The 72,089-nt window shown below is 39.3% G+C and overlaps 1 protein-coding gene across 1 annotated transcript; it reads right to left on the reverse strand.

The window, feature by feature from the left end:
* Window positions 1-45,321: 45,321 nt before the first annotated feature.
* LOC126100157 (gastrula zinc finger protein XlCGF49.1-like) lies at window positions 45,322-53,561 on the reverse strand. Its single transcript, XM_049910699.1, has 2 exons — window positions 53,396-53,561; window positions 45,322-45,999 (listed from the first exon to the last, which is right to left on the reverse strand). The coding sequence occupies exons 1-2, from the start codon at window positions 53,556-53,558 to the stop codon at window positions 45,635-45,637; spliced, it is 528 nt and encodes a 175-aa protein (XP_049766656.1). The 5' UTR covers window positions 53,559-53,561; the 3' UTR covers window positions 45,322-45,634.
* Between the last annotated feature and the right edge of the window lie 18,528 nt (window positions 53,562-72,089).

The raw sequence follows: 72,089 nt of genomic DNA on the forward strand, positions 1-72,089 counted from the left end.
ATCTCTTGGTCTCCCCCTACGATTTTTACCCTCCACGCTGCCCTCCAATACTAAATTGGTGATCCCTTGATGCCTCAAAACATGTCCTACCAACCGATCCCTTCTTCTGGTCAAGTTGTGCCACAAACTTCTCTTCTCCCCAATCCTTTTCAATACTTCCTCATTAGTTATGTGGTCGACCCATCTAATCTTCAGCATTCTTCTGTAGCACCACATTTCGAAAGCTTCTATTCTCTTCTTGTCCAAACTATTTACCGTCCATGTTTCACTTCCGTACATGGCTACACTCCATACAAATACTTTCAGAAATGACTTCCTGACACTTAAATCTATACTCGATGTTAACAAATTTCTCTTCTTCAGAAGTATGTCATATGAAGCCCATTTTGCCGGCCGGAGTAGCCGAGCAGTTCTAGGCGCTACAGTCTGGAACCGCGCGAACGCTACAGTCGCAGGTTCGAATCCTGCCTCGGTCATGGATGTATGTGATGTCCTTGGGTTAGTTAGGTTTAACTAGTTCTAAGTTCTAGGGGACTGATGACCTCAGATGTTAAGTCCCATAGTGCTCAGAGCCATTTGATTTTGAACTGATGACCTCAGAAGTTAAGTCCCATAATGCTCAGAGCCATCTGAACCATTTTTAAGCCAATTTTTATCTTAATGGCTTCGCAATAAACAGAAATGTCAGTTTTGGGGTAAGGTAAATCAAAGGATAATTCATCAGCGCCAACTGCACCATATTAAGCGCACGGTTTGTGAAGTTATTGGGGCTTACTTCTTCGAAACTAATAACAGTAACAGCTTGTCAGTTATTGGTGAGATATATTGGGATATGATTGATAATTTTTCTACGTTGTATAATCGAAAATCGTAGCGAAATGTGATTTCAGAAGGATGGGGCAACCAACCCCCCTATGCAGCCAGAGCCCCAATAAACCTTCTGAGGCATCTGTTCTGCGACAACGGATGATTTCAAGAAATGCCCATGTTAATTGCCCGCCACATTCCCTCGATCTTATGGCCCCCAATCACTTCTGTGAGGATATCTTAAGGAACGTGTGTACATGAACAAACCACGTACATTTCAGCAGTTGGAGAAGAATACCATGCATAAATTTGAGCTTTGCCCCCTCAGACCTTAACCATTGTTATAAACAATGCAACGAAAAGAGCATGACTGTGAGGCTGCAAATGGAGGTCATTTGAAGGATATTGTCTTCCCTAGATAATCTCCATATGTTAAAAACTGACTATCAATAAAACTTGTTCACAGCTAACAAAGTTATTTACATGTTAAATCCTACTCTGCCTTCTGTCCAATTCTGTACAAAGCGTAGCTATATCCGAAAGTGTGACAACTCTGAGGCGTTGCCATAGAGATGTTTCCAAAATCGCGTTACAGTATCGGTTGTGATAGGCCAACGAAGCTGCCGTGTCCAGCCCACTGCAAATTTCAGGGATCAACTTACGCTGACAACTGTATCCAAAGTGCCTTTTAGGACTTCAGGCCCTCTCACATGACGGGCTGGTACCCTTGAAATTGCTCCCATCCATTGGGAGAGTAACTTTATCAATATCTGTAGAGGGCTGGATGGCCGAGGACTTTTCTTCTCTCTATCTATTTTTATTTCTTTTAGAAGCTTATCTACCAGTGTAGTAAAACTTTTCTTCTGTGAATCTGAGGTAGTCCTGCAATGGTGGACACCATACAGTTTGACACCAATGCAGCCGGTATATTTTTTGGAAAGTTGGGCTCTCACGAAAAGTGATTCCCCACACATGTTAACAATAAGCATCATGATTGAGAATCAGATGGAACGCCAGAGATGCTGCACGGTAGCAGTAACTTTTGGCAGCAACTCATTCTGTTGGGGAAGTGACTTTTGTCCGTCTCCTGGAGGGAAACTGTGCAGATTTTGATTGCATAATGGGTGCGGAGGAATTTTTTTTTTTTTTTTAATTCAGGAATGGCATGGTGTACACAGCAGAGAGTTGATTCTGGGACAACAAGGTGAAAAGGTCATTTGGGACTCTGAGCAACAGAATTTTGTTGATGGGCAGCTATTGAGACGAAGTTCAACATTTGAGCCTGGGCACGTGTCTCCTGGTTGCAGACTTGGAGATTTTTCACAGCAGTGAGGATGAGTTTTACCCACACCTGGAAACAGTCTATATTGAGCATCTTCGCAACTCTGAAACACAGATAATTTTCCATTTTATTTTACAACCTCAGTGGCGTCTTCTTTTGACTTGGGTCAACAGTTATTCAAATAGTGCATGTTGCACAGCCATTCAGTTTAGTAGTTCAGAGTCACTGTCATGTAAGACAGAGGCCTCAGATAGCATTACCATTGATACACTGAGAGGGAGGCCTCGCGTAAACCCATCCCTTCATGTAACTGTGACAGCTGACCATTACCACTAATATAATAGTGATTTTTAAGAGTTCTGTTGGATCTGGTTTTCTGTATCATTTGCTTTGAACATCATATTCCATTCATGTTTCTATTGTAATAAGTGAAATGTTTCAATGAATGGCCTTTCTTATTTCAAAAGAGAATATACCTTATCATTTAATAATTTTTTGTTATGTTCCATGTTAGTTGTTGCTTTATCACAAGTTGCTAACTTAGGGTTCCATACTAGGGCCAGATAATATAAATAAGCATTCAGATAGTCCATTACACACAGATTTCTTACGGATAGTTCTGCGTCAAGGAATATTCTACAGCCGAAATTAACCACAAGCAATTCCCATTACCATAACACCAAGCATCTTGTATAAAATGCACAATAACTGTTGTTGCTAGCTGCAAATTTGTGAAAGATACTATATCAGACAGCAGTGCAGAAAAGGTGTAGGCAGGATTTCAACATGCCCATTTTTTGTAAAGATAGCTTTGACAAATTGACAGTTTAAACAAGGAGTGTAAATAGCAAGACCATACATAACAAGTCGCTTCATACAATGCTGTAGATACAACATAATGCGCTATATATTGTGTAAGTGTATGCCAGAATGGAAATAATGTTACAGAGAATACACAGTTATATAAAAGCTCTTCTATATATATTTTTTCTTTTTCTTTTTCTTTTCAAGTAGTAGTCTATGACTTCTGATTCATCTAGTCCAGTGGTCATCAAAATTGTGGGCCACAGTTCACATGCAGCCCAAATCAAGTAGTCATACTGCGTACCGATCAGCTGCTATGGACGAACAGGGAAGTAACATCCATTCATGAATCCGTGTTACAGATATGATCATCTTCAAATGCAGTACTTATTTTTAGTAAGTAACATTAAATTAAATTAAGTCTATTGTAATGCACTGTAATGAGTAGCAGAAAAATTGTATTCAGAGCATTTGTCATTGTGGCTCATACAGCATAATGTTAACTACTGTTATTAATGAAGTAGTCATCGCTCCAACAGACAACATGCAGACACTCCTTCAGGCAATTATTGTGTCACAACTTTGGGGGTCACTGAGGTGGCATCAACCTAAAACAGAGCAGTCATCACAAAGCATCCCAAATGGTGTTGACTTTTAATGCTCAGTACTTGGGGACTAGTGGCCAAATTATCACATCATTGCCCTAGCTGGTCTGTTGAGATGTCATAACATACTAAATTTGTGTGTGTTACCAATGTTCTCAGTGCTGTGTTGCACATCCCTAGACTTGTTCGAAGTGTCAAACCATGGAGAAAAAAAAATTTTTTTTTTTCTGTGGGACCAAATTAAGGAGAAGTCTCCATGGTCATGGAATGAGTCAATACATGAAATTATACCACGATATTAGAAACAGATACAATGAAATATAAAAAAACATATTCAGGTGACAAGTCGTAAATTTAAATAAAGAAAATCAACAATGTAACACTGGAATTTGCTTAATTGTTTAGCTCTTCCAGGAGCTCCTCGACAGAATAGAAGGAGTGAGACATGAGGAAACTCTTCAGTTTAGACTTAAAAGTGTTTGAGGTACTGCTAAGATTTTTGAGTTCTTGTGGTAGCTTATTGAAAATGGATGCAGCAGAATACTGCATTCCTTTCTGCACAAGAGTCAAGGAAGTGCATTCCACATGCAGATTGGATTTCTGCCTAGTATTAACTGAGTGAAAGCTGCTAACTCTTGGGAATAGGCTAATATTGCTAACAACAAACGACATTAAAGAAAATATATACTGTGAGGGCAATGTCAGAATTCCCAGACTATTGAATAGGGGTCGACAAGAGGTTCTCGAACTTACACCACATATAGCTCGAAAAGCCCGTTTTTGAGCCAAAAATACCCTTTTTGAATTAGAAGAATTACCCAAAAAATAATACCATATGACATAAGCGTATGAAAATATGCAAAGTGGACTACTTTTTGTGTTGAACTGTCACTTATTTCAGATACTGTTCTAATGGTAAATAAAGCAGCATTTGGTTTCTGAACAAGATCCTGAACATGGGCTTTCCACAACAGCTTACTATCTATCTGAACGCCTAGGAACTTGAACTGTTACATCTCGCTTATAATATGCCCATTCTGTCTCATCAAAATATCGGTTCTTGTTCAATTGTGAGTTAGAAACTGTAAAAACTGATTCTTACTGTGATTTAGCATCAAATTATTTTCCACAAGCCCCGAACTTATTTCATGAACTACATTATTTGATAGTGTTTCAGTATTACACAAAAGATCCTTCACTACGAAGGTGGTGTCATCAGCAAACAGAAATATTTTTGAATCACCTGTAATACTAGAAGGCATATCATTTATGTAAATAAGAAACAGCAGTGGCCCCAGCACCGAACCTTGGGGAATGCCCCCCTTAACAGTGCCCCATTGGGACTGAACATCACTACCACTCTCAATATTGCGGAGAATTACCTTCTGCTTTCTGTTCTTAAAGTAAGAGGCGAACCAATTGTAAGCTACTCCCCCTACTTCATAATGGTCCAACTTCTGCAGTAATATTTTGTGGTCAACACAGTCAAAAGCCTTTGTTAAATCAAAGAAAACACCTAGCAATCACAACCTTTTATTTAATCCATCCAAAACCTCATAGAGAAAAGAGAATATATCATTTTCACTTGTTGAACCATTTCTAAAACCAAACTGTACATTTGAGAGCAAATTATTTGAATTTAAATGCTCCAGTAACCTTGTATATACAACCTTCTTGATAACTTTAGCAAACACCGATGGCAGAGAAATAGGTCTAAAATTTTCAACATTATCCCTGTCTCCTTTTTATTAAGTGGCTTCACTACCGAGTACTTTAATCGGTCAGGAAACTGACCACTCCTAAAGGAAAAGTTACAGATATGGCTAAGTACTGGGCTAACATACATAGAACAATACTTCAGTATTCTGCTAGATACCCCGTCATATCCATGAGAGTTCTTGGTCTTTAGTGATTTCATTATTAACTCAATCTCCCTCTTGTCAGTATCATGGAGGAGCATTTCAGGTAACAGTCTCGGAACACTTTTTTCTAAGAGTGCTATACGATTCCCTGTTGGGACTAGGTTTCTATTTAGTTCACCTGCTATATTCAGAGAGTGATTATTAAATACTGTACATATATGCGACTTATCAGTAACATGGACATTCCCACTGCGCACTGATTCTATATCCTCGACCTGTCTCTGTAGACCAGCCACTTTCTTTACGACTGACCATATGGTTTTAATTTTATCCTGAGACTTAGCTATTCTATCTGCATACCACATACTTTTTGCCTTCCTAGTAACACTTTTAAGCACCTTACAATACTGTTTGTAATGGGCTGCTGCATTTAGATTTTGACTGTTTCTAACGTTTTGATATAATTGCCACTTTGTACTACAAGATATTCTTATCCCTCTAGTCAGCCACGCAGGCTGCCTGTTTGTGCTAGTACCCTGTTTTGAACGTTCTAACGGAAGGCAACTTTCAAAGAGCACAAGAAAGGTCTTGAGAAAAGCATTATATTTATCGTCTACTGTATCAGCGCTATAAACATCTTGCCACTCTTGTTCCTTGATAGGGTTTACAAAGGTCTCTACAGCAACTGGATCAGCTTTCCTAAACAGCTGATGACTATATTTAACACGTGTTGCAGCACAAAAATCTTTTAGAGTTAAAATTTGTGCATCATGATCTGAAAGGCCATTCACCTTTTCGCTAACAGAATGCCCTTCTAGTAATGAGGAATGAACAAAAATGTTGTCTATGGTTGTTCTACTGTTCTCTTGCACTCTCGTTGGAAAGAATACGGTTTGCATAAGATTATATGAATTAAGGAGGTCTACCAGCATCCTCTTCCTTGCACAATCACTTATACAATAAACATTGAAGTCACCACATATAACTAACTTTTTGTATTTCCTATAAAGTGAACCAAGAACCTCCTCTAGCTTTAGCAAAAATGTTGTGAAATTGGAGTCTGGGGATCTATAAATAACAACAGTTAGAAGTTTAGCTCTGTTAAATTTAACCACACCTGCACAACATTCAAACACCTTTTCAGTGCAGTTCTTTGAAACATCAATTGACTCAAATGGGATGCCATTTTTCACATACATGGCTACTCCCCCACAGCACAAAGAGCTCCTCGAAAAGCTGCCAGCCAACCTGTATCCTGGTAAAGGAAGCCTCTGAATCATCTCCTTATTTAAGAAGTGTTCAGATATACTAATAATTTCAGAGTCAACATCTATAAGTAGTTCACTAACTTTATATCTAATACCTTGTATATTTTGATGAAATATACTAATTCCCTCATTACTCAGATACCTAAGCTTTGTCAAAAGTGGTTCCTTTGTTAGAGAGACTTCCCTTAAGCAGGAATACATATCAGCTGACTTCAATCTAAAAAAGGTGCAGCTCTAACACCCACTACTGTAGGAATTTTCCCATGAGTGATCCCACCAACCCCACCTGTGCTGTCACCTATAAGCTTTGCCAACCTCCCCTTCCCATAACTGTTGAGGTGCAGGCCATTCATTACTAGAAAGTACATGGTCTTTGTGTGTATAATTGGAGTTCCAAGTGCTATGCATCAATGTCACCTCCATTTTGCTCAGGGTGATCTGAAGAGGTGTAACAAAGTTTTGGTGAGTGGGTATTGTTTTTTGAACTGCGACAGAGATTTTGCGATTATAGTGAAATGAAGAAAGTTTAGCAAGGCCTTTTTCTGCAAGATTTACACAAGACTGTTGAGTCATCTTAATCTATGAATCCAGTCCACATAAATCCAATGCGTATGTCTAATTTATTTTATTTTAAAGAAGCTCTGAAACATTGTCAACAGTTCAGGTATATAAAATCTCAAACTGTAATACCAGCGTAATCCAACTGTCCCATACCCATCTATCTTGAACAGCTACATAAAAATTGTTACTCTGAAACAGATGAATGGAAAAATGTCATTGTATTTAATAGAGGAATGAGTAATGCAGATGTATGCCACGCAGTACTTTGCCTGAAAGACTAGCCATGATAATCAGTTGCAAAACGAAGAGAAAGACCAGTTGACAATGTTGCTATTTCTTTCTCAACAGCAAAGGGAATTTTACAGTAAACTCTGTTACATCTGATCTCAAGAATGAAATTATGTAAGAAATATAAATTGATGCTACAAGACTTTTTCCTTGAGTTTGGTTATTTTATTCTTTTGCTAATAACTTAAAAGTTAATGCTTTTGTTGGCTACAGTTCTACAAGTTAAAATATTCCTGCTGTATTTCTCCAATTGTATTATCCAAACAAAACATTGTGCTTTGTATTTAATGGCACTTTAAGTACAAACATTCTAACAGCCACTTAGTCATTTTCCTGGTATAGCATAAGAATGTTCTTAATATTTCTCTTTTCTTTATTTTCTCATTTTTTTCATTATTTTTGTCACTGATGATATGGGGAACATAATTTCATGACACCAGAGAACGGTTGACATTGCCACTGACATTGTGCCACACTACAATGTCAGTATTGATTACTGTTGATCCAGTTATATGCTGCAATTAATAGTCATTAGTGCCACACCATTGGGCGTATTTTCGGAAACTGTGTTCCTAAGATAATTTTTTGTATCTGTTTAAGTTGGAAAATGTTCTTTATGGAGCAACTGTTGAAACTGGTATTGTATCAGAAGCAGTATGTACCAGTCAATAAATGTTCGGGTAAAGGTTTGACTCACACTGATCAAAGTACTGCAAAGCACATTTTGACGAAGACCTTCATAAGTCGTCATATTAATTAGCAATGCTTTGCAAAATTTTTAGTTACATAATGGTTGAACTGCATGCCCAACAAAAGGAATAAATAAATTGGTCCATCATGTTTCGGGCTTGCAGCCGGATCACGTTGACATCTTGGCACGATATTTTTGCTAACAAACATGCAGCCATCTTTAGGTGAGTACGAGAATGAAGATTACTGGTGCGCGTCATTCTATATATACCAAAAATTGGCGTTGCGGCGCCTGCGCAGTGGAGAAGGCTAATACCGCGCCCTCTATCTAATTTGGCGCGGTCTGCAGCAGAAGCGGGCCGCGCATGCGTAGTGGTGTACCTACCTGAAGATGGCTGCATGTTTGTTAGCCGAAATATCGTGCCAAGATGTCAACGTGATCTGGCTGCAAGCCCGAAATATGATGGACCAATCAATACGCCGGGAAAGCTTCAAGATACACAATAAATAAATTGATTGTAATATGTAATTATATCTGCTTGTGTATGACACCTGACGCGAATCACCATTTTCCTCCAACATGATTTTTGTTCCTACTAAATGCATTGCAAATTTACTATCAGCATCAGAGGCCCCTAACTTTTAAAAATATTACAGGGGGCAGGAATCATTTTAATCATTGTATAAGGTATTACGTAGGACAGATAACTTATTGTTTACTTGCAGGCAGTGTTTCATCAGTGTTCGGAATTCCACAACCAATGCAACAACATGCATGGTGATAATTATTAAACTATATGAAATAAAATTGTCATAATGGTCTGTGTTAAGACACTCAAACTCCACAATTGGCCATGAAGCTTGGTGGGAATTAGTTTGTGTATATGCCTTGGTTTGGCAATGAAGCCCACTTTCATTTGGATGTGATCATCAATAAGAAAAACTGGGACATTTGGGGGACTGAGAATCTGCATTTCATGATCGAGAAGTCTCTTCACCCTCAACAGGTGACTGACTGGTGTGCAATGTCCAGTCACGGAATAATCAAGCAATATTCCTTGATGGCACGATGACTACCGAATGGTACATGAAGGTTTTGAAAGATGATTGCATCCCCATTATCCAAAGCAATGCTGATTTTGACAAAATGTGTTTTATGCAAGACTGAGCTTCACCCATTGAAGCAGGAAAGTGTTTGACGTCCTAGAGGAGCACTTTGGGGACCGCAGTCTGAATCTGGAGTACCCTAGTGCCACTGGCATGGTCCTCTATTGGCTGGCATATTCTCCGGATCTAAACACATGCAACTACTTTTTGTGGGGCTATATTAAAGACAAGGTTTACAGCGAAAACCCCAAAACCATTGCTGAGCTGAAAACAGCCATTCAGGAGGTCATCGATAGCATCAATGTTCCAGCACTTCAGCGGACCATGCAGAATTTCACTATTTGCTTCATCATCATCAGGATTTCCTTCCAGCGAGCCAGGTAGGAACTTGGTGAACGATATGGCTCCATTAGTTTCTGTCCTGGTGTAGCTTTTCCCTCTCCACTACATACCGCATTACTCGTCTCCTCTAGAGATCTTCCTTAACCTGGTCTGTCCATCTGTTTCTAGGCCGCCTAATTGGTCTTCTTCCTGGTACCTCCATCTCCGACTACTGGCGTAGAGTTTGAGGTGGGTGCATTCACTTCATATGACCGAACCACTTCAATCTCAAAGCACACTCATCCTCCCCTCTGTAGTCAATGTCACCCGCAGCTCTCTCCTTACATAATCATTCCTGACTGTCTCCCCTTGTTTTTTGTAGAGCTGACCTAAGGAACTTCATTTCACATGCTTTTATTTGACTCTCGTTTAGGACACAGGCCTCTAGACTATACATCGTGACTGGCACGAGATAAGTTTTATGCATGGTCTGTTTGGCTCTTTGAGTGACTTCCTTGTCCCAGATTAGATTTCATACTTGGTGGAAGAAGCTAGATCCTTTTGTTATTCTTTTTAAGACTTCTAGTTTGGAACTTCCATCACATGATATGATCCTACTCAGATAATTGAAGCTTTTGACACATTCTACCTTCTTTGTAATCATTGAATGGTACCCAAATGCCTTTCAATAGTTGCTCATTCCTTTAGTCAACCATCCAGCTGTGAAAATTGGCTTGAATATGAAGCTATGTCTAATGTAGCAAAACCATTCAATGCAGATGGGACAACATGTAAACTTTCAACTGCCCATTTGATGCAGCAGGTTGACTGATACTGGGAGACATTATGCAAGACTGATCTGTGGCCAGGTGTACATCTGCATTTCCATTGCAGCCCTTGCTGCTAATGAGGTTGCAGTAATTATCATGGCATCACTGGCTTCACTCGCTATATTAAGCCTACCGAACTGATAATTGAAGATGTGTCTTTTTTTTTCAGTATCCAAGCCCTTAGATTTATTAGTATTCTCAGAATTTATTTTGTCTCCGCAACACAGATGACCCTATAAAAAGTAAATATGCACTCAAATAAAAAATTAACAATTATTCAGCTGAGTATTGAGTTTTAGTCTGCTGACTTATGTTAGACTGCAAGTGTGGTTAACTTTAAATTTAACTGACAACACTCACAAAATGGTGGACAACAGCTACTAGGCCAAGAAAATTAAGAGTTCTGAAAACTGTTTTAATCATTCAAGTAAGGCTCTGATATGAAAAAGCTGAGTTTTTTCCTATTTTTGAATGGAACTTTAGCCACAGCTAGCGATGTTTTGCCGGATTTACATGTAGATATATCTGTGGGATCTGAGAAATGACTGATCAAGTCTACCATTATACTTCATGAACATTTTGACAACCAAATTCAGATCAATATATATTTTTTTATATATCTAAAAAGAAAGATGATGAGACTTACCAAACAAAAGTGCTGGCAGGTCGATAGACACACAAACAAACACAAACATACACACACAATTCTAGCTTTCGCAACCAACGGCTGCTTCGTCAGGAAACAGGAAAGGAGAGGGAAAGACGAAAGGATGTGGGTTTTAAGGGAAAAAAGGACGGACACACACACACACACACACACACACACACACACACACACACACACACACACACACACACACACACACACACACACACACACACACACATATATACAGACACAAGCAGACATATTAAAAAAAGAATAAATACATATAAAAATATGTCTGCCTGCGTCTGTACATGCGCGGACGGACGTGCGTGTGTGCGAGCGTACACCCGTCCCTCCTTCCCCCCAAGGCAAGTCCCTACGCTCCCGGGACAGGAACGACTCCCCACCCTCCCCCTCAAAACCCACATCCCCTCGTCCCTCCCTCTCCCCCCCTCCCTCCCGACGAAGCAGCTGCCGGTCGCGAAAGCTAGAACCCTGTGTGTATGTTTGTGTGTCTATCGACCTGCCAGCGCTTTTGTTTGGTAAGTCTCATCATCTTTCTTTTTGGATATATTTTTCCCACGTGGAATGTTTCCCTCTATTATATTCATATCATTAATTTGAATCCAACAATTACGTTTGTTATTGTCACTGTTACATTTCGTAATCTTTTCTGTCGTCTTATTTCCTCCTCCTGTTTTTGCCAGTAGTTTCACTTTGTATTCACCTTCTCCTTTTTTACCGTAATCCAGTATACAATTTTATCCCGCCGATATATACTTAATAATACGTAACCCACTTCCAAACCATAACCAAAAAAAAAAATAATAATTTTTTTCTTTGCTTTCAACACTACCCCTGCTATAAAATCCACCGTTTCTAGTTCACAAACAGTTCCTTTCAGCTATTAAACAACCTTTTCGGCTAGTTTTAATAAGTTTTGCTTTATTTCCATTTCCGTTTTTCTCACATACCGATCATTTTTAGCCGCTTCCCACAGGTTTTAACGTCATTATTTCTTCATCAGACAATTGTTAGCCTCATTTCCATAATCTGCCACCACCAAACCACTCCTTTTAATACATCCTCACGTAGTTTTTTCGAAATTTTCCCGAATTTCTCCACCCTTTAACGTGTTTTGTCGGCAACACAACCATCTAACCATTATGCACATCATTATCTACCTACACAAGTTCACCACAGGATCAACATAGCCCAGCTCTAACCAACCCTTTTTCGCTTCTTTTCACACCAGATCTCCATTTGCTTTCTAGTTCACCTTTATCTCTCCCCATATATTTTTATATTTATTTTCATTTCAGCCTCATGTTACACTTTCCACCTTCTAGTACCATGTCACCCTCACAACACCTCCACAACGACCCCATTAAGTTTTATTTACATTCCCTCCGCAAACATGCCTTCGCCCTAGCCAGATTACACTCCCATATTTTATTTTCTCAGGCTTGTCTGACATTTGGCATCACCCCCAAAGGCCTCACACTTAAAGTTCCCATCTCTGGCTGCAACCCTTCTTTCCATCAGTCCCTATACCAGTTCCAAACTGAACAATCGATTGCCCTCACCCACCTAATCCTTCACCTACACATCCACTCAGCCAATCAACACACCCATCAACTCCTATCCTTAATAAAAGTCCTCAATCTTTCCTCTCCCACATCCACACCGGCTGTTCAGAGCATCCTCCTACAGGCCAACCGCAAATTAGAACAGCATGCCACCCTCCACCTTAAAAAACTATCCAATCTCCTGGTTTCCCACCTCCGGAATGGCAACTCACTCACCCTTCACAACCTTTCCAGCAAACCCCAACCTCCTCTGATTGAACACAAACCTAGTCTCTCCCATCTACTCAATCGCCCACTTCCAGCTCCACTCCCTCCAAAACCTCAAACTTCCAATCAACACAATCTGGAACCACAACACCCCAATTCAGTAGTTAACCTTTCCTCCAAACCTCTCTCCCAATCCGAAACCTCTGTCCTATCCAAAGGCCTCACCTTCAGCCCCACTCCCAGATTTAACCAAACAGCCCTCATCAAAGATTTACTGTCCTACACCCGTACTCTCTGCTGGAAATATCACTTTGCCATGAAGAAAAATGATCCTAATCCTACTCCTAATGATCCAACTCCCCAAGACACTATCCAAATTGAACCATGCCTAGAACAGTTCCGTCCTTCGTCACAGCGGGACCCATCTCCTCTTCCTCAAAATCACCCTCTCCTAACCTTCCAGGAATTTCTGACTTCCAGCCTTGCCTCTCAATCCTTCTTAAAAAACCTTAATCATACTCCCAACATCACCACTGCTGAAGCCCAGGCTATCCGTGATCTGAAGGCTGACCAATCCATCGTCATTCTTCCGCCGGACAAGGGTTCCACGACTGTGGTACTTGATCGTCGGGAGTATGTGGCTGAAAGACTGCGTCAGCTTTCAGACAACACTACTTACAAAGTTTGCCATAGTAATCCCATTCCTGATGTCCAGGCGGAGCTTCAAGGAATCCTCAGAACCTTAGGCCCCCTACAAAACCTTTCACCTGACCCCACCAACACCCCGCACCCCTACCTTCTACCTTCTTCCTAAAATTCACAAACCCAATCATCCCGGCCGTCCCATTGTAGCTGGTTACCAAGCCCCCACAGAATGCATCTCTGCCTACGTAGATCAACACCTTCAACCCATTACATGCAGTCTCCCATCCTTCATCAAAGACACCAACCACTTTCTCGAACGCCTGGAATCCCTACCCAGTCTGTTACCCCCGGAAACCATCCTTGTAACCATTGATGCCACTTCCTTATACACAAATATTCCACATGTCCAGGGCCTCGCTGCGATTGAGCACTTCCTTTCACGCCAATCACCTGCCACCCTACCTAAAACCTCTTTCCTCATTACCTTAGCCAGCTTCATCCTGACCCACAACTTCTTCACTTTCGAAGGCTAGACATACCAACAATTAAAGGGAACAGCCATGGGTACCAGGATGGCCCCCTCGTACGCCAACCTATTCATGGGTCGCTTAGAGGAAGCCTTCTTGGTTACCCAGGCCTGCCAATCCAAAGTTTGGTACAGATTTATTGATGACATTTTCATGATCTGGACTCACAGTGAAGAAGAACTCCAGAATTTTCTCTCCAACCTCAACTCCTTTGGCTCCATCAGATTCACCTGGCCCTACTCTAAATCCCATGCCACTTTCCTTGACGTTGACCTCCACCTGTCCAATGGCCAGCTTCACACATCCGTCCACATCAAACCCAACAACAAGCAACAGTACCTCCATTATGACAGCTGCCACCCATTCCACATCAAACGGTCCCTTCCCTACAGCCTAGGTCTTCGTGGCAAACGAATCTGCTCCAGTCCGGAATCCTTGAACCAATACACCAACAACCTGAAAACAGCTTTTGCATCCCATAACTACCCTCCCGACCTGGTACAGAAGCAAATAACCAGAGCCACTTCCTCATCTCCCCAAACCCGGAACCTTCCACAGAAGAACCCCAAAAGTGCCCCACTTGTGACAGGATACTTTCCGGGACTGGTCAGATTCTGAATGTGGCTCTCCAGCAGGGATACGATTTCCTCAAATCCTGCCCTGAAATGAGATCCATCCTTCATGAAATCCTCCCCACTCCACCAAGAGTGTCTTTCCGCCGTCCACCTAACCTTCGTAACCTCTTAGTTCATCCCTATGAAATCCCCAAACCACCTTCCCTACCCTCTGGCTCCTACCCCTGTAACCGCCCCCGGTGTAAAACCTGTCCCATGCACCCTCCCACCACCACCTATTCCAGTCCTGTAACCCGGAAGGTGTACACGATCAAAGGCAGAGCCACGTGTGAAAGCACCCACGTGATTTACCAACTGACCTGCCTACACTGTGAAGCATTCTATGTGGGAATGACCAGCAACAAACTGTCCATTCGCATGAATGGACACAGGCAGACAGTGTTTGTTGGTAATGAGGATCACCCTGTGGCTAAACATGCCTTGGTGCATGGCCAGCACATCTTGGCACAGTGTTACACCGTCCGGGCTATCTGGATACTTCCCACTAACACCAACCTGTCAGAACTCCGGAGATGGGAACTTGCCCTTCAGCATATCCTCTCTTCTCGCTATCCGCCAGGCCTCAATCTCCGCTAATTTCTAATTTCAATTTGCCGCCGCTCATACCTCACCTGTCTTTCAACAACATCTTTGCCTCTGTACTTCCGCCTCGACTGACATCTCTGCCCAAACTCTTTGCCTTTACAAATGTCTACTTGTGTCTGTATATGTGTGGATGGATATGTGTGTGTGTGCGCGAGTGTATGCCCGTCCTTTTTTCCCCCTAAGGTGGGTCTTTCCGCTCCCGGGATTGGAGTGACTCCTTGCCCTCTCCCTTTAAGCCCGAATCCTTTCGTCTTTCCCTCTCCTTCCCTCTTTCCTGATAGGATGGCCGTTGGTTGCGAGAGCTTGAATTTTGTGTGTATGTTTGTGTGTGTCTATCGACCTGCCAGCACTTTTGTTTGGTAAGTCTCATCATCTTTCTTTTTGGATGTATTTTTCCCACGTGGAATGTTTCCCTCTATATATATATATATATATATATATATATATATATATATATATATATATATAGGGAAGCATTCCACGTGGAATGTTTCCCTCTATTTATATATATATGTATCTGGAAACAAGGATGATGTGACTTACTGGAGGAAGGCGCTGGCAGGTCGATGGACACACAAACATACACACGGGGTTCTATCTTTCGCGACCGGCGGCTGCTTCATCGGGTGGGAGGGGGGGAGAGGGAGGGACGAGGGGATGTGGGTTTTGAGGGGGAGGGTGGGGAGTCGTTCCGGTCCCGGGAGCGGAGGGACTTGCCTTGGGGGGAAGGAGGGATGGGTGTACGCTCGCACACACGCACATGTCCGTCCGCGCATGTACAGACGCAGGCAGACATATTTTTATATGTATATATTCTTTTTTTAATATGTCTGCTTGTGTCTGTATATGTGTCGATGGGTGTGTGTGTGTGTGTGTGTGTGCGCGCGCGCGCGAGTGTATACCCGTCCTTTTTTCCCTTAAAACCCACATCCTTTCGTCTTTCCCTCTCCTTCCGTCTTTCCTGACGAAGCAGCCATTGGTTGCGAAAGCTAGAATTTTGTGTGTGTGTTTGTGTGACTATCGACCTGCCAGTGCTTTTGTTTGGTAAGTCTCATCATCTTTCTTTTTAGATATATTTTTCCCACATGGAATGTTTCCCTCTATTATATTTATATTTTTTTATATATTTATTTACCATACCATACCATACCGATTATCACAATACAAAGGGGGGGGGGGGACAACAAAAGGGGAAGAAGACACAAGAAAAGCAGAAACAAAACAGCACAACAGAGACGAAATGTTTGGAAAAGGCAGGGATAACCTGGCCGGTGTTGCAACGTCAAGGCCTCCATAACCAATGCCTACACTAACAGGACTCACATTCTGGAGGAAAATTCAAGGACTTACACCTGAGTGCACAAACCACTTCCACAAAGAAAACTGAGGACAGACTTAAGCATGCAACAGTTGACCACTAACAGCTTAGACAAAAAAGGTGGGAGGGCATATTTAGTGCAAAGGGCCAAAAGGTGGGGCCAGTCCAGAAAAATATGAATCACCTTGAGTGGAGCCCTGCAATTACAAAAGGGGACAGCTTGTTGCAGAGTAAAAGCCTATGGGTCAACCTAACCTGGTCAGTGTGAAGGTGGCAGAGGATGGTAGATTCCCACCGGGAGAGGTAGAGGGACAAATGCCGTTTGGTGGGAATCTCCTTGACAGCGCAAGGTTTATTAGACCATGAAGTGGGGAGGTAGTCTCCCAAGAGTCAGCCCACGACTGAGCAAAAAGGAATTTGATATAAAGCTGCAAATCTGCCCAAGCAGGGGGTGCAGAGAATGTAAATTAGGTAGCCACCTATCAGCTAGACAATAAGTAAGTTCATTACCCAGAATACCCATGTGACCAGGAACCCAAATGCAGTCTACATCTACATCTACATTTATACTCCGCAAGCCACCCAACGGTGTGTGGCGGAGGGCACTTTACGTGCCACTGTCATTATCTCCCTTTCCTGTTCCAGTCGCGTATGGTTCGCGGGAAGAACGACTGTCTGAAAGCCTCTGTGCGCGCTCTAATCTCTCTTAATTTTACATTCGTGATCTCCTCGGGAGGTATAAGTAGGGGGAAGCAATATATTCGATACCTCATCCAGAAACGCACCCTCTCGAAACCTGGCGAGCAAGCTACACCGCGATGCAGAGCGCCTCTCTTGCAGAGTCTGCCACTTGAGTTTGTTAAACATCTCCGTAACGCTATCACGGTTACCAAATAACCCTGTGACGAAACGCGCCGCTCTTCTTTGGATCTTCTCTATCTCCTCCGTCAATCCGATCTGGTGCGGATCCCACACTGATGAGCAATACTCAAGTATAGGTCGAACGAGTGTTTTGTAAGCCACCTCCTTTGTTGATGGACTACATTTTCTAAGGACTCTCCCAATGAACCTCAACCTGGTACCCGCCTTACCAACAATTAATTTTATATGATCATTCCACTTCAAATCGTTCCGCATGCATACTCCCAGATATTTTACAGAAGTAACTGCTACCAGTGTTTGTTCCGCTATCATATAATCATACAATAAAGGATCCTTCTTTCTATGTATTCTCAATACATTACATTTGTCTATGTTAAGGGTCAGTTGCCACTCCCTGCACCAAGTCCCTATCCGCTGCAGATCTTCCTGCATTTCGCTACAATTTTCTAATGCTGCAACTTCTCTGTATACTACAGCATCATCCGCGAAAAGCCGCATGGAACTTCCGACACTATCTACTAGGTCATTTATATATATTGTGAAAAGCATTGGTCCCATAACACTCCCCTGTGGCACGCCAGAGGTTACTTTAATGTCTGTAGACGTCTCTCCGTTGATAACAACATGCTGTGTTCTGTTTGCTAAAAACTCTTCAATCCAGCCACACAGCTGGTCTGATATTCCGTAGGCTCTTACTTTGTTTATCAGGCGACAGTGCGGAACTGTATCGAACGCCTTCCGGAAGTCAAGAAAAATAGCATCTACCTGGGAGCCTGTATCTAATATTTTCTGGGTCTCATGAACAAATAAAGCGAGTTGGGTTTCACACGATCGCTGTTTCCGGAATCCATGTTGATTCCTACATAGTAGATTCTGAGTTTCCAAAAATGACATGATACTCGAGCAAAACACATGTTCTAAAATTCTACAACAGATCGACGTCAGAGATATAGGTCTATAGTTTTGCGCATCTGCTCAACGACCCTTCTTGAAGGCTGGGACTACCTGTGCTCTTTTCCAATCATTTGGAACCTTCTGTTCCTCTAGAGACTTGCGGTACACGGCTGTTAGAAGGGGGGCAAGTTCTTTCGCGTACTCTGTGTAGAATCGAATTGGTATCCCGTCAGGTCCAGTGGACTTTCCTCTGTTGAGTGATTCCAGTTGCTTTTCTATTCCTTGGACACTTATTTCGATGTCAGCCATTTTTTCGTTGGTCCGAGGATTTAGAGAAGGAACTGCAGTGCGGTCTTCCTCTGTGAAACAGCTTTGGAAAAAGGTGTTTAGTATTTCAGCTTTACGCTTGTCATCCTCTGTTTCAATGCCATCATCATCCCGGAGTGTCTGTACATGATGTTTCGAGCCACTTACTGATTTAACGTAAGACCAGAACTTCCTAGGATTTTCTGTCAAGTCGGTACCTAGTATTTTACTTTCGAATTCACTGAACGCTTCACGCATAGCCCTCCTTACGCTAACTTTGACATCGTTTAGCTTCTGTTTGTCTGAGAGGTTTTGGCTGCGTTTAAACTTGGAGTGAAGCTCTCTTTGCTTTCGCAGTAGTTTCCTAACTTTGTTGTTGTACCACAGTGGGTTTTTCCCGTCCCTCACAGTTTTACTCGGCACGTACCTGTCTAAAACACATTTTACGATTGCCTTGAACTTTTTCCATAAACACTCAACATTGTCAGTGTCAGAACAGAAATTTTCGTTTTGATCTGTTAGGTAGTCTGAAATCTGCCTTCTATTACTCTTGCTAAACAGATAAACCTTCCTCCCTTTTTTTATATTCCTATTAACTTCCATATTCAGGGATGCTGCAACGGCCTTATGATCACTGATTCCCTGTTCTGCACTTACAGAGTCGAAAAGTTCGGGTCTGTTTGTTATCAGTAGGTCCAAGATGTTATCTCCACGAGTCGGTTCTCTGTTTAATTGCTCGAGGTAATTTTCGGATAGTGCACTCAGTAAAATGTCACTCGATGCTCTGTCCCTACCACCCGTCCTAAACATCTGAGTGTCCCAGTCTGTATCTGGTAAATTGAAATCTCCACCTAAGACCATAACATGCTGAGAAAATTTATGTGAAATGTATTCCAAATTTTCTCTCAGTTGTTCTGCCACTAATGCTGCTGAGTTGGGGGGTCGGTAAAAGGAGCCAATTATTAACCTAGCTCGGTTGTTGAGTGTAACCTCCACCCATAATAATTCACAGGAACTATCCACTTCTACTTCACTACAGGATAAACTACTACTAACAGCGACAAACACTCCACCACCGGTTGCATGCAATCTATCCTTTCTAAACACCGTCTGTGCCTTTGTAAAAATTTCGGCAGAATTTATCTCTGGCTTCAGCCAGCTTTCTGTACCTATAACGATTTCAGCTTCGGTGCTTTCTATCAGCGCTTGAAGTTCCGGTACTTTACCAACGCAGCTTCGACAGTTTACAATTACAATACCGATTGCTGCTTGGTCCCCGCATGTCCTGACTTTGCCCCGCACCCGTTGAGGCTGTTGCCATTTCTGCACTTGCCCGAGGCCATCTAACCTAAAAAACCGCCCAGCCCACGCCACACAACCCCTGCTACCCGTGTAGCCGCTTGTTGCGTGTAGTGGACTCCTGACCTATCCAGCGGAACCCGAAACCCCACCACCCTATGGCGCAAGTCGAGGAATCTGCAGCCCACACTGTCGCAGAACCGTCTCAGCCTCTGATTCAGACCCTCCACTCGGCTCTGTACCAAAGGTCCGCAGTCAGTCCTGTCAACTGAACAAGCAGCACTACGAAGATCAGCAAGGAGGTCATGGATGGCAGAGACCAGGGAATGGCAACTAAAACATTGAGTGATAGCCTGAAAGCCACTCATTGAGTTTGTACATAACACAACTTGAGTGAGGAAGCACAGTTTAATAAAGCAGAGAGCCCAATAGATGTCTGTTAGTACCTCAGTAAACATCCTACATAAGGCTGGCAAGAGACTGTGATCCATGCCAACAGAAGATTTGAAGGCATATCCCACATGATCAGTCGATTTAGAGACACCAGAGGAAAAAACAATGGCATCCCGTAATTCCGTAAGAGCTTTTGGAACAAATAACAAAACACCATGGGAGCTATGGAGAGACTTACACCCCAGAAAAAGATATCCACTCGAATCTGGGGCCAAGGAACTAACCAAGGGAGGGTGGTTGGGAGAGTACATGGGAAAGAGGAGAAGGAAGGGAGATGGAAGTCAGAGCGCAGAGAAGCAAGACAGAACCCAACCGGTAAACCCACCCGAGGACAAAAAATGGACAGGCAACAGCCCAAAGCTGCGAAAAGAGTGGAACGGAATGGGTGAACAGGGGAAGAGAGGACAGTGATGGCACAGGGAACCAGGAGATGGGAACGCCAAATCAAAAGTGGAGAGATCCCAGTGTCAACTAGAAGACTATCAACAGGGCTAATGCAAAAGGCATCGAAGGCTAAACAGATACAATGGTGGTGATCTGGGTCCACAAGGAACAGCGTGGAAGGGGCAGCTGATCCATAAACTTGATAAGTATAGTCCAGCTGAGACAAACTAATGTCCAGTAAAGGTGGAGAAGGATCAAATGATCTGCACCCCAACAGGTGTAGGTAAGGATGCAAACCTTTAGAAGACAGATATCAGGCAATCAAGTAAGCTTGTTGTCAAAAAGAAGACCCAAGAAAGGGAACCTGGGGAGCACAGTCAGGCGTTGAGCATCAAGGTAGAGCTCCGGATCAGGATGGGCCATAGTAGGGTGACAAATGCAACACCAACAACTTAAGGGGAGAGAACTGAAAACCATGCGAGAGTGTCCATGAGGAAGTGTGCCGGATAGCACCCTGGAGCTGTCATTCTGCAGAGGCCATCAAGTGGTAGCTAGCTCAAATACAGAAATAGTCCACATACAGAGCAGAGGCCACAAGTCCATTAATAGCAATTAGAGAAAGAAGACCACTTAAAACAGAGCCCTGTGGAACACCATGTAGGGAAGCAGCATACTCACGCCTTATAAAATTCACATCAGTCTTTCCATTGTGTGCCAGCCTAGTCCGCTGTAACTAGCTCTGACATCATAAATATTGTGCAATACTTTAAAATGAAGTAAATAACCTGAAACGTTTCTAGCATGTCAGGAGTAATACAAAATCAATATATGTTGGCTCAAATGGCTCTAAGCACTATGGACTTAACATCTTAGGTCATCAGTCCCCTAGAACTTAGAACTACTTAAACCTAACTAACCTAAGGACATCACACACATACATGCCCGAAGCAGGATTCGAACCTGCGACCATAGCAGTCCCGCGTTTCCGGACTGAAGCGCCTAGAAATGCATGGCCACCGCGACCGGCTCAATATGTGTTGGATATCAGCTCAATAACTTTAACCATTTTTGAAATTTGGATGTTTTTCTGTAAAAATCATTGGCGCAACAGAAAAGGAGCTAGAAACTTAAAAATTTATATTTAGATTCCTTTTGCATAATAATTTAGTAGAAACAGTATTCTGGATCTCACAAATTAAAATTTTAGTTGAAATTTATGATTTTCTGGTTTTTATCTTAAAAATTAAGGAAGCAAGATAGATTAAGTACGCGAATAAATAAAGCTAGGATGTTTAAATTTAAGTAGAAAGGAGATCCGCTATAATCATAAAGATGTGAGAAGTTTCAACTGAATAACTACAAAACTATAGCGATAGCGTACCTCCAAAGGGCAAGTCCAGAGCTCGTCTACTGCGTGTAGTGTAATTAAATTAATTATCTCGCCCAAAATATTTGACTTATGCTTACTTACCTGTGTGCTGATTGCACATTTAAATTGAGAGCTTCATTGGCCATCAGCAAAGGAAGCAATGATTTATTTGATAACTTAAAGTGGTGCATTACTAACCCAGTGGCTAGTCGGGAGAGCAGATTTGATCAGGCGTTCCCTTAGCCATCCGCACCGCGGCTTTATATGTAAGAAAGCTGCGTGAAAGAGGGTAGGTCCCAGTTCTCTCCAGACGCTGATTAGCACACCACCTGTGCCAGGAGTCACGTCGCATTGGTATCATTGATATAAACAGCCTCGGATGCAGTAATAAGTTACTCGGGATACGCATAACCATGAAATCGTTTTCGAGTGAAGTGTTAATTTTGGAATGTCGTGAATGATCTATCTTTAGTTTGCGTATGTCGTATTTTCACGTGCCACCGCAGGACAGATGTTCTACCATTATTAGCGTGGCGTTTGATGAACATTATCATTAAATTATGGTGAGCATTCACTTAAACATTTAATTTGAACAGTTACAGTTGCATCAGCACATTAGACTCTGAACTGCTCTCTTAGTTGGATTGTGTTGATTCTTTTTGGTCTGTGACTTTCAGAATATAGTGAACATTTTAGAGAGAATGGTTTTTGATTATGAATCCCAGACAATCTCCTAATTCCTCATAGCTATAAGCTGTAGCTATAAATGTATTTCTCAGATGAAGTAGGCACTAGGAATTCGAATTACAGGCTTCACGTTTTGCTAATCACTTTCTAGTTGCCAATATTGTAGTTAGAGAGCCAGTGTTGAGAACGGCAAACAACAGCATAAATACAAAACATTTATTCAATTATTCCACCCGCCGCCCCACAACCATTCTCCTGGGTCCATGGAGGGCTGAAGAAAGTACCAACTGGCAAATAAAAATTGGGTGGGGGCCCCAAAGACCCCACTCATCAAGCATAAGTAGAATGATGGCACCAACATGTGTCATAGGCCTTGCAATGATTGAAGAGAACTGCGACTAGATGATAGCACTGATAAAAGGTCTGCTGAACTGTGGTTTCCAATCAAAGCACATGATTGATCGGAGATCATCCCTCCCAAAAGCCACAGTGGTAAGCAGATAAAAGGTTCTGAGATTGAAGACTCCAATTGAACCAACAGGCCACTATCAATTTTAGTAACTTGCAGTGGACATTGGTCAGGCTGACGGGCCAGTAACTATTAAGGGACAAAGGATCCTTTCCACACTTAAGGGTAGGAGCCACAATACAGTCCCTCCACCGAGAGGGGAAAATGCCTTTTAACTGAAATCAGTTCAACACCTGGAGAAGATATTGGCATTGTGGAGGATTGAGATGTAGAAGCAATTGTTTATGGATGTAATCAGGGCCAGGAGCTGAACTGTGGGAAGAAGAGAGGGCCAGAAGTAGCTCACATTCAGTAAAAGGTTCACTGTAGGACTCTGCCTAACAAGGGGTAAAATGTAAGTGGTAAGCTTCAGCCCATTGTTTCCAGAGGAGAAAGGCAGCTGGATAGGAGGCTGACACCAATGCCATCAGGAAATGGGATGTGAGGTGCTCTGCAAGAACTAATGGATCTGTACACAAACCACCTGTAAGGGAAAGGCCCGGAATAGAAGACTGTCACTGACAGCCTCGGAAGGTGCTAAGTGTAGCCCACACCCATGATAAAGGGACAAAAGAATCTAGAGAGAAGACAAAGTGTTCCCAACACACCCATTTGCTCTGTAACTGACTTTGGTGTGAAAGTGTTTAAAGGTAAAAGACTAGCGGAGGACAGGTGATGCTTAAGATGTTACAAGGCATGACGGCGACCATAGATAGCAATGGCCATGCTCCTCCAAAGAACTGGCTGGAACAGGCCCCATCAAGTGGGGAAAGGCTATGCCAGTAGTGTGGATTACGTTCTTCAATATAATCTCACAAAAAGGTGGAAACATGACCTGCAAGTTATATAGAGGTGAATCAGCATGATGGAAAGCACAGCAAGGTAACCTAGTCAGTGGGAGGCAGAGAAGAAACAAGAGAATCAACAGGAAGTTGTCACTGAGGTGGTCATTTGGTGACCAATGTAAAAGATGGGGAGGGGAAGAGAGTGAAAGATCAATGGCACAAAAAATGTCATATGCAGCACTAAAATGATTAGGGGAACCATCATTAATAAGGCACAGGTCATGTCTGTGAGAAACTGGTCAATGAGGAAGCACTGCCCACAAAGGATGATATGCATTAAAATCTTTGAGGATGAGGATGAGGAGGAGGAGGAGGAGGAGGAGGAGGAGGAGGAGGAGGAGGAGGAAGGGAGGTGGGAGCAGCTAGAGGAGGACAATTAGGGCAGCAGATGCTGGTGGCCTGTCATGAGAGAGATGGAGATTGCAAACCATGATGGCAGAGTCCAAGTGGACCCGAACAGCAACCACTTCCAATAGGGTACAAAGTGGGATCCATGTACTAACAATATCCATATAGAGCAACGTGCAGATGCCACAGGAAGCCCTCAAAGGGCCGACCCGGTTCCTACAAAGCATGGAATCCATGAAGGGTTGGTGAGTGAGCATCAGTAAAATGAGATTCATGGAGAATGACACTAGCTGCCAAGTAAAAGGCAAAACAGGTTGCTTTCAATTCTGGGAGGTGGCAGTAGTATTCATTACATTTCCACTGAATAGTCACAAAGCAAGTATCCAAATAGGAGATGAACGGGCTGGAGACAACCATGTCACTGGGTCACCATCCATCACCAAAGACGATGGCATGACATTCATAAATTCAGGTTGTGCGGGATGAAATGCCATCTCTGGAGCATCTGGAATGCCTTGTCCTGGCACTTATGTTTCTCTTTCCCCTTCTCCTTTGTCGGTTGAGGAGAGAAGAGCACAGGGGGACAGCAGGATTCCTCAAGATCTGGAACTCAAAGACAGTGGGCAACCTTGAGGCACACAGACTTTGTGTCCCATGGCCAAGTTGTGGTATCAGAGAGGGACAGAGTGGTCCCATCACTGGCAGGCAATGAAGGAGGGGAACACTTCTTCGTCTGGGGGGGGGGGGGGGGGCTTAGCACCCAGAGGGGAGGGTGTGGGAACCACAGGGGAGGGGAAGAGGAGAGGGGGGATGGGACTGGGGTAATGAAGATGGAGGAGGGGAAAAGGACATAACAGAAGCAAAAGAAGAGGTCATCGACACAGGATGAAGTTGGTCAAATTTCTGACGAGTCTCAGTGTAAGATAAATGATGCATGGACTTTTGTATCTTCTTTCTTTCTTACAATGCAGGCAATATGGCGAGTGTGGAGAGTGATGGAAATACACACACAGGTGGTGGAACACATGGGGTCCCATCACATAGTGTGTGTCCACAGTCACCACATAGAGTTTCTGCCATACATCTGGAAGACATGTGCCCAAAACACAAACACTAAAAGCATCTCATGGGTGGCAGGATGTAAGGTTTCATGCCACACTGATAACACATAACCTTGACCTTGTCTGGGAGAGTATCTCCCTCAAAAGCCAGAATAAAAGCAAAGTTGTTTTGACAACATTTTTGCACACGCCGAACAAAATGAAACCCCCATCATTCCAGATCAGCGTAAAGTTCATCTCAGTTTGAAGGGTGAGGTCCCCATGAAAAATAATTCTCTGGACCTCATTCAAAGACTGGCAAGGTGTAATGGACACCAGGACGTTGTCAAGATTACCACAAGAATGAAGAGTTGCAGATTGGGTGGCAGAAGGAGTTTTGATTAACAGGGAACCTGACCGCATCTTAGTGAGAGACTCCACTTCACCAAGCATGCCTTTGATATTTTCCACAAAAAAATAATGAGGTTTTGGCAGTGAATGTGTGTGTGTCTTTCCTAATACACACTAGGCAGTGGGGAAAATGCTTCACCCCAAGTCGGCAAGCCTTTCCTTCCTCCCAAGGTGTAGCCAGGAAAAGGAAGGCCTCAGAGTCATAAGCAGCAGCATTCAGTGATCCATTACCACTCTAAAGAGAGAGTCATAGGAGAACAACCAGATTTTTGGAGTCTGATGCACTTCACGCACATAGCATTCACCCTGATGCCACCCACACTGATCAGCGGCTCTCTCCACGGGTGCTACCTAGCCACAGCAAGAGTCACCTGGCATGGCAGCCACTGCCAGGAGTTCCGATGCTCCAGAGCGACAAACAACCAATCCTAGGTATACATGAGAAGGCAACAGCTCAGGTACCAGAAGTGTGATCCCTGTGTTGTCAGTGAGCTCAGCCAGATAGAAACACGGACTGACTACATGTACTGGTAACCTAGCTGGGAGGAGGGGGCTATGGCAGGGAAGGTAGAGGGGAAGGAATGTGGGGACAGGAATCCATGCCATAGACACTGGGGAGGGAGTTGTTCTCCAAATGGCGCACATTACGGAGAGAGAATACAGAAGTGAAGGTCAGACCCCAAAGCGGCACCAAAAATGCCAAAAGGAAGGATGATAGAGAAAAAAGGTAAGGTGAACAAAATCGCAAGGAATACAGGAAACCAAGTGGATAGCCAGGTCGGCATAAGTAAGAACACATAGAGGGGAAGGAGGGGGCAGACGAGGAAGGACAAGGACAGAGTGGGAGAGGCAAAGTGAAGGAAATGCAGCCCAGGAAGGAAAAATGGGCTGCAATATCTCGGGGCTCAATGTGTGCCACACTCGAACTCATGAAAGAACCATGAGCCCCCTGGGGAGGGGGAGGGATGTGTTTTTTTTTGGGGGGGGGGGGGGAGTTGGGGGGGGGGGGGATTTGGGAAAAAGACAACAGAACAAGGTATTGCATGAGGGAAGCGGCTAATTCATTATGCTGCAAGGAGATTAAGATTTAATGTTACTACAACAATAAAGACATCAGACACAGAGCATAAGCTCTAATTGGAGAATAATGGTGACTGAAATCACCCATGTGATTTTCAAAACCACCACCTCATCATTAACCTAAAGTAATTTAGGGTAGTCACAAAATACACAAATTTAGCTAACGGTACGTTGATTTCATCTCTACTCACTGCAAGAGTGTGTATGCTGCCTTAACCACTGCACCAACTTATTTGGTCAATTGGTAGATACAGTTATAAATGAATTGACCTGGGAATGTGTAATACCACACTGTATGCGCCCAAACTCCTTTAATGTCATTTAGAGCATTTATCGTACACACTTAGAAAACAAAATGGTCCTATACAACCAAGATAAACTTTCCTTGTTATGAGTCAGTGGAAATATGTATTGTTCTGCAGCATATCATGTAATATGGGAAACCATAGAGGAATGAGTAAACTCATGCTGAAACCACAGACCTCTTGTGAGTAACATGCCACCTTCCTGGACATTGAATGCTGCTCTCTGATGTCTCCAGTGACCTTGTACTAGGTTTAACTTGGTATGGTTTGTATCTCCAGACACTTAAGTCACTCATTGGCACAAGACACCTCTAGTGTGAGAGATGTGTAATTAATTTGCACATTGTATAACCATGTTACTCAAAGAGGTCTGCAATTTCAACATGAATTCACTCATTCCTCTATGGTTTCCCATATTACATGATATACTGCAGAATGATATGTCTTTCGACTGAGTCATAACAAGGAAAGTTTGTCCTGGATGTATTGGACCATTTTGTTTACTAAGTGTGTGTGCTAAATGCTGTGAATGACATTAAAGGAGTTTGGGCAAACACAATGTGGTATTACAAATTCCCAGGCCAGTTCATTCAACGTTAACCCCACTAACCTGTAAGTCGATAGCTAGCATCCCTTCCATACCAAAAAAATTCGTTCCATACAGCCAAGTCACCCATGGACAGTGTATTTGCAGTGACAAGAACTCCCTCGCCCATTATGCTAAAGGTCTCACAAAAACCTTCACAGACAAGCAGTACTCCCCCCTAAATCTAGTCCACAAATAGATTTCCCATGCCATATCCTCACACACACCCCATCCTCTCACCACCCCAAAGAATCAGCTACAAAGGAGTGCATCCATCATCACCCAATACCACCCGGGAATGGGACAACTGAACCATATCCTTTGCCAGGACTTTGACTATCTCTCGTCCTGCCCTGAAGTAAGGGGCTTCCTACCCAAGATCCTTCCCAACCCTCCTAAAGTTGTGTTCCATCATGCACACAACCTACACAACCTAGTCCATCTCTATGCTACTCGCATGTCCAACCTTCGGCCACATGGACCATATTCATGTGGCAGAGCAAGAAGCAAGACCTGCCCAATCCACCCATCTACAAAATCCTACTCCAGTCATTTCCCATGCTTATCCCACCCCATGAGAGGCCAGGCTACCTGTGAAAGCAGCCATGTCCTATACCAACTCTGCTGCTGCAGCTTTCCACAAGGTCGAATGGCCACTGCCAAACTTTTGTCAAGAACAAAGTTGACCACACAGTAGCACAACATGCTCAATTTTCATGGCTGCTTCACAACCCGAGACATCTGTATCCTTCCCTCCACTATCAGCTTCCTGAATTACACAGATAGAAGTTATTCTTACAACACATCGTTCGCTTCCATAGTTGCCCTGGCCTGTATCTCACATAACCCTCTGACCCCACACCCTATGCCCAACAGTTTCCCTTTCCTCTGTCCTATCACCCCCTCCCAATTCAAATCTCCTGTTGCCTTCAGCATGTGCCACTTCCCACCGGCTGTTAGAATCATGCCTGCCACCCCTCCTCCCACATTCCTCTAAGGCAAACTGGCCATCACCCATAAAGATACCAGCCACCCATCCCCAGTCCATCTCCCTGCCTCCCACCTCCCTCTACCTCTTTCCCTCTACTCACCCCCACCCAATACTACCCCGTACTTCAACCAGACCCCTTGCCAAAAAACAGCATTTGCACTGTTAGTCTAGCTGTACCATGTACGGGCATATATATGCATGTGTTTTATTTTAGTTAGTGAATGGATAACTCCAAGAGGTAGGCAGTTTTCTTTCTTTTGTGTGTGCCTATCTACAACTCAAGGTTTCTGCTTTTCAATGAGTGGTCTCCTTTAATCCAAAAACAATTTATAGCATATTACAAGAATCATTTTGCACATTTTGTTGTTTTTCCTTTGTAAATTTGTACAGAGATCTCCTGCAAGAAAGCATCTTACAACTGCATTGAGGAAATAAACTAAAAATGAAAAATAGCTAACATCCAATAAATTGTCTGCTTCTATGGTTCACTTGCAACACTAATTATCATCATCAAAAATATACAACATATGGAGATATGAAACATTTATTTTAGTATATGAGCAATACATTGCTTTACAGACATGCATTATACATAATAAAGTTTACATAGCTGCACACAATCATTTATGTTTATAATAGACACATATGACAAATGACTACATGGAAAACACACACAGTATAGGTGACCATGGAGAAATGCTAATGCCACATGACATTTTAATCAAAAACTGCATTTATTTTAATGTTTATAATTTGTACTTTTACAGTCTATACATTTAACCCCCCTATTTTGTGCAGAAACAATTTGACAATCTGGAAGAAGCAAAAAATATAACAAGTCACACAAAACAAGATAGCCATGACTCTCAAAATACCCAAAAAACCAGTTTCATTTTGAAAAAAAAAGCTTTAGTGTGTGGCTATCTTGATTTATGTATTTCAAGTAATGCAGCAAAAATCCCTTTTAATTTATGGTATTTGCTCACTCTTTATTCAAATAACAAAGCAAAAACGGATAATTACACTTGAATAAAAAAAAAGGAGGTATGATTGAGGTTTGTAGCACCACCGACAATGAGATCATTAGAGACAGATCAAATGCAAAATTGGAAAAGGGCAGTAGGGCTGTCAACCATAGTTTACTGATAGGAACAATTTAAGCATTTACCTGCAGTGATTTTAGAGAAAAATAACAGGAAAGGTAAATCTCTATGTACTATAATGTAACCCTGTTTCAAGAAAAACCTCTTCATTGCATTAAAAACTTTATTGTTCAAATGGTTTTGGGCTTAGCCACCATCTGATAAAAAATACTTTTTTGTATCTGATATGTATTTTCATTACAAAACTGACCCAATGGGATTAAGACAAGCTTATACTGATGGGGCAGAAGCTGGTATGGCACCATACACATGATGGCCAGGTATGAACCACACAGAATCAAGGTGAGTGTTAACCACACTTGTTTTAAAGTTGTCTAGTTAGCTATCAAACTTTATACTATTGATACTCCATATTCCAGATTTGGTATGGAGGAGTTCTCACCACTGCAGAACATCTAGACCTGTATGAATTTGATTGCAGTCATGGCAAAGTGAAAATTATACTAATCTCTCTCTCTCTCTCTCTCTCTCTCTATCTCTCTCTCTATCTCTATCTCTATCTCTATCTCTCTCCTTATGATGTGCTGCCACACAATGTATCAGAAGTGAGTCTCTTCAGATGTATAGAATCAGCAGGCCTGTTTTGAAGTTTGTATATGGTGCTCACATTTTCACATAAACTGATTAAGTATTTTTGGCTTATCACTTTCCGGCTTTGCCATATTTACTTATGGTGACTATGTGGTTGGAAAATTGTGTTTACTCGGTTTTGGAGATGGTCATCATAAACCATAGTTAGTTTTTCCTGTCGTACAAATTTAATTGAAAACTGAATCAAATATAAAAGAAATCTTTCCTGGATCACTGTGAACTTTGCTGCAACTGTTGCAACTCGTGAAACCATAATCTGTTTGCCGATGTTTTCTTTGCTTCAGTGAAATTGCTGAAGTACCAAAATTTGCATAGAATATATGTTTATAGGTCTGTGAGAGAATATTATTGTGCCATGCCCTATTCTGGAGCATTAAAATGCCTGGCACCAATGCAGCCAAATAATGTCATAGCAAGAGAGATGATGAACTGTGGTGCCCACTCACTACAAAGTAATAAGATGTATTCTGAGAACAAGAGCTGGCGAAGTGGAAGGATAAAGTCTGAAAAGTTGGAACATTAAAGAAAAACTCCCTGCTGGATCACTATTGGAATGGAAAGTCTGGAAGAGTCTAAATAGACTTTGGTGTCAAATGGGAAGATCAAAGGATAACCTGTTCAAAGAAGAGCCCTGCCAATGTGGAGGAAAACAAACGATGACACACCTGCTAATGTGTCCATCCTTGCTGGCCCCATGCACTTTCCAAGACCTGTGGTTGGCCAATGATGCTCCAGTGAAGCATGCCGAACACTGGAGACAGATATGAGCCTCCTATAGACAATAGTGACAACTTACGATATGTGAAGATCATGAATGTACAACTATTATTTAGTTATATTTGTGACCTAGTATATATAGCCTATTAATTAATTACACATTTAGCTCAGACATGATTTTAAAAAAACCTCTGGAATTTATTTGCTAACTGCAAATTCCTCAACATTAGCTGTATTAGGTGTAAATCTACTACCAACAGTGGCATACGAAAATTTGTGCTGGGTGGGACATATGACAGGCTTGCTTGTAAGTATTAAAAGCCTATAATCCAACTAATGTTGTGAACATTAGGTGACAAAATTAGTTGACTAGGATGAAGACAGTGTGACATATGGAAGTGCAAGTAGCTCTGGGGAGTGTAAACGGACAGTAAAAGTACTTGAGGCAACCTCTCAATGAAACTGGGAAATTCAAGTTAGAGTTCCAGACCAGCACAAATTTTCACATCACTATAGGATCATGAATCATGATCATCTGTTGAATTCTGTGCAACTGAAATTACAGTCATGACAATTAACAAAACATATATAGCCTAATATATTCTCTTTGGTTATCACAAACATAACCTCAGTTCTCATCAGTAACAAAAATAAAACAGCTGCGAGTAATATCCTTTTCATTATTCTGAAATCAATTTCATTTATTTCCCTCAGATATATGAAGAAATGTTTGGCAGTAATTTGAGAGGAAATCTGCTTAACCATTTTTACAAACTTTTACAGTTCTCCTAATAAGAATGAGCAAGACTCATTTCTACACGAATTAACAGATTCTCAAGAGGTCTAGCAGAAACTACCAAGAAAGAAAGAATAACCTTGTGGTGACAGATTCTGCTAGATTTTTTATATCATGTTGGCTGGTGCATCATGTCAACAGGTTTGCAACGAAGCTTTCCTATCAGTTTTTTAACATTAGTGAGAAACCTATACAAAGAATAAGACAGCTTAAATTCTCTGGGAATACCCCAGATGACAGGAGAGGTAGGGGAGCTACACATATCCTTGAATCTTCAGTTTGTGATGCACTAAGCAAACATATTCGGTCATTCTCTTACACTGCTGAAAAGGTATATTATCTAGTGCGAACTTAAATGTGAAAATAATGTGGAAATTGTTATTAGAGAAGAACCCAGAGAGTAAAGTAACTCATTTCTTTTATTGGAACTTTTTTTGGGAACAGTTCCACTTATTGATTTGGTTGACCTGCTGTATCTGTGAAGAGCTGAAATTAAAACTTTGATCTCCATTTCTCAATGATGTAGCAAAATGAACAACAGTTGCAGAGCTGATGAGACATCAGTGCAGAAGTTGAAAATTTTACTTAGCTCTCAGGCGTGAAGTATCAGATGAACCAAACAAGGAGAGTAATATCTTATCCTTATCATTTGATTATATGCAAAAGATCCATGTGTCAAAACTGCCAGTACATAAACTATTTTATTTAAGGGAATTTGTATTGAAAGTTTTTTGCATTCAAGGTATGACAGAGGATCTAGATGATATTATGTATACCATGAAGGAAATGATAAAAAGGGACCCCATAAAGTCTGTTCCTTTCTATTTGACTATCTGAAGTCTGCACCCAAAAGCATCACAGAGCTTGTATTGTTCTGTGACAAATGTGCCAGACAGAACAACAACCAGTCTCTGTGCAGATTATTATTATCACTTTCATACTCTGGCTGTTTCCAAGGAGTACAGCAATACTACACTATGCAAGGGCACAGCTTCTTACCCTGTGACAGAGATTTTGAGATTATCTGAAAATGGCTTCATTGGTATGACAGAATTTTCACTATCCATCATCTTATACAACACATTATTCAAAGTACAAAAAAAATGGCAAGTTCTTAGTAACAGAAGGAGAGGCATTCCACATTCTAGACTTCAAGAGCTGGTCGACAAAGACTGTAAGAAACCACATTTTCTGACGAAACAAGGGGTAACTCTAGAACTGAAAGAATTTACTTTGCAATCAGCACTACGTCCTATCCTGTTTACTCACATGATACATTGGGAGATATAAAAGAAACCAATAACATAAACAAATAAACTGCATATTCTTCAGGCATGTAAGAGAAGATCTGTTCCTGCATCGTCAGTATTAACATACTCTTCCAGAACAGTTCCAAATGCAGAGAACTTTAAGCCCATCCGTTACCTTGCTGCAAGGTATCATTGTTGGTAGTGGTAAAGTTAAGAATCCACCACAGAACACTGATGGCCCATGCAGGATGACTTGAGCACCAACGTAGTTAGAGGTATTAACAGCAATATTGTCTATTGCTTTATAGACTGTAAAGTGCGTACGACTTGTCCTCTGGTAATATTGTGGCATCTTCTGTGAGATTTTCCTTACCAAAAAATTATTAATTACAATATTCCATCAGCCATGTGCGAGATACTCTGTGTGAGTGATAACCTTGGTCATTACGCAACCTCTTATCGCTCTATGTTTACAAACATGACAAGCCAAATAAGGAATAGGGAAGAGGGAAGAGAATGATTTTATTTAATTTCTATAATAATGGGTAAGGTCACATACGAGTTTAATTTTTTTACAATTGTCAGCACCTTTAACCCACAATGACACAGATTCTGATTCATTCATTTTACGATGATTCCTGGTCCTCAGAACAAACAGCATTGACGGCAGGTAATATGATCTACCCATATCTCTATTGCACACCTCTGCGACATGAAATGTCCGGTATGTAATGATGTCATGGCTGTTAAAAGTTTCAAGCCCTGCAACTTTGCTGACTTTTGGCCCATGGACGAGGGCCACGGTTACCTATCCGTTACCTTGCTGCAGGGTATCATTGTTGGTAATGGGTACATCATATTAACTGCCACCAATGCCGTTCATCCTGAGGACCAGGAATCATCGTAAAATAAATGAATCTGAATCTGTGTCAGTGTGGGTTAAAGGTGCTGATAACTGTAAAAAAATTAAACTCGTCGGTGGACCAAAAGTCGACAAAGTTACAGGGCTTGAAGCGGATGGGCTAAACTTGAAGATGACGCAGTACATTCCACTTAAACATATGACATTTTGTGAGGAATTTTTCAAATGGCCAACATATAATAATGCTGCAGGCAGCAATTGAAAAATAATGAATTCCAATTTAAATGAATGTTTTTTAACCTTCTACAATATTTTGTACTTTGATTAAAGTTCTCTTCTTTGAATGTGATTCTGAATGACTTGCTGTGTAACAGAATGTTGTTATACTGTTAATTACTAGTCTCCTATTATGTTTCTTCATGTTCTAAAGCCAATCTTTTTTTTTAAAGGCAGTTTTTTTCATTTTTTAAAACCCTAACAACCACTGTTACATATTATGCATAGTAAGAAGTTACAGTGAAGTCCAATAAATCTTACTGAAACTAGCATTTACAATGTTCAGAATTATATGCCTTCAAATACTTTGCTTCTAAAATAGCTTTCTTCATTTTCTGACTAATTTGCATTTCTTGACTTACACTCTTTTAAAAACAGTTGATTCAAATATCTTACTGTAACACAAATGAATACTCACTGCATTAGGAATAAAATAATAGAAAAAGAACATATTTCCAATGCTGAAACTGGATGATGGTGTGTGTGTGTGTGTGTGTGTGTGTGTGTGTGTGTGTGTGTGTGTGTGTGTGTGAGAGAGAGAGAGAGAGAGAGAGAGAGAGAGAGAGAGAGAGAGAGAGACAGAGAGAGAGAGAGAGAGAGAGAGAGAGACAGAGAGAGAGAGAATTTGGTCTGAGGGACGATCTGGAAGAACATTTTGTTCTTCAAGGTTATTCTGTTAGAGACTTATGTAGAAAAACAGAAGTCGCTATCTAGAAATGGCAAACACTTATGAACATGTTGCAGGAATGTACAAACTACAGGCCCACAGGGAATAATGCTTGCTTGGATAATATTACAGTTAATTTTTCAAGAAGTACATACGGCATCAGACTAGCTGGTGGAGCCCTAGCAGATCATGAACCTCTAATTTTAAGATTCAGCTACAAATGACTGTAAAAGTCAGACATCACCATCAAGTTGGGAGTAAGATGGATAAGACATCAGAAGGATAAATGTGTTAATTTATTTATTGACAGATTAGCTGGGAGTTTCTGTACAAAATACAACCTGGGATCTGTTGAAACAGTTTCCGGAAAAAATTTACTGGGTTATGGCACTCCTGCTCATCACAAGAAGCTCTAAGCACAAATATAAAGATAAATAAACAAAGTGGTATACAGATTAGCTAGCTGTCATTAGGGAGGAGATGCTCAAACCGTACAGAATACAAACAAATTATTGACCAGAAGGGCCAGAGCTGGATGACACTACTTATGGACCTAACATAAAATCAGACACGCAAACTGACCCTGGCCAAAAAGTGTCATGTTGACATTTCATGGAAAGTGCTACCAACATATGCAAAACAATCCCCCCCACCACCACCACCACCACCACCACCATGCCCTTCCCCCCCCAAAAAAATTTCCCAATCACACACACACACACACACACACACACACACACACACACACACACACACACACGACTCATTGCTGAACCCATACATATTTATTTCCTAGCCTCAGTGAGCTGAAAAACAAAATGAAGGAAAATGGCACAACTGCATTAGATGTGCTTGGTACTAGGCCACATGTGATGTATGCCTTCCACTGGAATATTAATGATTAATGATGACCACCACAATTGCACTGACACATTTTTATTGTGTCATGACCGGTTCCACATTCATTAAAACACCATGAGGTTGCTGAGTTTTGTCACACTATCAAAATTTAAACTGTCTAGTTGTGTTCATATAATGTTACAGGCAACTTCTGGAAATGACAATCATACAAACACTCTGCTGACAGCCTTGCAGAAGCAAGGGTGAGCAATCAATGCATGGCAATTCAACAGCAATCCACCGCCAGTGATACCACTAGACAGAAGACTAGGATCTGCCAGCATGCCGCTTACTTACACTGCCACTAGTAGTAAACCACAGAGCAACCTGCGTAGTCTACCTCGCAGCAGTAACTCTTGTTGACTATCAGGCTATTACTGTGCACACTAAGCATCTCCAGAACCCAATTCAACTTTGATGTCAGGCTTCAGCATGACACACCTCTACTATAAGTAATGTACCATAAATTACACACTAACCTTGCAATTCAGATTGAGGTAGCTTGTTCAGCTCTCAGTTACAAAAACTAATTTGGTGAAGCAGCATTCCTAAGTTGCCAACGAAGGTAAATTTTTTTTTTTTTTTTTTGTTAATGAATGGAAGTTGGTTTTACAAGTTATTACTGCTTGGACACAGCAGGCCATTATTTGGGTATACTGCAACACTTTATGGACTGTCTTACATTATCAAGGGGTCAATCAATAAGGATCAGTCAATAAATATTCAGAGGATGTTGAGCTATGAAACAGTGTCATCAGAGCAAGTGCAGTATTTATTGCAGAGCCACTAGTACACATTTTAAACTCATCCTTTGAGAAGATATACTTTCAAACAGTCTAAAAACTGCAAAGGTAACACCATCGCACAAAAAAGATGCCATGTGTGAAATCACTAACTGTAAGCCAATAAAAGTGAGATTAAGCTACTATCAACAACATAGTGAAAACATCATAGCCATCCACGACAGACACAAAGTATATACCATCACATTAGTACAAGTTTATACCCAATAGTGACATAGACGACAGAGAGACAAACAATGTATGATGAGATGAAATAAATTATTGAAATAGTTAATGGAAATGAAAAATATTATACTGATGGAAGGAGAAGATGGAAGGGATCTTAGTCTCCTTGCGAAAGACACCAATAAAAAAGTTTCAGAGTGGTGTAAGTAAAACAACATAATGAGAAATCTCAGCAAACATAAAGCACGCACTTTCAAAAATGGTCTCTATAAGGAATCCCATTGCTGGAACAGGAAGTCTACGGATACCAGTTACTTAATGCTGGCCCCTATTTTGACAGCACATGAAATTGGGTTCCTTTTACACGTAGATCAGGAGGTCAGACGACGGCACAGTGAAATGTCAAAACTGGTTGTATAACTAAATTACATTCAAAATGTAGAGGGCTGATAATGTTTTTAATTTTACATTTTATACTTTCAGACAGAAAACGAGAGAAATCAGTTACAGTCAACAGTTCTCAAATGAAAAATTATTAAAGGTGAACTACGTATTGCAGTTTCTCTATAGTAACATAAGTGTATTTTGCTTGTGTATATTTGCTCGAGATATGGCACCATACTGTGGGAAATTTTGCCTTTAGCTTAAAACAAAAAAGAATTTTAATAACTGTTTAAATGATCACATACCAAAATGACTAAATGTTTATTGTTCCACTAATCGTTAATTTTGACATTATACCAATTTCAAGTGGCCACTGCAATACATTTAAGAAAAACATAGTAATTGTTCAATAGAACAAAGTTTGTGAATCAGGACATATTACTGCAAACAAAACTGGTAATTTCCAAATTCTACACATTGCTGAGAAAAGGAGAAGAATGAATAGGCTATATTAGAAGAAATTCAAATCTATGGATACTAAAACTGGACCCTGATAAGAGTTTGAACAATAAAATGAACTTAGCATTATAAGAACTTTTTCAAAGTACGCAATATAATTACCAAGTGCTCCTACTGAAAAATATTTAACTTGTAGTACAATATCTACTGTGTTAATTTTGTGAACTAATGTGTTTATTGTTTTTCTAGCTCTCCCATATAGTCTGACACCTATTTTAGTAACCCCAACAGACATGCAAATTGAGAAATGGACATACTGATATGTGTAATGTAGCACAGGTCCAGTGCGGCAAGGAGGAGGCTGATACTGCAGGTCGGGCATATGAGCTCCCATGGTAGCCAAATGTTAAGCCACTCAGCAGTGCACTGTGAGTTTGCAAGTATCCAACTGCCTGCACGTGTGTATTCTGTAATGCTACAACAATTTACCGCACATGAGTGCACACAGTGCTACAAATTCTGAACTTCTCGTTTTCAGCACTTCTACCCTACCCAGAACTTTAATTATGATGTGCGAGTTAACTGGCTAAGCTGTGCTTGTACTTTATTCTGCTATTCTGGAATGATTTCATAATTGTATCTATTTGAAGGTCAAATGAATAATTTTCTATGAACTATTACTGTTTAGTTCATGAGCTAACTGACAGTGTATGTTGTTGTAATAGAAGTTATATATGTTCAATAAACACAATGGCACGAAGTGAGGGTTACAACACCTATGATGACCCCAACTTCTTATATTTGTTCTTAGCCAAAGGTAAAATTACTTTTATTGATGAAATTCAAATGCCACATGCAATTTCTCTGCAAATCAATTGACATTACAATGTTCCATAATCTAAACATTCACATACATTCAGAATCTAATAGAATCACTAACAAGCAATATGTACATAGCACACTAGAACAAATAATAACTACATTACTATTTTGTTTTCTAACCATTATACATTAAATGTTATCATCTATTAATTTGTATGGCATACATAATTTCTATCTCTTATGCGTATTGCAATGGCCACCTGAAATGGTACAATATTAAAACTAGACAACAGTAGAACAATAAATAGCTTAGCCATTCTGATGAATATGTTGTCATTTAACCAATTCCATACGACTGTGGCACTGTACAAAGAAATTGTTGGAATAATGAAACATGTAAGCAGCAGCAAATCATGCAAATCATTCCTTAGTTAAAAAAAGAAAGGTGCTTATTCAGAACAAGAACAAAAGCTAGCATGAATACTGTAAAAAATCAAACCATGACACATACAAAGTATTATTACAGTACCCTGTGGAAGAAAGATGTATATCAATCAAGAATACAATTGTTCAATAGCTTCCCGAGTCATCTAAAAGCCACTAGTAAAACAAGTATCTTAAAAAAAATTGTAACTTTATATCTGATGCAAAACCTTTGCACTCTGTCTACCATAGCTTGAAATTGGAAATGTTTAATTCTGCTGTAAATTTGCAGTCTATGTTAGGTAATTTTTCTCTCATAAAATATTCTGATGTGTAAGTACCTTAAAAACAAGAATGCATAAGTGCTGAATTGTACTTTAAGCAAATTTTGTCGATACAAGCACTGTGATAGACAATGAAATGTCCACTAACCTAGGGGCTAGTGCTAGCCAATTGACTGCAGATGTTCTGTACTTATTCACAGAAAATTCACCAGTGATAAACCTAGAAAAATGAACTATATCGAGTTGACTTTTCTGAGCTGAGGTACACAGTTATGTAAAACTTTCTAAATGAAATGGTCACCTTTACTGTAAAGCGATTTATTTAAAAACCACTGTCCCAATTTTGGCCATGTGACCAAGCAGATGGATGGTATGCACGAACAGTAGTTTCATGTATTTATGTAAAAGATAATATTAAACACCCAACATATCGATACATGAATTTTTTGTTTTTTCCATCAACACACAATGTTAAAAAAATGGAAACTCCAGGTCAGAATATCAACAAAATACAAAAAGACTGATTCCTACTTACTGTGAAGATGTGATGTTAACTTGCTGACACATACGATTAAAAGTCACTTACAAGTAAGCTTAGCCTTCATCAAAAACAGATAGAGAAACACACACACACACACACACACACACACACACACACACACACACACACAAAACTATGAACTTCAACAGCTCTGATCTGAGCTGCCGGAGTTGGCAGTCCGGAGTGTGTGATGTGCGAATGTGTGAATGAATGATGTGTGTTTCTCTTTCTTATTCTGACAAAGGTCATGACCATAAGCTTATGTGTAAGTGTCTTTTAGTTGTTTCTGTCTCCAATTGAATGTGTCATCTTTATGGCAAGGAGCAATCTATCTTTTCCTACACTGTTAACAATGTTTCCTACATTTTTAACAATGTTATGTGGATACGATTTAGCATAGTTCTCAAGTTAAAAAAACTTACTGCCACATAGGAAAATTCTGTGTGTTTACTTATTGAAATAAGCCACCTGTGGTATCTGAAACAACAGGAATTTTAAGAGCATTGGGGCACTGGCGATACTTGCAACTCCACATCCTGCATTCATGGAGTAGCAAGTGGTGGTAATTGAGACATTACAGACAAGGACGGCTAAAAGCAGTGTGAGCACAGCTTGCACAGAGCAGCTGTCTGTTAACCTAGCAGATGGCACCTGAGCATCTGAAACTGGCAGAATGGGAGTCCGTGAAGTACGCCAGCTAACAGAAGGACCATAGGTTAGCTGGAGAGTTACTGTGAGTGGGTTTTTCCCAGGTGCTTGGCCATTTTGGGTCACTTGTGGTGTAAGGTGCAAGCATGGCACAGAGTGAAAGGCTGCAAAATCATTTCACACTCCACACACAGTTCACAGTCATAAAATATGTAAAATCAGAAATGACACCAAATTAAAGATGAAAACAAGACAAGAAACTCAACACCCACTCAGTAGACAGAATTGTATTTATGATTTCAAAGACTTTAGTTTTGCAAATACCTACTACAAAATTAACAACTTCTAAACATCTTTAGCAATTTAAAAAAGTCCACAGATAGCACTTTAACATCAGCATCAAAATACAGTTTCAGAATTCTTATCTATGTAATTCATACTGAACTACGACCCAGTGTGTTAATCTGAGAATTAAACCATGTATTTTAATGCAAAATAAAACTGTAGATCAATACACATAGTAGCAGCATGAGGCAGAAAATGACCCCAGCTATCCATAAACGTGTACATTTTGTCATGACAGACAATAGTAAATAAGGGTAAGTTAACCATCTCACTGATTAAAATGTAAATAACATAAAAAAAGAACCCCAGCAAAATCGAATGACAACATGCGAAAACTTGTGAAATTTTAGTCTTCATTTATGTGTAATACACGTAGCAGCAAAAAATTAAATGTAAATTTGTGATTTTGCAGTAACAAATTGGCTGGAGTCAGATCGCATGTATTTGTAGAAGAGTAGTGTCTCGGTCACAATGAAATGACAGAAATTTTTCAGGAAGCCAGTTTAGAAACGTGTAAAAGTTTTCAGTAGTCACTTTAATGGGCAACATTGTTTGGACTTGTGAATTATTCACATAGCTTCAGGAACCTTACCTCTGAACAGTACTGTGATGTGTCAGGCTTAGCACTTTCATAATCTAGCTAACAACTATCTGTCATTCCTCTCACTGTGTTAAATAAAGGTTCAATACGCATTTTCATTTCTAAATGATGATCGCTAGTGTTTCAAATATTATTTATACCCTTGACCATAGTTCTGTCTGCAACTGATAATCATTACATGTTCACAGAATAATTTACATACTGCCACAAGAGTGTGTGTGTGCAACCTAGATGCAAACGGCTGATCACACACTTAATAAACCCTTTTACTCGCCAGAATCCCAAGGAGCAAGAACTTCAGATCCCTTATGAAATGTGGGATCATCGCCTGCAGCAATTCACCCGTACTGAAAAGTTCATACCTTTCAGGAAAATGTTGTCTCCAGAATTTAATGTTGAGTGTCTCCGAGAACGTCCTCTACATAATAATGTGCACTGATAATATATAGCCTTCAGTAAGCCTAGACTCAGTAGTAGAACCATCAGCATTGTACCTAAATGCAGGCACAGAAATCAGATGTAATGAAAACAATAACTTTTTTACAAGAGGAAATAAGACAACATAAATATCAACAAAACAGTGTAGCTCCACAACGTCTGGCTAAAGATTAGTATGACACCTCAGATGCATGCAGATGTATGGCATGGTTGACAGGCACATGAACTATGATGATCACATGTTAAAATTTGCTCAAAAATGAAGGGCCAATGTACTAAGGGAGACCAAAACACAAAATGCAGATATTAGAGAAGGAAAGTTGCTACTCACCATACAGCAGAGATGCTGGGTTGTGATAGGCATAACAAAAAGATTTACACAATTACAGCTTGTGGTTTCAATTGTCTGAGACTGCAGATGTGTGTGCAAGTTGCGTTTGCGGGAGTGTGCGTGTGCGTGTGCGTGTGCGTATGTGTATGTGTGCATATTGCTGACAAATGCCTTAATTGTCGAAAGCTATAATTGTGTGAATCTTTTTTTGCTCGTATTGCAACTCAGCATCTTTACTATATGGTGAGTAGCAACTTTCCCTCTCTAATATTGTTACATTCCATCCTGGATTTTCTATTGTTTGACAAAATGCAGATACATTGTTAACTATGGGCATGTTAGGTTACAGTTAATTGTTAACACTCACTGTCATGTGTGTCAGGCAAATTCAGCCCTATTCACATACATAAATTAATGAAGCTGCAGGAGGATGCCATCAGGAGTTTTTAGCTTTGCCCCCAAGACAGTCTTGTAGAAACAAATTCAGAGAACTACATAAATTATCTCCTCATTTTATTCACATGAAATACTTAACTACTTTGCTAACAAACACACACACAGTTAAAATGCAATAAATAAATAAATAAATTCCATGGTTGAAATTAACTAAAAAAGATTCTGTAAATAAGGGCACAATTCTTAGATTAACTACGGTGTAATGAAGACAAGACATCCACATTCAGAAACATGTAATATAGTTTCATTGAGTCAGTACAGAGGTCAAGTATATTTAGATGTTAATCACATAGAGTACTATTCTACTATAGCTCCAGACATAATTTGGAATGTAGTATGAATAGTACCTTTTAGGCATACTATATATAACACACATCACTTATTTTTATCAAATGGTTATATGCTGTTTCAGTTTGTTTCTGGATAACTTGACATTCACATTGTTTTACAAAATGATCCCAGGACAACCAAAGTACAAATATTAATATTATATTTATCAACACACTCAAAGAAGGAATGTTTGTATGCAGGTAACACCCCATGTAAATAAACTTTTGTAGCCAATCAAGGTTTTGAACAACATTCCCAAAAGATTCCAGAACAAACTGTGCAACACAGTAAATCTATGTAGATCATTTTAGCAGTTTCTCCAGTGGTCACAAAATAAATAAATAAATACATTTTCATTGCTTCTTACAGTTACATAGGAAACAAAGACCATATATTTTGTACTGTCATATTCTAATGACTAGAATGAATGGCTTTCTCATCCATGTATTCACAATTGCTCAAATGACATATTACTCCAACTTGAAACTATCAAACCGAAACATTAATAACTGTCATAAAATTTGAAGTGGATACACAGTAACATTTATATACTAAAACTCACCAAAACACAGTTTTATCCTCCTGTGTGCTCCTAATTCCAGCATCAAAGTGATTAAAAAACTGCCTTTGATGTTCACTGTAAATGAAATGACGTTTTGACCAAAGGAAATTAAGTATCTCCTTTCACCAGAATAGGTGTCAAGCAAATAGTGTCAAGAACACCGATTCATGAATGCTTTATAAATTTAACATCATGGGAAGACAGTTTATAAAGTTAACATATCTTCTGGCAAGATAACATTATAGTTCTCTCTCTCTCTCTCTCTCTCTCTCTCTCTCTCTCTCTCTCTCTCTCTCCCCCTCCCTCCCCACCCTTCTGTTTTTCCCCTCAACAACCACAGTTCCTCACTTTTACCCAACAGAACTAAGCCCTAGAAAATTGCACAACCATAAGTTTATAATATCTATATTATACACACAATAAATTATGGAATATAATAAAAGGAATCAAGCACCTCTTTTACAGATAAGAAAACATAAGAACACATATCTAGTGTGCCTAATAATACTTTGTGCTATGGAATTTTAGTAGACAGCATTTAGGCACATTTTAAATACATTTAGCTACATACTTACACTTCATTCATCCCAACTGATGGACCAGTACCATGGACGCAAAATAAGCTGTGACATAACATCAAAATGTCCCATTCCATTACTACAAAGGTAGTATGATACCAGTGAAAAAACATTGCTCCTACATGTACTGTTCACACATTGATGACACAGTACACATTTATAATTAGACACATCGAAGAGGAAAGAATTAGACAGTTTTGTATTTGCTAGTCTGATTTAAGGAAGCAAAATGCATTTTGTAATGCTGCCGTGCTGTATCTCCATCAACCTAAGACAGAAATTTTGTGACTTAAATTTATGATGGTTTATAATAAATAACTTAACTACATCATGTTAAACACAAAAACAAAAAATATGTCCTGATTATCAGGCTGCCCACAAACTTCATTCTTAATGAAAACTTAACCGGGCATCCCTGTTTGACAATTTCACAGGGAAACTCATTCCGCATTAACATTTAGCCCAAGCTTGACATCAGAAATAGGGAAATAGCCCACAGAATTACTCATTATGAAAATTTTACTGCTTCACGTGAAGATCTGTCAGGAAAGTTGAAGAGAATTCTGCCTTTAAGCCGTGCAGAAGTGCATGGTAAAAAGGCAAGTAATCTTAGGGATTACTTTAGACCATTTGTGAGCAAAAATGATCATATTGCACATCTTAGGATAATGAGAGCCACATTGCCATGACAGATCCTTCCAATGTGGCACTTTGAATTTTGTTTAGTTTTTAATTTTAGAAAATATAGAACAAAAATTTAATAAAATAAATCTAAGTTCACATGAAACCAAGAAGCACAAAGAATAGTGAGTAATACATAGCGATTGAGGCAACACATCATAACTGATCTTTGAGGAAAAGAGCCATATAGCAACTGGGGATGTAAAATTTAGTGACACTGCATATTTATGACGACATCTGTCATCTTGCCCTTTCCCTTCCCCAACCCATATAACTTCCCATTAAGTAAATAATTTTGATTTAAGAAACAAGCAGTTTGTTAGACTCCACACTACCTTGAAAGTCTGTCATACTGCCATGATACATTTGGCATCAAGTTTTGAAAACTGTCATGGTCTCCACAGCAGTAGTTAAATAAAAGCAAGCTTATATACTAAATCACAACCAAATGTTCACAGATATACTAAGACTACTGACATTTAGAAAAGTAGTATATAACACCAAGTTATTCACAATCAGAATAGTCAGCCTTACACAAATCTCCCATATCTCAAAACAATGACAAATTACATTTTGGAAATATATGTGAATGTTTATTCAGTCTTATCTTTTGTATGTTCCTCTTGACTCACAGCAGCACAATCTTTTATAGATTTTTCTTCAGTTTTGACAGCTGCATGACCTTTCATATGCTCCTCAAAACATGATCTTATGGTGAAGACCTTGGAACAGGTAGTGCAAACATAAGATGTTGAATCCGAATGCATCTTAAGATGTTGGTTGAGGTTACCTTTGCTGCTGAATGTCTTTAAACAGTAGTTACATTTGTGTGGCCTGATTCCAGCATGCATTTTGAGATGTACGTGCAGGTCACCCCTAAATACGAAACTTCTTGAACATTGTTGACAAGAAAATGGCCTAACAGCCGTGTGTTTTTTCATGTGCTGATTCAGGTTACCTGGAATAACACACATTAATGTAAAATCTTTAAGGAAATAAAATTTATATAAATAGCTGTCAGAGCACAACAGAATTTGTACTGCACAAAGTCCACTGACATCACTGAAGTATTTAAAATATTTTATCTCACAAATTAAAGACCTTTCCACAGCTCAGTTAATTCCAATTTTACCGGTAGAAGCTGTCCCAAATTTTCCATACTATAATTATTCCCTATAAATGAATGTCACATACATAATACAAGGACCTTATTGCAGTCTAACAACATACAGTATGAAATTAAATATAAACACACAATCCCTGGCCATCACTACTATTAGGATACAAAGGAGAATCCAAGCTAGTATTGGACCAAAATGAAATTGTAAACTTGAAGTTGTATCTTCACCTTTCATTTTACTCATTTTTAATGCTGAAAGAGTTGGAAGCTGTCAGTCTGTTGATACATCATTTTATAAATACAAGTGGATAAACATTTAAAAGCATGATACAGTAATACAAAATTCACAGTAACTGAAATCCTGTGCCTCTCATCTCACAAATCCCATTCTGTACTTCATACTAGGAAAATAACTTGTCAAACAGATACAATGAATAAATTTTTTGGCTGATGGTTTTCGCAATAGCTGATTTTGACTTTTCCAAGCAAAAATCTAAAAAATTCAGTTCTCAAACAAGGAATACAACAAAGTTAGTACCACAGTTTGTCTTCTGAAAGGTGATCAATAGAGACTGATTGAACTTTTTAACCACAAAACAATGTAACTTCTCTCCTATGTCCATACCAGGTACAAGCATTGAACATTGACCCTACTGCACTGCACATACGCGTAAATAATCTCAAATGTAATGCATTATCAGTAACTGAAAAATCTGTCACTTACAGGTTAACAATGGGGAGCAGCCTGAGATGAACAGTTGTGTGTAATCATTTGGGACTGCAGGTCCATAATCAATGTAAAGGTGGTGTCACGTTTCCAGAAACTCATAACTGCTGCTTTTGCACCACATCCACGTGGTTCTGCAGGGTCACTTATTGGTAACTGTAATATTGTTGCGTGGTCAATGAAGAGGCTGCTCTTTATAGGATCCATCCCTTGGGATAGTCTTTCTGTGCTACTTTCTAGTGTCTGAGTGTAGAACTCATGATAGATGCATAACAAACTTTGACAATCATGGGCATCTTACAACAATACAGTGTACAGGCTGAGACAAGTGCAACTGAATGTAGACAGCTTGGGTGGCTTAAATGAGAGTATGGAAAGAGTTATCCTACAGCAGATACCATAATCTAGTCCTTGGAATTTATTCCAAAACAGAGTACAGAAGGGCTCTCCAAAGTGGTTTGCAAATACACAAAACAACCCAATGTTGGGTTCCTTGGTGATGTATTCCCTCCCTCACAATAGGGGAAAATAGCAAAATTTCAGCCAACAGTGGAGCCTGTGGTACTAAGAAAGTTCTAGTACCAGAGTGACTAAAACCTTTCAAGCTACCTCTTCTGGCAGCCTGCATATGTTATCACAGAAAAAAGACTGTCCACAATGTGAAATGATGACGTCTGGGCAAATTTTATTCAGAAACCGTGAAACAGGTGTATGTGCCCAACTGAAACATACTACAGCCACGTTCAGAGTTAAATAACTAAAAATTTGGCTGGACAGGATGAAAGCTGGCTAAATGACCTGTAGAGTGGAAATTACCGAACAGACATATATCTACTAGGCTGTGTAAACTTTAGGTACAAGTGCACCCCAAGCAACAAACACAATCAACAGTTGCTTATATTCTAATTTCTGCCTGCATCAATGTAACACAAGATGCTGAGCTACAAATGCAGCTGTTGCCTCAACATCAATAGTAGCAGTCTGTTAGACACTTTCATCACTCCCTACAAACTGCAAATCCAATTGGCTGCTGACATTTCGAAGGAACCCAACCACACAGCAGTCTTGAACCATTTATCAATGACTAGGCAGTGATGCACAACAACACATCATTTCTCCTCCCTCCTTTCCTTCCTCCTCCCCCTCCTTTTCTTCCTTCTCCGCCCTCCCCTCTCAATAACCATCTTACTTATTTACTATTCATATTTATAATTCCCAAGTGCAACATATATGTGCTATCTACATTGTTCTCGAGTTGTACTGTTACATGTTGAATCAAAAAATATAGAATAAAACATACCAACTGAGAAGAATCAAGCATTTTAAGTTCTTTACCATTTGCCACATGTGCATTATTGATGCAGATTTTTGTTTCTGCCCCCACCCACACCCAACCCCTTTGTCATGTATTGTATTGTTTGTTTGTTTGTTTGTTTCAGATTAATTGCTCAGCAGGTCCCAATATTAATTTTATCACTTTCTGATGACTGAGTCTTTCCCTTTTCCCAGTTAAAAATAGAAAGAGAAAAGTGATGACATGAAATTAAGATTGCCACAAATATGCTACTGAACAATTTGAAAATTTGTTGTTCTATTTATCACTTAGTTCATTCAAATCTATTGAATGATTCATATAGTGATAAATACTGCTATACTGCAAGACAGAAACATTACTGAGAAACTATGAGTGTTGGCCTGTTAAATACAACTGTACATTACACATGCTTGTGGACACCTCTCTTCTAACACTGCTGGCTGATGTGTGGCAATATGTACTCTAACCATTCCTCTTATATTTGTTGATAGTGTTCCACACAATGACATGTTCCTGTTATAGAGGACATGAAATAAAATCAGTATAGATAAAATTTTGAGTATAAATTTATGTCCAAAAACACAAAATTCTGCCTCTCAGTTAAGTCCAGTTGCTTGGAGCAACCATACAATCTGTAGCTAATGAATGTACTATTATGACTGCCTTCAGTTGCAAATTACATTGCATTTCATTCCCCTGAAAGTAAGTGTATATGTTTGTGATAGGATGTACAGGAAAATGTGTTAGCAATGATTGGACACTTCCATGCCACATAAATGACATACATATCTTCTTCTAGTTGGGAAAGAAACACCATGTTTTCTAAAATTCTCTTTCAACTTGACATTAAATTCCTTTAATACTAAGTTATGGGATTCACTCAGATTCAGATTAACAATAATTTACTACTTACATGTTCCGTGAATTATTTTTACAACAATTGTCAACACATTAAAACTTCATTGGTACAATAGATGGGTAAGATATGTTATTATTGTTGTTGTTTTTGCTGTTGCCATTATCATCATCAGCTCCAGTACTAAGACTTGTCTGATGCAGCACTCTACATTACAGTCAAGTCAGCCAAAGAAGATATCTGACAGTTGCAGTGTGCTTAGTGTGACTGTTTATCACATCTACTTCAACAAATAACATCATCATATGGTTTTGTGTACATCCACGGCAATGCAAGATTGCTGGTGCAGATCTATAGATAATTACTGTTTTTTCCTGCAGCTGTTTGGGCTTTGTAGCTGAAAGCTAGCAACAATGCCGCCAGTTGTCAGGGATTATCTTTTGCCAACTCTCCTGTAGTCTATTCTGTGTCACATATTCATCCCTGCACAACTACAGCAACATATATCCATTAGAACCTGCTTACTATACTTGGTCTCCCTCTAATTTCCTCCATTTGCATATTTATGATTTCTTGAGCATCATGAGGTGTCCTATCAACAGATACTTTCTTTTAGTTAAGGAGGTAGTCTTACTTGGAAATTTCAAAAAATCTGTTATCGTCTTACACTGTTCTCTGGGATGTTATTTTATTGCAGTATTCATCACAAGCTTGCCAGAATCTCCATTACTGAGTTACAAATCGATTTGTGAAAAAGTCTCTCTAAAAACCAATCACAGAGGGAAAATGTAATCGACATGTAATTTCAATGATGGAAATCATCAATGTGCTCAAACTTCAGATTGGGCCCACTTGTTACAACTTCTGGGCAAAAGTGGATGGAAAACATATCGCTCAAGTTGAGCAGCAGATGACCAAAGCTGCCAAAGAGGCTCACAGGACTATCATGGCCACAAAGAAGATGGAGGAAACATTCATTTTGGATCCAGAAAGACTGCTGTATGGTATGGGCATTGCTGACTAGAGGTATGTTTAACTTAAATATATAAAAAAAAATGTAATCAAAAACTTTCAACGCATTTTTCAACGAATTTTTCAAATTGGTTGGAAACATAACTTGAAAAAGGTACATATGATTTTGATTGGTATTTGATGCCCTTGTTCTAAATTGAATCTTCTATTAGCATACATAGTCATTTTGTGATATCTTCAAATGTCTGTTTCGTGGCACATTTTCATCTCAATTTTGTGGGCAAAGACATTCACATTTATTTCAACACACCATCATTTTGTTAGAACTTAATATTTTTCAATTATACTATGTATGCTGGCAGAAAACATATTGAAAATTATTTACACAAAATCATTTTGTTACATGTCAAATAGCAGGGTTTGGGAATTTCCACTGATGACCAATTTTCCGGCTGCAAGGGATCCTTCCATCTCATGAAGAGGTTGCAAGGAGCATCCAATGTGCGCACAAAAGTGACTTTTTAAAGAGAAACGTGTAAGGAATGGAATTATGCAAGTGTGCAGTGTCTGTTCCTTCGAACATGTCTGAAAACACACACACTACACACATTCATGTAATTGATTCATCTCAATGGGCAATGAATCCACCCTCTTCAGTGTGGATGCAAAATTATAGTCAACCACCTCCTGCAGGAATATGAAAGTAGCAAGCACAGAACACATAGACGGAGACTGCAGATAGGTGGCATTACATGGGAATGTGGGTTGGCCAGGTGGCATGCCGAGACAGTCTGTACAACTGCAGTAAACTCTGTGCCCAGGTGATGCAGAGGTTAATACAACTGCCTAGTAAGCAGGCAATCCCAGGTTCAAATCCTAGTCCGGCACAAATTTTCACTCGTCACCACTGATTCCACATAATGTCCCATGGCAGCTGACATTAACAGTTCATTCCTTTTCTTCCCTTCCACCTTCAATTTAAAGAACAAAACTATATCATTAGACTTAGCATGACTTTTTATTTTACTCAGCAAAAATCATAAAAACTACCTATTTTTCATGCAGTCACAGAGGGCTATTCCCTTAAGTTGTGCCACAAATTTCCCCCTCCACCTCACACACACACACACACACACACACACACACACACACACACACACACACACTGCAAATTCAATTCAGTATATCTTCATTAATTACATAATTACTCAATTTACCTCCCTGACCTACAGGATTATTCTGCAATACCACATTTGAAAATACTCTATTCTCTTCTTGTCTGAAATGCTTATTGCGCACATTTTACTTCATTACAAGACTTGATGCCGTTCAAATACCTCCCATAATCTTAAATTTGTACTTAATTTTAACAAATTTATCTTTTTCAGAGACGCTTGCTTTTCTTGCTGTTAGCAGTTTGCATCTCATATCCTCTTAACTTTAGCCACAGACAGTTATTTTGCTATTTGAATAGCAAAACTTACTGACTGCTTTTAGTATCTCAATCCCTCATCTAATTCTATCAGCATTAGCTAATTTAATTTGACCACATTCCATTACTCTTGTTTTACTTTTGTTGAAAGTCATCTATAACCTCTTAACAAGATGCTACCTATTTTATTTTTAACTGCTCTATAAAATCCTTTGCTGTCTGACAGAATTACAATGTCATCATCAGACCTTACAGCTTTCATTTCATGTCTCTGAACTTTAATCCCAGTATCAAACTACTCCTTGCTTTTGTTTACTTTTTACTGAGTGTACAGATTCAATAACATCGAGGAGAAGCTGCAACCCTGTCTTACACCATCTGACTTACTGCTCGTCTTTGATGTCCATCAGCTCAACTGCAGTTTGGCTTCTGTGTAAACTGCAGGTAAACTTTCAAGCTCTTTTTTATCCTTGCTACCTCCAGGATTTCAAATAGTGTATTCCAGTCAACAGTTCTAAAACCTTCTTTGTATCTACAAATTCTATAAATGTAGGTTTGCCCTTTTTCAGTCTATCTCCAAAGGTAAGTCATAGTGTTAGTAGGGATTTGAGGAGTTGTAAAAAATAAACCACTTTAATCTGGACTTTAAACACAAGATATTTAATTTCAGTGTGTAGGTCATCAAAGTGTGCTTCACTTATTTCTATGCTAAATATCTCCAGTCCTAAGGGAGGTCTGGTGAAGCTCTCTATATTATAGTCAAGTTGACGCAAGAAGATCTCTGACAGCTGCAGTGTGCTTTGTACGACTGCTTATCACATGTATTTTAACAAATCACTTAATGCAGTTTTGTACGCATTTATGGCAATGTATCATTGTTGTCACAGCTCTACAGATTACTACTGTTTTTGCCTGAAGTTGTTTGGGCTTTGTAGCCGAAAGTTGGTAACAATGCTGCCAGTTGTGAGGGATCATCTTCTGGCAATTCTCCTACAGTCTAATCTGTGTTGCATATTCATTCCTGCGTAACTACTGCAACATATATCCATCTGAATCTGCTTACTGTACTGGAGAATACTCCATTTCTTCTTCTTATTATTATTCTTCTTCTTCTTGTGCAATATTTGTGTGTATCAGAATTATTCTAAAACTTAAATGGATTATCAACACATTTTCTATTGTACAAATGTCAAATAGTGACAAGTGTCATGAGAATATACCATAATCATGATTTGCTACTAAATATCTGACTTGCTTATTAAATACATGGCTAGTTATGTCACAATAACTTTCATCCACAACCAGCAACAGTTCAAGGTATGGATCATCTTCACTTTGGCGATGCACACAGTGAAAGTACAATTAGTCTTGGTTAAACTGCTCTTTTGCAGCAGCAGACCTCAAGGAAATCCATATTCAAGATAAAAAATGATTGCTAATAAAAGTTACTGTAATTTAGACAGTAAGTATTTTAACAGTCTCTCAGAAATGCCAAGAAGACATAAAATGTGTTGCATTCCTGCTCTGGGAGAAACAATATAATACCACAACTTACAGTGGTTGAAATTCATATCTGATTTGTTTACAAGGCAGTTTTATTTGCTAAATATTGATCGTACAGTAAAAGTTTCTAACGTGACTATTCATTAATTACTCACTCATTTATTTATGTGACTTTTTATTTCTATACCTTCTAAAATACTAAGCAACATCACTATCTGACCTATCAGACTTTCTCATCGTCAAATCGCTACAGCCACACTAATGAAAACAATTTAGTCACATATTCAAAAACTCACCATTATTTAAATACACTAAACTTGCTGAACATTTTAATTGATACTTCAATGAAGTAATTACAATTTTCAGTGCAGCTCAAAATAATATGATACAAAAAATTCAGCGTGTTGCAGAATTACAAATAAACATTACCTCTTGAGCTGAAATTCTTGTGGCAAACATCACAGGTGTGAGGTTTCTTCCCTGCATGTGTAGCAGCATGCTTCCTGAGCACAGCCATGGTTGGAAAAGATTTATTGCACGAATCACAAACAAATGGTTTCATGCCTGTGTGCTCCGTCTCGTGCACTAGCATAGTATCTCTGCGCACAAAGCCTTTGGAGCAGTATCTGCACTGGAATGGGTGCACTCCGAGGTGAGTGCGAATGTGATAAGTCAAACTACTTCTGTTTAAAAAAGGTCTAGAGCATAAAGGACAGGGAACAGGCTTTTGTTTCTGATTGTCGCCATTCGAGTCTCCAGTATCAGATGCTTGGGAAAGCGGTGAAATCTGTTTATCTGAAACAAATATGCAACAAATCAAAATACAGTGGATCTTCCAAGTGAGGAGTTAGGAAGACTTAAATCCTCAAAACATCACACTTACACTGATATGAGTCACTTAATAACCAAAGAGACGATTATGGGGAAAATAGCCTCTGAATTTCAAGAATTTTGAAAGCTAATGCCAAAATTTCATTAAAAAATTCAGCAAACAGTGACTTATTTTAACATTACTCTTTTAGATTTCATTAATATTTAATTAGCTTCATACTGTTATGTATTTAATATGCTGGCTCCATAATGTGCAAAAAAATTTCATGCTGCAATAGCAAACAGTTTTTATAGGATGTATGCCAATGTGTGTAAACAATATCTGTTCAACTGCATCCTGTTCAGACTAACAGTAAGGTGCTGGCTAGTCAAAAGTAGGGTCACAAGGCTCATAGTGTGCAGCTGATTTCTGAGGGTCATTGTCATTGAGCCAGTGACAAAGGTGTAGATGTTCAGCCTCAGTCAATGAATATTCCTTCTAAAGCTAATACAATGTGCTGAGCTGCCTACATTTGTCGATTATTATTCATGGATGCAATACAGACATTTCTGTCAATATTTTTTGTTCAGTTTGTGTATCTCTGCTCCTTGTTGGTGCACAACATACTTATTTTTAATAAATACATGGTTAGAGATTTCACTACTACAGCTATGAAAGAGAATGACTAATTCTGTGACTGATGTAAAGAAACATGAACTTGGAACATTTCTAAAAAAAAGCAGGGGGGAGGGGTGCACCACCACCACCACCACCACCACCACCACCACCACCACCACCACCAAAGGAAATAGCACAACCAGCAAGGGGAGAGTGGAGAGACCACCAACAAGCTTGGTCTCATATTGATATTGTGTCTTTTACATAAATTTACTGCTGAAACCTAGTTTTCTGACCTTTCCAAATGAACATTATGCTTTCTGCCCATTGTAACATCATACTCATTTAATGGATGCACACTTACTATGTAATCCAAGGAAAAAGCTACCCAATCAGTAACTTCACTTCTGGGTAGCTGACTTGTTGGGTTTAAATAGACACCGTAGATTCACATGTACAAATCGAGCACGTCAACAGTCCTAGGAGATATATTTTGGTCCATTTTGTGTCATGTAAGGAAGTGTCTACCGCAACATTGAAACTGCATGAATCTTCCCTGAATGAAGAGTCATTAATAACGGAAGCTCTTAAAGGAACACAAGTAATCATCACCAGGTTAGAAATCTAATATCCACCAACTCACTCCTTATTCACATAACAAACTACATCCTTACACTTAACTACTACTTCTTTAAGGAGAACATTACAAACAAATCCATGAGGCCCTTCTATGCCAATCTGTTCATGTGTCTTCTAGAGGAAAACTTCCTAGCCATCCAAAATTCCAAATGCTTTTCGCATCCCTGTGAAAGACAAAGGTGCAACACATGTCCGCTACCAGAACATCATACTCCAGCCCCATCATAGATGTACCCTGTCCTATCAGAAGCATGGCCACCTGGGAACTAGTTATAGCTTACACCAGTTCTGCTGTAATTTCACACAGCATTTTAGCTGAGTATGACCACCAACCAATTTCACCCAAATGAATAGCTACCACCAAACTGTAACCAAGAGAAAAATTTACCATCCAGGGAAACAGCACACTGTCAAGCAGGAGCATAACATGATGCCGCGCACAGTATGCTTGATTTCATTTGATGCTTTATCTGTCTATCTGGAACATTCCCCCAAATGTCCGCTTCTCTGTAGTACATACATGGGAATGGTCCTTCCAATACATCCTTCAATCCTATAATCCACCTGGCCTTAATCTATACTAGCCCCTTTCCACACCGTCTCCATTCCAGCCCCATAACTGGTAACTTCACTCATTCAGACCTCAGAGCCTCCTCTTCACAATCACAATGTCCCTCTTTCTCTGTTCTACCTCATCCCCCCCCCCCCCCCCCCCATACAGTCCTCCATGTTACCGTGTACTGTGCACAACTTTCTCTCTCTCTCTCTCTCTCTCTCTCTCTCTCTCTCTCTCCCTCTCCACACACACACACACACACACACACACACACACACACACACACACACACACACACACACACACACACACACACAGCCATCAACGATGTAATTAGCTGGAAGAATGTTCCATACAGATGTGCATGTGTGAGTGCGGGAGGACGGGGGAGGGGGGCGGGGGGTGTCAAAGTCAAAGACAAAATACTGGAACAAGGAACTACTGCACTGAAAGACAGTTTCAGCATTTTAAAGTGCAGTCAAAATACTAGCGATATGTATTTATCAGAATGAAGCTAATTTTAACTAAAATGTATCTTGGCATAAATGAAGTTCAAATAAGTGGGTGGTCGCCATATTTCTTCAATTTAATCTGCTGCCAAAGCTTCAAAAGCAATCATTGTGGATAAAATAATAATACTAACACATAAATACATTTAAGCTATGTAGCAAAACATACTCTTCTTCTTCTTATTATTATTATTCTTATGTTCAGGACACGGAAATCAGGTTCATATAAAGGTGGTGTTATACAGCTTTAATGAATGTTAAGAACTATGTTATGCAATACACACCTGTAACAGTATATTTTACTAGACACAATCAATTTCAGTCTACGATCAGTTCATCATTTAAACCAAAAACCATCTCAGTTAAATATTTTCATAACTAGATAACAGTTACCAGACATACAGCATTCCTGTGTATACGTGATGCTATGCGCAGTTAACCTCATAGATATTTGTGTGTCAAACACACAAATGTCTACGAGTTTAACGGATCATATTATTATACATCTACAGCTACTACCCCCCCCCCCCCCTCATGAACCATGGACCTTGCCGTTGGTGGGGAGGCTTGCGTGCCTCAGCGATACAGATAGCCGTACCGTAGGTACAACCACAACGGAGGGCTATCTGTTGAGAGGCCAGACAAACGTGTGGTTCCTGAAGAGGGGCAGCAGCCTTTTCAGTAGTTGCAAGGGCAACAGTCTGGATGATTGACTGATCTGGCCTTGTAACAATAACCAAAACGACCTTGCTGTGCTGGTACTGCGAACGGCTGAAAGCAAGGGGAAACTACGGCCGTAATTTTTCCCAAGGGCATGCAGCTTTACTGTATGATTAAATGATGATGGCGTCCTCTTGGGTAAAATATTCCGGAGGTAAAATAGTCCCCCATTCGGATCTCCGGCGGGGACTACTCAAGAGGATGTCGTTATCAGGAGAAAGAAAACTGGCGTTCTACGGATCGGAGCATGGAATGTCAGATCCCTTAATCGGGCAGGTAGGTTAGAAAATTTAAAAAGGGAAATGGATAGGTTAAAGTTAGATATAGTGGGAATTAGTGAAGTTCGGTGGCAGGAGGAACAAGACTTCTGGTCAGGTGACTACAGGGTTATAAACACAAAGTCAAATAGGGGTAATGCAGGAGTAGGTTTAATAATGAATAGGAAAATAGGAGTGCGGGTAAGCTACTACAAACAGCATAGTGAACGCATTATTGTGGCCAAGATAGATACGAAGCCCACACCTACTACAGTAGTACAAGTTTATATGCCAACTAGCTCTGCAGATGACGAAGAAATTGAAGAAATGTATGATGAAATAAAAGAAATTATTCAGATAGTGAAGGGAGACGAAAATTTAATAGTCATGGGTGACTGGAATTCGAGTGTAGGAAAAGGGAGAGAAGGAAACGTAGTAGGTGAATATGGATTGGGGCTAAGAAATGAAAGAGGGAGCCGCCTGGTAGAATTTTGCACAGAGCACAACTTAATCATAGCTAACACTTGGTTTAAGAATCATGATAGAAGGTTGTATACATGGAAGAACCCTGGAGATACTAAAAGGTATCAGATACATTATATAATGGTAAGACAGAGATTTAGGAACCAGGTTTTAAATTGTAAGACATTTCCAGGGGCAGATGTGGACTCTGACCACAATCTATTGGTTATGATCTGTAGATTAAAACTGAAGAAACTGCAAAAAGTTGGGAATTTAAGGAGATGGGACCTGGATAAACTGAAAGAACCAGAGGTTGTACAGAGTTTCAGGGAGAGCATAAGGGAGCAATTGGAAGGAATGGGGGAAAGAAATACAGTAGAAGAAGAATGGGTAGCTTTGAGGGATGAAGTAGTGAAGGCAGCAGAGGATCAAGTAGGTAAAAAGACGAGGGCTAGTAGAAATCCTTGGGTAACAGAAGAAATATTGAATTTAATTGATGAAAGGAGAAAATATAAAAATGCAGTAAGTGAAGCAGGCAAAAAGGAATACAAACGTCTCAAAAATGAGATCGACAGGAAGTGCAAAATGGCTAAGCAGGGATGGCTAGAGGACAAATGTAAGGATGTAGAGGCTTATCTCACTAGGGGTATGATAGATATTGCCTACAGGAAAATTAAACAGACCTTTGGAGATAAGAGAACCACTTGTATGAACATCAAGAGCTCAGATGGAAACCCAGTTCTAAGCAAAGAAGGGAAAGCAGAAATGTGGAAGGAGTATATAGAGGGTCTATACAAGGGCGATGAACTTGAGGACAATATTATGGAAATGGAAGAGGATGTAGATAAAGACGAAATGGGAGATACGATACTGCGTGAAGAGTTTGACAGAGCACTGAAAGACATGAGTCGAAAAAAGGCCCCCGGAGTAGACAACATTCCATTGGAACTACTGACGGCCTTGGGAGAGCCAGTCCTGACAAAACTCCACCATCTGGTGAGCAAGATGTACGAAACAGGCGAAATACCCTCAGACTTCAAGAAGAATATAATAATTCCAATCCCAAAGAAAGCAGGTGTTGACAGATGTGAAAATTACCGAACAATCAGTTTAATAAGCCACAGCTGCAAAATACTAACACGAATTCTTTACAGACGAATAGAAAAACTGGTAGAAGCCGACCTCGGGGAAGATCAGTTTGGATTCCGTAGAAATGTTGGAACACGTGAGGCAATACTGACCTTACGACTTATCTTAGAAGAAAGATTAAGGAAAGGCAAACCTACGTTTCTTAGAGAAAGCTTTTGACAATGTTGACTGGAATACTCTCTTTCAAATTCTAAAGGTGGCAGGGGTAAAATACATGGAGCGAAAGGCTATTTACAATTTGTACAGAAACCAGATGGCAGTTATAAGAGTCGAGGGACATGAAAGGGAAGCAGTGGTTAAGAAGGGAGTAAGACAGGGTTGTAGCCTCTCCCCGATGTTATTCAATCTGTATATTGAGCAAGCAGTAAAGGAAACAAAAGAAAAATTTGGAGTAGGTATTAAAATCCATGGAGAAGAAATAAAAACGTTGAGGTTCGCCAATGACATTGTAATTCTGTCAGAGACAGCAAAGAACTTGGAAGAGCAGTTGAATGGAATGGATTGTGTCTTGAAGGGAGGATATAAGATGAACATCAACAAAAGCAAAACGAGGATAATGGAATGTAGTCGAATTAAGTCTGGTGATGTTGAGGGTATTAGATTAGGAAATGAGACACTTAAAGTAGTAAAGGAGTTTTGCTATTCGGGGAGCAAAATAACTGATGATGGTCGAAGTAGAGAGGATATAAAATGTAGACTGGCAATGGCAAGGAAAGCGTTTCTGAAGAAGAGAAATTTGTTAACATCGAGTATAGATTTAAGTGTCAGGAAGTCATTTCTGAAAGTATTTGTATGGAGTGTACCCATGTATGGAAGTGAAACATGGACGGTAAATAGTTTGGACAAGAAGAGAATAGAAGCTTTTGAAATGTGGTGCTACAGAAGAATGCTGAAGATTAGATGGGTAGAGCACATAACTAATGAGGAAGTATTGAATAGGATTGGGGAGAAGAGAAGTTTGTGGCACAACTTGACCAGAAGAAGGGATCGGTTGGTAGGACATGTTCTGAGGCATCAAGGGATCACCAATTTAGTATTGGAGGGCAGCGTGGAGGGTAAAAATCGTAGGGGGAGACCAAGAGATGAATACACTAAGCAGATTCAGAAGGATGTAGGTTGCAGTAGGTACTGGGAGATGAAGAAGCTTGCACAGGATAGAGTAGCATGGAGAGCTGCATCAAACCAGTCTCTGGACTGAAGACCATAACAACAACAACAACAACAACAACAACAGCTACTACCAGTGTTGGAACGATGTATGTCTGATAACCATTAGTCTATTTACACATACACACAGCTGAGATGGTTTCTCTGAGCAGGTGGTCTGATTCTAGACTGAAATCAATTGTCTCTAATAAAATATACTGATACAGCTGTGTACAGCACAATGCAGTTTCTGAAAACCAGTTTTGTTGTTTTCAAAGGCAACATCATGGCATTCATCTTATGCAGTTTTAGGGGACACAATGGAAAACTTAAATCTGGATAGCTAGATGATAATTTGAACTTCATTCCTCCCAAATGAGAGTGTAATGCCTGCACTACTTCATTTGGTCAAAATACGAGGCGTGATTTCAAAGTAATTGCAGATTTTTTAATTTTGCAAGCTTTATACAACTTTTTTTTGTCCATATGTTCCTGACATACGTTTGCATTTTCAGTTGTTTTGAATATTTCATTTATTATTATCAGCTGAAAAGGTTATACATATTTTTAAGTGATTGATAAACTTTAACTTCCAAAAAACGACAGCTCAAAGGATTTGCATTAAATTTTGCTTGAAAAATGGAATAAAGTGCAGCACCACATTTGAAATGTTGGCTATGGCTTTTGGTGAATCTACTATGAGTGGGACAAGTATTTATGAGCGGTATAAACAGTTTAAAGAAGGTCGAGAGAAGACACTGAAGACAACTGCCCTGGATGCCTTAGCACATCAATTACTGACAACAACGTGCAAGAATTTTTCCAGAAAATCACTAAATAACCATCAGAGAGGTTGCTGCTCTCAGCATAGCCTATGGTTCATGCCAAGCAATTTTTTTCTTTTTTTGTAATTTTTGGCATTAGACATTATGGTCAGTAAGGAATACCAGCTAGAAGTTGTAAGCTGTTATGTGCTATTTGTGTGCAGCAATCCAAAGAAAATGGCCAGAATTGTGGCAAAATCGCTCATGGAAACTGAATCATGATAATGCTTCCACTCTCACCTCAATGCTTGTCCATAATTTTTTGGCAAAAAACAAAACCATTTTTTTGCCTTAGCCACCACATTCACTGGACATAGCCCCTTGCAGCTCCTTTCTATTCCTGTAGCTAAAGAGAATCATGAAAGAACATTGTTTTGGCACCACTGATGAGATAGAAACAAAATCACTGAAAGAGCTGAACACTATAACAAAAAGTGAGTCTCAGAAGTTCTTCGAAGATTGGAAAAAGCGCTGATAAAAGTGTATAATATCTAAGGGGGATTACTTTGAAGGGGACAAAGCTAATGCTGATGATGAATAAATAAAGACTATTTTAAAAAACTAAAAAGTCCCATTTTTTTATCACACCTTGTAAGCGGAGCTATTACATATTATAGAGTGCGAAATCTCAACCGCGGTGGGACCAACGAGTTCCTTTCTTGAAGTATGTCATTATTACAAAAATCAAATGGTGAAAAATGAGTTTATCAAAGGTCAGTAAATAGTGCAGTTGTCACTTAAAGTCATTAATATAAACAACAACATATAGTGCAAAATTAGAGGTCAAGTTTCATAATATAATCTGGAGTAAAGCAAAAAGTTTATTTAGCTACATGATGTGATAGCATCTGCATGTTCTCGGAACAATATGTCCAATTGTAGCAACTACTTTTTATTTGAATGCTTTTCCCATCTGATGTTAGTAAGGACCAGATTCCAAGTTGGAATATCAGCTGTTATGGAAAGGATAGTGCCCCCCTTGTCACCCAACACCATCTTGGAATGGAACAACTGAATTTCATCCTTCGCTGGGGCTTTGATTATCTATCATCATACCCTAATATGAGGGACAGTCTACCCAAGGTTCTTCCCACACCTCCTGAAGGGGTGTTCTGTCACCCAAACACCTACCCTCCACAACATTCTAGTCAATCTGTATGCTATTCCAAATCCCAACCCCTTGCCACAGAGATCATATCCCTATGGAAGAGCCAGGTGTAAGACCTGCCCAATCCAACCACCCAGCACTTCCCACTCCAGTCCTGTCACAGGCTTATCCTATCCCCATCAGAAGCCAGGCCACCTGCGAAAGCACCCATATGGTGTACCAGCTCTGCTGGGTTTGTTGCTATTAGCAAGCTATCTGCCAGGATAAATGGTGGCCACCCTGTTCAAAGGCTGATTTCACAACCCAGGTCATCTGGATTCTACCCTCCACCACCACCCTTTCCAAACTGAGCAAATGCAAGTTATGCTTACAACACATTCTCCACTCCCAGAGTCATCATGGACTCAACCTATGGTAACCTCCTATCCCCACACCCTCCACCCAGCAGTTTCTGCCCGCTTTGCCCTATCACTTCCTCCCAACCACGTTCCTTCACTCTTACTGCTCACTGCTCTCTGCCAATGCATCCACTGATCTTTTCCCCTTCTCCGCTCCTCTTCTTTCCTTTCCTTTCCGCTCCCTTTTTCCCTATCCTCCCTCCACCAAAGCTTCCCAACACTGCACAGGGTAGGCTCATCTGCTGCCTCTTCTCCCCCACCTATACCCTGCTACCCCTCCTCCTTCCCTGATCCACTATGGATTGTTGCTTCCATTCGATGCATTTCAGTTTTGGTCTGCCCTGAAAAGCCAGTGATAGTGGTCATGTGTGTGAGGTGTGCTTGCTTGTCTGAATGCATGCGTGGTCTTTTCTTTTGATGAAGGCTTCACCGAAACCTAAATGTGTAACAGTCTTATTGTTGTGACTGTCTGCAGCACAGCATATCATTTTTACAGTGAGTAGCAATCTATCCTTTCCACAACTGTTAAAATTAGTACATAAATTGAACAGAATACAATAGAATACACTGTTCAAATTTTTCAATAATACTGCTACAACTAAATAGATTATGTTCAGCAATAAATGTTGGGAGGAAGAGTGCCCATACTTGGAGGAAAGGTGGGGATGTCCCCTCCCCTTTCCCCCTAGCTTTCAGGAAAAGGAAAAAATATAATGTAGTCAAGCCTTTTTTTCCAAGGAAAAAATTGAAACGTCAGTATTATGCAAGTTTTTAACAGGGTCGAAACAGGAACTTTTTTATGGCTACTTACAAGCTGTCACTTGTCTTTCAATACACTAAAAATACTCCATACCCCAGGTCCAGCCCCACCCCCCCCCCCCACCTCCCCCTCCCTACAAATTATCTCCTGCCCTTGGTTAGGAGATCACATAGCTAGCTGGAAAGAAGTTAAATCATATGGTGAAACAAAATGATACAAGGTTTAAGTGAATTACATGTGATTTTAAGAAATTTAAGAACTGCATTACAGATCCAGTGTGTGTCAAAAATTTGTTGTTAGTTGGTTTGTATAGTTTATGAGTGGGCAAGAACATGTAGAAAGTCTCATGTAAGACTGGCAGTATGTGACACAGTGACAATGCTGAAGTAGGTAGATGTTTATATAGAGAGATTTGACACATATGTGCAGACTGTATGGAAGAGCGTGGCATTAATGGAAAGACACATCTCACTTTTTCTTGTGGTTTCATTAATATCTAAATCTTGTGACTGCTCTTAATCTGGCGTCAGTCAAAACTGGGAAAAGTGCATGAAAAAAAAGGCAAATTTTACCTGTGAAAATTCATCAATGTATTGGACAAAATTGAAGTGTTAAAACTGACCTCGATTCTAGAAGCAAAAAATGTAATCTGTGAACTTAAAGTAGACTGAAAACTGATAATATTAAAGCCATATCTAATTCAGCTAGTAAAATATAATGGCAAAGGAAGAAACCATTCTAACTTTCATATCCATGTTCAAGTGAGTCATAAAACTCTAGATAAATACTGTAACAGTTATCAGCAGTAATGAAGCTGATTACAATGGTAAAGACTGAGAAGGCAGGTCATCATATCCCATCTCATTCTTCTACTAATTTCCTTATCCCCCCTCAATTCCTCATGCCTCTTTACTCAAATATTTAATGTTCTACTTGACCCACAAATATCTCATTTTAACTTTATTCCTCCACAATACCATATCTACTCCACTCCTGTTTACCCTTTGATTATGTAAATATGAAGCACTCAAGCACTTATTACACAAGCTCAAGTTTCATCACATTTAGAAAAATGTCTGTAAATATTACAATGTTTCAAAAAGTACACAATTTAAAGTGGGTGAAATTTTAGTGAGAATGGGTCAGGATGATTTACAGAAAAATATCTGTATTTGTCTTCAATGAGGTTTTTAGTGGACAGGCATTGAATGTGTTGTCATATGCCCATTCTCATGGAGAAGTAGACAACAGTTCAGTGCATATGGATAATGAAAACACAGTCTAAGCATAGCAAGACTGTGGAGACTATTCTAACTGTGAAGTACCAAATGAGCCAACTGCTTGCAGTCCAATACAGGAATTTGAAGAAATAGACTGTACAGTGTGTAGTCCTGTGTATCCTTGTAATATACTGTCTCGTCAACGTTAATAAATTCAATTCATTTTCACTCTTCTGCAGGCGAATTTGGCAGTAGCCACTGACCAATGTGTTTGATGCAAGATCCCCATTTTCTTGTGTATGAAGTTCATTTCATACGGAAATTGAAACCAAAGGACCACTCAGAACAGAGTAACTAGCCATGACAAATTATAATAAGGGTATTACAAACATATAATTTTCAATGACAAGGGATATTTCCACTTTAATTGATCTGCAAACAAAACAATTTGCTGCTTATTGGGCACAATGAAATTTTAGTGTGGATTGTAGTGTCACAGCAGCTTCATTGTGAAACTGTATTAATCAGTTTACTGGTGAAGAAAGGATATGTTCTCACAGTCAATCAATTTTTTTCCATGAAATCATTAAGTTTTACCCTATTAGCTGGATCACATTAGTGACTTGTGGTTCCATCAAACTAGTGTCCCATGCCACAATACTGACGATACAATCAGTTTGATACTTGACAGCTACCAGGTTGGCTTGCCTCCTTTCACAATGACCACACCTGCCCAGGTCCCCCTCTCTGTCTGTGTAATCTTTTTTTGGGTTGTTTATAGCATTGCTTTACGACAATAGTTCACAAACTTTGGTTAAACATAAGCAGGTATTAAAAAACATTATATAGTTTTTTTTACCTTATTAAAGCAAGCTTCAATGGTCCCTTCATCTAAAATTTTGTGCTGATGAATTTCATTGTCCTACACACTTCATTTGATCTGCACATGTGGCTGAATGTATTTTTTTCCATGTGTATAGCCTGATGTATTTTTCAAATTGTGTGTTTCACAGGAAATTGAAAGACAACTTCCTCTGTTTGCCCTTTCTAATAGTCCCATCACAATAGCGCTCGGCAGTCGCCGAAAACAATGCTGTCAATTAGCAGGCCATATCTTCCATTACAAATAGTCCATTTCGGTAATTAATTTGGCATTTCACTACTGACCCATGAATTCTGTCACACACACATTGTCATTTCAAAAATGGACTTCAGGTGAAGAGTAGTAGTACAAATCAATCTTTTGTGCTAGTAGCTAGAGTAATAGCATATTTCAGTGCTGAATTTCACTTCAGAGGAGATGCTTGGCAGTATAGGTTCATTAAAACAGTTTATTCTCCAATCAAATTTGGTTAGGGTCCTATTGATAATAAGTCTCTTTCTGAAGCATGTCATCATTTAAATTTGGCAAAAATAATTTGATCATACAATGAACTTCTTTCCAGAACTCACATTGACTTAATTGCTTATAACAAATGATAGCTGGTAATATAAATAACACTTTGTAGTTGTCCGCATTCATTTTACCATGTTTTGGATGAAATGGGGGTGATCACACAGCATTCTGATCTAATATGACAAATGAATGTAATGCTTCCAAGAACTTTTCAAGAATTTGTTGATCACACCTTAATATAATTCTGGCACTTTTTTACTTGTCTTTCAATGAATGTAGAAGAGTGTAGCACTTATAAGTTCACAGCTGTTTACAAAGCCTGATGTAATACATTCACCACTTAATGTAGTTTTAAAGTTTTGCCAGCTAGTAATCCACATATCTTCTACTAGCAAATTCAACCTTTTTCATTTTTGTTTTGATCTCAAATCTGAGATGAGTATGTTTGTTTCAAACTATTGTATAAGTTTCATAATTATTTTTATCAAACCTTTATACTGGTTTCACAATTATTTTTTATCATCAATTTGAGTTAATAATTTCATTTCATACTACTGTGTTTGTGTCACCAATTAATTTAGCATTTTTGTAACTCCGCAAATGATTTTTCTGTTATTGGTATTTTTAGAGAATGATTATAGTACATTTCTTTTTTCACTAGACACATTTTGAACTTTAGTTATGTAAAGTAGTTGGTTGACTGTTAATATTAATCTTTCATCAAACAGTTCATAGTTGCCAGTTTTTGGGTATATTTCTAAAGCAAGTATAGCATTTGTTTGTATTGCATCTCTTGACTTCTGGTCCAATGAATATGATAGCCTGAATTCAAACTATTTCTTACTACTACGACATTTTAAACTTTTTTGGAATACATCAAAGTTAAATATTACAGTACCTATTTTGATCTAACACCATGTGGAAGTTATGAATTGTCTGAAGGTAGCTTATTAACTTAGTGTCTCTGCAGCATTATATTTGTTAATTACTATTTCTGTCACTTCCTTAGACACAAATTATCTGCATTCTTTATTAATTCTCACGACAAGAATATCCACTTTTTGGTACTATTTTTTTCTTCTCTGCTGGTGTTAGCATAGTCAATTTATGCAAAGCCGTAACTGATGCATATACCTATTCTTTATTGTTCCAGATGAAGGAGAATAAGGAAGCATTTGGAAGCAAATTCTATTAACAAGTTCAAAGCTTTGCAAATGCCTATAAAGGTCATATCTAAATTAGAGTAATCTTTTCTATAAGCATGCTTCATGCCTCTGATATATTTTATTGGTGAATAGTTACCCTTGTGAGTCTCTGTACCAGTTCAGGAATTTCTTGTATCTCTGTTACATAAAAGTTATACCAAAATGTGAATTTCCACTTGTTCCTGCTTCACAGTGTTTTTAATTCAACATGTTCACAGATAACCTCATCACCTTAATGTGAACTCTTTCACAAGAGCATATGAAGCACTACAAACTAAGTATTGTGGATAGATTTTCCTAGGATGATCTCAGACACTTGTTAATTATTTAGTAGGTTTGCAAATACTTCTGACTTGTTACGCACACTAAACTGTAAAATGTGACAGATTTCCTAAGCCACCGTCGTGTTACAAAGTGGATCATTAAACAATGTTTCATTCAGAGTGTCTCGTTACATGCTTTAATGGCATACTGCAGATTATGCATCAGATCTTTGAAATGTAGGTACACTTTCATGAACCCACTGTTGAAAAATTTTAATATATTCGATCATGGACATGTTTTGACTGGGATTGTGGCTCTGTACTTTTACCCACACAAACCAAAGTACGTGCATTTTCCAACATTCTGTACAAATTGGAGACATGTCAATTCTTGTGCTTATAAAAGTCCTCTTTGCTAAAATTTTTCATCTTTACTACAGTTGACACAGTCCACAGTAAGTGGTTGTCATCATTCTCACATGCTGCATCACTAAAAGTTAAGTTCTCATTCAAATGTTTCCTCCACACTAAAATGTTTGTACAGTCAGTTATATACAAGAACTTAGCACAAATGTATTTCCTGGTGACATTTCTACATGTCTGTCTACAACGAGCATAACTCATTTTTTAAAAAAACTGTTATGATTTAAACAATGAAATCACATGCTTAGCACAATGTGTTTCAAGAATTTATTCTCATTTTCAAGTGCATTTGTTTTCGTGAACATTTCTGATGATGTTTGCATGTGTGATTTTCTGCCTATCTTGCATTGTAGATGTCTTTTTGAGACACAGAATGCCCCACACACACACACACGCACACACAAAAATCATCACTTACAATGTTTGTTTTTGTAATCATATCTTTTAGTCTGGCATAACGCTATTGTTCACAATGACATCAACTTTTCACATAAAAAGGCATTCTTTGACAGTGTGCTTCAGTTCTGGAGCAGTGAATGCAAGTGATGGAGTGATATTTCAACCATATCATCCTACTGTCAGAAAGGACGAAAGTTTGCACTGTCTTGTAACCTTTTAAGAAATTAGAATAGTAATAATGAACAAATGACTAATCAAGTTGCCAGTCATACAGTGTCATTTTCACTGCATAATCCATAAGAATCTACAGCATCATGTCAGAAGCAGAAATTTGCGTTATTGCTTCCTGAAGGATCATTATCAGGGCGAATCCAGTTTTCCTCCTTTGTGGATAGTTGGCAGTAATAGATCTTAATCCATCTTAAAGAATTAATGTTCCTCTTTTACTTAGTCTCAGTTTTACTTCCTTAAAAATCTGTTTCTCTTGATGTCAATACTTTTACAGCAACTACAGATGAAGATACTGTACAATACTCCAATTAATCAGTAATTAATGCTGAATACTCATTAAAAAGTTAAACTTTTCGTCTTTTCTTCCAATTTGGTGATCTGCACTTTACCAAACAGGCGTATTTCATGAAAGCTGACATTCCAAGGTAGAGGTATTTGAGATAGTCTTAGTTTTCAATTCTTATTTCTAATTAGACATCTGTTGCAGGGTTATCACTACCCTAATTTTGTTTCCATCTTCTATGAATTCGCTTATCATATTCAAACACAAAATGAATCTGACAATAATTCTCTCTTCAATTCTTTCATCACTGCTTTTGATATTTACCTGTAAAGAACAAATAACATAAAAATCAAAATTTTGTGGAAAGTAGAATACTAAAATAATGCAAAGTACAGACAGACTGAGGAAGTAATTAAAGCATTTCACTGCACAAACATTTGACTAACTCAGTAATTAATACATTAGGCAAACATTAAGTCCTTGGGAAATCAAGTGCGACTTTTACTAAAAAAAAATAAATTTGTACATGTGAGGCCAGTGAATCCATCCTGAAAAACCACAACTATCAGAAGACTATCCTGACACCTCCTTTTCTTTTGGCTCATTGGTAGAAAAATATTCTGAAGGAACTGAAAGTCCTTTTACATCACCTGTCTGATCAGATGTGCATCAGCTTCATCAAGTTTCTGAAATATCAAATGTCACAACTTCTGACCTTAACCCCTATTCATGGTCTTGCTCATGAGTGGTTGAGTTATTTCTCCTTAAAGCACTGGAATATTGGAGTATTTCCTCAGCAACTGAGTGCACATTTCTTGAAATCAAATGCTCCAGTTGCTCATTATATTGTAGCTTTGTTTACACAATGGTTCGCAACTCGATTAAAAATCACTGTCCTTCATTTTAAGTGGTCATGCTAATGACAACAGTGTCACATAATTTTTTAGCTTCTGATATTTCATTGACATAAATATTACTCTTATAATATTAAGTATGCTCCATTCAGTAACATTACACGAGATAACAAGTAGGATGCTCAAATAGGTTCATGAGCTTCTTCAATGCTAAAGATAATGCACTGTCATTTTGCTTCCCGTTTTACCAAAAAGGCAGACACAATACCCCGTTAACTTTTGAGCTTCCTTTTGCATGCTTTGCTATGGCATATTTCTTTATCCTGTTTTACAACAAACAGACCTTTATATTTCCATTGATTATATTTAACTTATGACCATACAATCAACACACTATTTTCACTGCAGTGTCTTCAGCTTGACTCATTTCTTCTTTTGGTCTCTGAATCAATGTGATGCATTAATCACACCCATCAGTCTAACATACAAAATTAAAATGCTTGTCACATTCTTGCACTGGAACCAAATAAGTTCTTCCAGACATTGCAGTAATTTCTTGTGTTTACCTTAAATATTCAGTCTCATGAGTTGTCTCCCACTGCTTCACTGCATGTTCTGTTTATTGTTGTAAAATTAAATCCATAAACCCCAGAAAATACTATAAGAGCACAGTATTTGCTGCAGTAGATTACGTATGTATGTTTTTGGTAAGAAAAATGTAAAAAAGATGTTCTTCAGAAATCCCTTTTGCAGAAATTGTTGTTTGGAACAAACGTCTGCTTTCTATGGACCTATCCTAAAGCCAATAATGAATTAATATCACAGTACTCCAAATACAAATCTATAATAAGGCAGTCATCATCACAGATCAATGCAGCTACATCAGAAGACCAAACAGTCAGTTTAATAACATCAGACACAACAATTCATTTATCAATAGTTTTAAGATTGAACGAAATGAAATTCCAAAAGACTTGCCAACCAGACTATGAAATTCAGATTTCAACTCCAAAGGAACGCAAATGTGTTGTTCTGTCTAAATCCAAACTGTTGCCATGCCTCTGTTCACTAACTGCATATCATTCACATTCTTATAAACATATTCTCTTTGTGATGATAGACAGTTTGCTACTTAATGTATCTACCACTACCACCTTTCCATTATAATCCTCTTGTACCTATGTCTTTCTTCTATTCTTTCTCCTGCAGCTTGACAGACCCTAAATAATTCTAAGGGTACAAAGAGAAGCGTTTTTCTCTCTTTCCTCCACTGCCATGACCTTTCTTTTGATATTTTGCTTTTTATTTAAATGAAGTAATTTTCTGACTGTCTACTAAGCATCACTTACCTCCACCTGATGCCAAATTTTCTATCTCCTCTTCGCTTATTTGGGCAAGTGCGGCAATTTCATCAAGAAGATTCCTGGGGAAAAAATGAGAACAGAAAATATTTTCATTGTTTTGTAAAAATTTATGTCCAAAATAATGGTACAGCTAATGCACAGCATAAAAACTGAATTATGAGTAAATACATGTGATACACCTACATAAGATGGCTGGCTCTGAGCACTATGGGACTCAACTGCTGTGGTCATAAGTCCCCTAGAACTTAGAACTACTTAAACCTAACTAACCTAAGGACAGCACACAACACCCAGCCATCACGAGGCAGAGAAAATCCCTGACCCCGCCGGGAATCGAACCCCCTACATAAGAACTGAAAAGTTCAATTTCCTTCACACTGCTCTGACCTTTAGTCCTTCACCTGATATAGCTACGTAGTTTTGTCTCATCCTTACATATCCTCTTCCTTTCCCATTAATCTGATTTTCTCTCTCTTTGGTACCTTTACTTGTCTGTCATTTCTTAATTATTTTGTTTTCATTTTTATCATTTGTTACAGTTTACTAAATTCTTTCAAAAATCCTCTTTTATTTTCCAAACCCTACACCCCTGATATTTTTGTCACATAATCTTGGCAGAAAGAAAACAGACAGGAAGAGAAGAAGGTATTGTATAATGATGCCATCATAAATTATGTACACTGCATTAGGAATTCAGTATGAGTTCAAATGACGTGGAATGAGAATATATGGACATGAACAGTCAAGAAGACCAATGAGAACAAAATTTTGTACTTTATCAATGACATCCACCAGACTGTGACAATGAGGTATCAGTTAAATATGAGAGAAATAGAAGATGCTACTGGTATCTTATACAAACACAAACAAAAGAATTTACATGAAGACTGACATGAGAAAGGCAACCTTAAATTTGATGTTATCTACTTGTTGCTGATAAAAAAATCCACACCTCGAATAAATCCATATAAATTATAAAAATGTATGTATGTATGTTCCACATCTCCCAAACGACTGGACCAATTTCAACCAAACTTGGTACACACATCATTTAGTGTCTGGAAAGAATCACTGTGGGGGTATGTAACACCCACCTATGAAAGAGGCTGGTGTAGAGATGAGGTTGATAAAGCAATGTTGCCCATGATGCGAGAATACCCGAGACTTGCAACAAATTTAACACACACTTTCAATCCTTTACAAAACTTTTTCTTGGTGATAACACCCCCCCCCCCCCCCCCAAAAAAAAAAAAAATTAAAGATGAAAAGTTTGTCACTTACCACATTTTCACTGTTCTTGCATGAAAACTATCTCATGAAGCACAATGTTTTAATTTATTACTTCTTTACTACTAACTGCATTCATGGCACTTTTGCAGTCTGTATTCATATATACCACTGAATGTACCAGAAAAATTACACCAGGAGATACAATGTCAAACACTGAATGTGTGAGAAACTACCACATCCTGGAAGATGTTTAAATTTATTACTTTGTTGCTACTAACTATTTGCAACTCTTGCATTT

Source organism: Schistocerca cancellata, chromosome 9 (assembly GCF_023864275.1).
Source record: "Schistocerca cancellata isolate TAMUIC-IGC-003103 chromosome 9, iqSchCanc2.1, whole genome shotgun sequence".
Lineage (NCBI taxonomy): Eukaryota > Metazoa > Arthropoda > Insecta > Orthoptera > Acrididae > Schistocerca > Schistocerca cancellata.

Excerpts from the sequence above, each read along its gene's own strand:
- LOC126100157 (XM_049910699.1), bottom strand. The coding sequence starts at position 53,558 with ATGCTAGTGCACGAGACGGAGCACACAGGCATGAAACCATTTGTTTGT. Across the intron at positions 46,000-53,395 it reads CAAGAATTTCAGCTCAAGAG|GTAACCTGAATCAGCACATG; the intron begins GTAATGTTTATT and ends GTGTTATTCCAG.